The sequence below is a fragment of the Ziziphus jujuba genome, chromosome 11 (assembly GCF_031755915.1).
Source record: "Ziziphus jujuba cultivar Dongzao chromosome 11, ASM3175591v1".
Lineage (NCBI taxonomy): Eukaryota > Viridiplantae > Streptophyta > Magnoliopsida > Rosales > Rhamnaceae > Ziziphus > Ziziphus jujuba.
In genome coordinates this window covers 23,799,219-23,871,307 of record NC_083389.1, presented here as the reverse complement: position 1 = coordinate 23,871,307, position 72,089 = coordinate 23,799,219, and the positions used below count along the sequence as shown (strand labels likewise).

Sequence of the window (72,089 nt, the reverse complement as noted above, 5' to 3'; positions counted from 1 at the left end):
ACAACTTCATTCAAAGGTTCTATGATGGTGTTAAAGTCCTTGACAAATCTTCAATAGAAACTAGCCAAACCATGAAAGCTTCTCACTTAGGTGATAGATGTTGGTGTCGACCACTCTTGCATTGCTTGAACTTTAGATTGATCAACTTTGATTCCTGCAACACTTACTACAAATCCTAGAAAAACAAGATCATCTTTACAAAAATCAAACTTTTTCATATTAGCAAATAATCTTTCCTTCCTAAAAGTATTTAAAACTTGCCTAAGATGCCCCACATGTTCATCAAGATTTCGTCTATACACTAAAATATCATCAAAATACACAACCAAAAATTTAACATGATTCATAAGCCTCATGAAAGTACTAGGTGCATTAGTGCCGAAAGACATAACTAACCATTCATATAGCCCATATTTAGTCTTAAATGCGGTAATCAATTCATCACCATCTTTCATCCTAATTTGATGGTATCCACTCCGAAGTTCAATTTTAGAAAACATACAAGCATCATCCAATTCATCAAGCATATCATCTAATCTAGGAATTGAATGTCTATATTTAATGGTGATATTATTTATAGCCCTACAATCAACATACATTCTCCATGAGCGATCTTTTTTATCCACTAACAAAACAGGAGCAGCACATGGACTCATACTTTCACGAATGTAACCTTTATCTAGAAATTCACTTGCCGTTGTAGCTCCTTCGTCTCGTTGGGATTACTTCTATATGCAGGTCTATTTGGTATGGCAGCCCCTAGGAAAAAGTCAATTTGATGTTCAATCCCTCTAATAGGTAGTAATCCATTTGGAACTTCATCTAGAAAGACATCTTCAAAATCTTGCAAAAGAGAAAGAATTGAACTTGGCAATTCAAGTTCTTTAAGGTTAGCTTGATCATTCAAATAAGCTTCTTTAAAAATCATAACCAATAATGGTTTCTTACCCAAGATAGCTTTATTAAAATCCCCAAAACTCAAATAAATTTTTTTATTTTTCCTCTCTTTTCTTTCTTTTCCTTTCTCACTCACAGATCCAAGGATTTTTGCATCACTCTAGATTTTTACTGGTTATTCTTCCCTCTCAGGTTTCTTTCCCTTCCTCACCACACTTTTGGTTTCCTCATGGTTTTTCCACTCAATTTGAATCTAAGAATGCTTACCTTGAACAAAAAATTTGGACTTACCTTCTTTGATGGATGATGAAGCCGTAGGTGCCATACTAGCTTTCTCCTTGAGTTTTTCGGCCTCCCTCCTTTATTGTATTTGTATTTGATCTCTATACACCTCCTTAGGAGTTAATGGCTCCATGTTTACCTTTTTACCTTTAAATCTAAAAATAATACAATGCTCTTGACCATAATGAGTAGCATCTTTATCAAATTGCCATGGCCTACCTAAGAGAATATGTCCGGCATGCATAGGCACAACATCACACAAAATAACATCCACATATTTATCTATGCTAAATTTTACCTTGGCTTGTTTATTCACTTTCATCTCACCACTATCATTAAGCCATTGTAATCTATATGGTTCTCGATGTTTAATAATTGTTAAGCCTAATTTATCAACCACAATGTTACTAATTACATTTGTACAACTTCACTACAAATCTTACCTTGGATTTCACAGCAAGTGTGGAAGATTTTTTCCCTTTGAACTTGATCCTCATCCTTGTATATAGCCAGCACTCTCCTAGAAACCAAATTTAATTCGGTATTGGGTGCATGTTGGGTCTCGGCTTATATTCGGGCATTGGTTAGCTATGTGTCCTCAACCCTGGCACTTAAAACAAACAATTTCTCTATATCTTGAAGGTTTAGGATCAGATTTACCATCATTCTTCAGCTTTGGCTTGTTTTCATAGGTAGGATTGTTTCTCTAGCCACTTGGATTTGACCTTCCGCTATTGGAAACACCTCCAAACCGTGAGCTTATACCCCTCCTCTTAAATTGATGCTCTAATTTAATAGCCACATGCAACATCTCCTCTAATTCCATATATTGTTGCAATTCTAGTTAATTGGCTATCTCACGATTCAAACCACCTAAAAACCTTGCCATGGTTGCTTCTTTATCTTCATTCATGCTTAACCTCATCATAAGCATCTCCATCTCCTTGTAATAATCCTCCATGGACCTATTTTCTTGAGATAATGACTGAAGTCTTTGATGCAGCAACCTATGATAGTGTGCTGGTATAAATCGCTTCCTCATGGCTCCTTTCATTTGTCGCCATGTAGTAATCAATTCATCTCCTACTCTTCTTTGGGTTCCTTGCTCATTGGTCCACCATTGGAGTGCATAGTATCCAAATTCCATTGCTGCCAATTTAACTTTCTTGGCCTCCGAATAGCTATGACAGTCAAAAATCATCTCCATTTGCTCCTCCCATTCCAAATAAGCTTCCGGGTCATTTTTTCCTATGAAAAGTGGGATGTTTACCTTGATATTCCCAAAATCATCATCTTCTTTCATTGCTACTCCCCTACAGTTTTGCCTTCCTTGGAGTGCAAAATTTTCATCAAACTCCTCCTCCAAGTCATCTTCAAAATTAGCTTCCCAAAATTCCTCTCTAGGTCGCCCTCGACCTCGGCCTCCATGAGCATCAAGCCTTGTATGTGGAATTCCTTGGGATGTTAACTGAAATTAGTGTGTAAACATGAGTGTCGAGACCTTGATTGAGTGAAACATGTAAGGGAGTGAATTTGGTGAGGTCCTATTTTATTTTTGTGATATTCATACTAACATGGCAGATTCAAGAGTGAGAATAGGAGTTCGTAGGATTTAAAGGCAATTCCCGAGCTACGGGGACTGGTGAGCAAATGGACATGAGAGTTGTCTTTGAGTAATTACCATAGATGAATACTCAAAGTTCTAATTAAAAAATCCATAAAACGGCAATTAGATCACAAGTATGTTTTAATTAAACTTATCAACAAAACAGTAGCAAAAAAAGGAAGCAATACCGAGTGAATTTTTAAACACCTAATTCTCGACTTTTCTAAGCAAAAATTAAGGCAATTTAGCAAAGAAAATTTTGGAATGAATAAAAAATGGGACAGATGGTAAGAATTTAAGAATGCAAGAATAAAATTTAGAGAAAGAAATTCAAACACGAACAAGAATCAATTTGGACAAAAATAAGGAATAGTTGTTGGTTGTTGTCCTTTGTAATTCAAGTTTTTTTTTATCAAATCCTTTAGCTAATTTTAATCCAATATTTTTTAGTACCCAAAATTCATATATCCAGCAGCAAAAATAATTCTCCAGCAACTCCAAATATTGAATAAATAGTCAACAATTCAGTAGTTCAAAGAAATTTCCAGCAAACATTAAATTCAACAAACCGATTTTTCCTTTCTCTTTTCTGTTTGGCTTTTCTTCTTACAAAATGTAAAACAACTCCAGTAGAAAAGATCAACACCAAAAATAGCAATTCAACACCAAAAATCCACCAAATCGGTGACCTTCAACAACAAAATACAAATTTGCAATTTTTTGTAAATCTATATATGTTGCCGCAAACACACTTTTTTTTTTTAATAAATGAATACAAATATTTAAGATCAAAACAGCAAGAAAAATCAACAATAAACTAAATTACTAAGAACAAGTATGAAAAACAACCAACAAACTAGGAAACAAAAATACGGTAAAACAAGGAAATCCTAATTTAACTAGGAATCATTTTTTTTTTTTTAAAGATGCTGAATGTGTATGAGATGGATGCAACCTTAACCTAATGCTAAAATTGTGGATTAACACAAAATAAAATAGAGCAAATAAAGATAGATCAAACCTTAACAAAATTTATCTCTGATACCAAATGATACAAACCTAGGACGACCTGCGCCTAAACCCGTATTATATTAGTCCGAATCTAATTATGTTCAAGTTCTAATGGTCACCTCAACTCCTAAACAACCTGTGATTAGGAACCTTGATATAATGAAGACACCACAATAGGTGATGGATATCCTATTGATAAGTCAAACCAAAACACTCTTTCATTAATGGTGTTTTAGGTGTTCAAAGAAAATAAAGAGAATTCAATCTCACAATAATTTTCTGTATGAATAATGTACTGAATATTATTGATAAAACAAGCCTTTAAATAGGCTAGAAAAATTACAAAATAAAACCTTAGAAACTAAGACAAAACCGACCAGCATTAGGAAACTAAAGTGTTGGCCAAAATTTATAACCTTTCCTAATCTTATTGATTAATCAATTCCTTTGTTTGAATTAGGAATTAATTAATTTACACCAAAATAATAAGATTCTAACTTTCTTAAAGTTATTTTTCTAGAAACTAAACAAATAAAACCAAAATTAAAGGTAATTTCCTAAAACAAATAGTAGAAATCAAATTAGGAAACTAAAATACTATCTTTTCAACTAAGCTGCCTTTGACCAATTTAAGCTCCAAATCAACTTCCATATGCCTTAAATGACACCAAATAGGATGAACATTGAGTCCTATACGTTGCCCTTTCTTGGATCAAAAAGAAAAAGCCAACTCAGCAAAATACAGCAAAGCCAGCAACAAAATACAGTAAAACCGGCCAATTTCTCTCTCATGTGCACAAGCCCTAAATGACCAGCTTAGTTTCAATCTTGACCAGTTACTTCTTAATGATATCAAGTGAATTCAAGAAGATTTGAACCCATTTTCCGCTGCCCGGAATCTATAAATGCACCAAACTGCTATCCGGGTCTGTATCAGCTTCCATCACTTGAATGCTTAAAACAGGCCTTGTATCTTCAGGTATGGACAAGCCCTTTTGAGAATGGATTACTCCCTATATAAAAGCAGCCAGGTTGTCCTTAAACTTCTTAGCTTGAGCCCTAGTGATTGGCCCAGTCTTCATCTGTATCAGATTAGCACCTTAGCCTGGTGGTTGGTTGTACGGGCTCGGGTGGATTCTCATCATCTAAATATATTGATCCCTTAAACTCAGCCATATGGAAGATGAAACGTAATATAAAGTCTAGTTTGCCTAAATACCTAGCCTTTAAAAATTTGGAAACCTCTATATCTTTAAACATAGTCTTCTAAGTAAGTTTGCAAAGAAGAGCTTTGTTAAAGGAAATAAGGTTTTTAATATTAAGACCCCTAAGTTTTAAAGGCATACAACAAACCAACCAAGGAACGGTAACAAAGTTCTGACAACTAAAAAAGCTGGACCATAAAAAGTTCTTAATGAGTCAATTAAAGGATTTAAGCACGTTTGTTAGCCACTTGTGGATCAAAAAGGTATGCACAGATTTGACAATCATAATAGAATAAATGAGACAGCCTTTCTACTATAGAAAGATAACTTTTCAAGAAACTTGTTATTAGCGATAAGTTGAAGAAGCTACTTAAATAAAGGAACACTAAGATAATTAAGAGGAAGAGATCTAGCTCACATATCAATATCAATAAGAACATAATTATGACGAGCAATGGAATACCAAAAATAAATATACCGCTTCTCTAAATTAAGATGTTGTCTTGAAAGTGCACTATAAGATCATAAAGCATGTATAATATTCTTAATATGCCACATAGTGCTGCAACAAAAAAGGAGCACATGATCTACATTAAATAAATGAGTAGGAGCAGAGTGATTCCAAGGAAATGGCATGGGAAACTAAATCCCTGAGTAACATTGTTAAAACAAAACTATAAAAAAAAAAAAAAAAAAAAAAAAAAACCACATAAATATTCAAAAAATAATAATAATGATGATGGTGAGGATGATGATCATAGTCAGAAAGAAGCATGATATTAATGAAAAAGAAATAAATATATATATATATATATATACAAGGAGGAGATACAATAAAATGCAAAATAAAATAACAAAGGCAATAGCATACATGACCCCTACCAGCCTCATTAAGCAAAAAACTCAATACGGAAAATCTTAATGATAAAATAGTTATGATGATGATGATGAGAAACAACAAAACACAAAATAGAAGAACAAAGGTAGTAACCTACAAGACCCCACCGACCTCATTAATCAAAAACCTCAGTGGAGAAAATCTTAATGAACAAAATAAAATACCTACAGGAGCAAAAGAAAGAGCATCCCAACTAGGTTAGCATGATGATAATAAAAATAAAATCAACTACATGAAAAGAGGAAAGGGCATTCCAATTTTGAACCCCATTTAACTCAACCTCAACAAAAGAATATAATTAAACTAAGAAAAGTATTACAAGGAGTACAAAAACAATACTCTAAATGATCAAGAGAAAATCACCTGCCCCATTAAAACCTACAAAAAAACAAGGAAAAAAAAAGCAAGTGGAGAAAACTTCTAGGAGGAAAAAGAGTATTACGAAACATAACTAAACACAATAAAAAGGAAAACAATCTACTAAACAGAAAATCTATAAGCTTGACCACCCGTAAGATCATCAATATGTGTGTGAGAACAAATAGAAGGCAACTCGTAACTCCAATAGTCGGAGGTTGTAGAACTAACTTCTTTAGAAAGTAAATTAGTAACTTTGTTACCTTCATGAAAAATATGAGAAACCATAAATTGTATAAAAAGAACATAGTTAAGAAACTTCAACCATTATGATCTAAATTTTCGAGGAACCATCTTATACCAACCTTGGTCGACACGCACCAAAACCCATATTATATTAGCCCAGATCTCAATTAGGTTCAAATTTTAATGGAATGAGCTCAACTCCTAACCAACCTGTGATTAGAAACTTTGGTATAATGAAGCGCCACAATAGGTGATGGATATCATATTGATAAATCAAAACTAAAACACTCACTCACTAATGGTGTGTTAGGTGTTCAAAGAGAACAGAGAGAAATTCAATCTCACAATTAATTTTCTGTATGAATAGTGTACTGACTATTATTGATAAAATAATCCCTTAAATAGACTAAAAAGTTATAAAATAAAACCCTAATTATCCAGGTAAAACCGGCCACCAAATAATAGGAAACCTAGTTTGGCCGAAATTCACCTCTTTCCTAATCTAATTTGGATTAATTAATTCCCTTATTTTGAATTAGGAATTAATTAACTTACAATGAAAATAATAAAATAATAATTTTCCTAAGTTTATTTTTCCAGCAAATAAATAAATAGAAACCAAATAAAAGACTAATTTCATAAAACAAAAAGTCAAAATCAAATTAGGAAACTAGTTGACTAGTTTGACTACTAAGGTATCTTTGACCAATATCCAGCTTGTTTGGTCTCCAAATCAGCTTCCATATGCCATTTAGGATCCCAAATATGATTAATAATGATTCCCACATGTTGCATCTTGATTGGAATAAGTCAAACAAGAAGAAAAGTCAAAGTCAATGGCTAAACAGCACATTTTCAGCCAAATTGAGATGTTGTCCGTACAAGTCCTTTTCAGATGCTTTTGATTCTACCTTGGCTGGATTCCATGTCCTCTTAATGATATTTATTGAGTTCATGAAGTGTCGGAACCATTCCTTGCTGCCCAGAGTCCAAATTTGCACAGAAACAGCTATCCAGGTCCGTATCGGCCTCCACCACTTGGATGCTCAAAACAAGCTTTGTATCTTTGGGTATTGACAAGCCCATTTGAGAATTAAGTACTCCCTATATAAAATCAACCAGTTTCTCCTTAAATCTCTTGGCTTGAGCTCTAGTGATTGACGTGGTCTTCATCCGTAGCGGGTCAGCACCTCAGCGGGTTGTTTGTTGTGCAGGCGCGAGCTAATTGTCATCACCATCAAGGACTAAAAAAGACAAGGTTAGTTCTCAAGAGTATTTAAAGTGTTTTTCTTGTTGTTATTAGATTTTGTTCGAAGCTTTTGCTTTCAAATGCAACAAAGTATGCAACTTTGAGTTGCTTGCTCGAAATCGATAGGTTTATGATGGTGTTTTATGTTTTTGCAATATAAAAAATGAGCCAAAAGAACTTAGTTTTCATTCATGGTAATTGTCAATATATGACAATTCAAAAAAGCATGAATTGAAGCTAGATAACTATCCATATGAGCAAATGAGAGTGGAGTGCTTTAAAATGAAGTAGCCGGTGGTGTGAATGCAATGTCATCATCATTGTCCAATGGATGCTTGACATTTGCCTCTCTCACATAGCTTGCCTCATGATGGAGTAGTCCACTCATGGCTTGACACTTACTATATGCTGCATTGGTTGAGAATTAGGTTAAATTTTAGCTTGACACATCACCAAGCTTCTACAAGTAACTTAAACTCTTCAACTCCTTAACTAGCTCTCTTAATTTGTGACCTAAGATGGCTTCTAAACTTAATTACAAATCATTTAGTATTGTTGAACATCTAATTAAAAGCCTTAAGCAAAGAAAGTCCTAAAAAACTAAAAACAAGCATGAAAACAAAGAACATAACTCCCTCTTGCATACATTTGCCTCAAGTTTACATCAAAATGTAGCTAACATTGCCACAAACTTTAACACTCCTCTTTGGCAATGCTAGGTATTACATTCAACATAATTTTCCACTTCTCAAACCTTTCTTTTCATAATGATTTGGTGAGAATATCATTAAGTTGATCTTGTGTTGAACAACATACCAAGCAAGTTTGCTTGTTTCTCTCGACTTCTCTTATGCTATGGTATTTGACAGGAATGTGCTTAGTTCTTTTATGTTGAATTGGATTCTTGGCTATTACAATCGATGAAGTGTTATCATAATAGATGATGATTGGATTCTCTTGCTTGCATCTCAAGGCTCCTAGCAATTTTTCCTTAACTAAACAGATTGATTTAATACTGTTAAAGCTTTGATGTATTTTGCCCCTGCCATTGGATGATATTGATTCTTTCATGTGTGAACTCCCTAAAAATGGACTTGAATCAAATATGAACAAGTATCCAAAGGTGCTCTTCATATCCTTTAAACTACCCACCTAGTCACTATTATAAAATCTAACTAAATTGATTTCATGTACACACTTATATCAAACACCAATGTTTGGTCATCCCTTTGACACTTCTTAATACTCTCCTTACCGCTTGGTAATGGTTTTATGATGATAAACTCATAAATGTTGATAACATACTTGTAACAAACATAATATCAAGTTTCAATGCATAAAAGTATAGTAAACTAATAATCAAACTTTTATGAACCAAGCGATTACCACCGTTACTAATCGAGTGCTAGCACCTAGCTGTGCTGTTAGTAAGAAGGGAGTCGGTGCCTTTCAAAGCACTTTCTATTGTGAGCTTCTGAGATAAAAAAATGCCTTTTGCATGTTTGCATGTTAAGAAAGTAATGCATTGATCCAAGGTTGGACATGTTAAATGTATGCTTCATTTTGCTTTAAAATCGTTGTATGGCTTGATCATCACAAAATGTTATGAGTAAATCATCAACATATAAGGAGATTACCATCTTATCTGTAGTTAAACTTGTTGTAACGTAGACAGTAGGTTCATTCTCACTTCTCACAAAGCCTTCATTTACCAAAAATTCATCAAGTTTATTATATCATACTGTTGGTGCTCGCTTAAGGTCGTATAGAGCTTTGTGTAACTTGTAAACCTTCTCCTCCTTTCTATCTTTGAAAAAGCCTTTGTTCTACATAGACTTATTCTTCCAAAATAGCAGTTAGAAAGGTAGGTTTGACATCTAGATGGTATATCTTCTATGAGCTGTTTGCTACAATGGCTAGAAGAAGTTTAATTGTTTCATTTCTGGCCACGGATGCAAATGGTTCACTTAATGCCATATGTTGTACATAGCCTTTAACAACTAGTCTTACTTTATGCTTGTTCAAGGTTCCATCAAGGTTTAGTTTAGTTCTATACACTCATTTGACTCTAAACACATGTCCTACTATTGATCTTGGTACTAGACTACAAGTATTGTTCTTCTAAATTATGCTTATCTCCTCCTTCTTTGTATCTTACCATTCTTGATTTTGTGAAGCCTCACTAAATGTTGTTGGATCATGTGCTATCAAGCTTGCTCTCTCATATAATTCTTTAGGTGACATTGTACCTCATTTACTAACATGAAATTCATTTACTGGATCATCACGTCATCATCATCTTCTATTTCAACATCAAAGTCATTTTGTTATCATGAAGTTAGAGTTTTTGACCAAATATAAGTGCTTGAATGCACTTCTTTGCCATTCCAACCCCCATAAACATTCTCCTCAACTAATATCGCCATGAAATATAACCACTTGCTTCCTAGAGAAGTCATATTTTATGGCCCTTTAAAATGTAGTTATATCCAACTAAAATGCCAACAATTGCTTTCTTGTCTTTCTTGGGCCTCTTTGCTTCAATAACATATGTATAATTCACACTGCCAAACACTTCTAAATGATCAATTGAAGGTTTAAAGCCATACCATAGTTCCTTTGGAATTCTTAAATCAATTTCTTGCTTAAAATTCTATTAAGAAGGTATACACTTATATTTACATTTAGCCTAAAAATTCTTAGGAAGGTGCTTCTCATTTAGCAAGCATCTTGCGATCTCCATTATGGTTATATTCTTCCTTTCACTCACATCATTTTTACTACGGTGTGTATGGAGTTATAAGCTGATATTGTCTGCTTGCTTGCACTGCTTGCTTGCAAATGTCTTGGAAAGCATTTGAAATATACTCTCCTTCATTGTCAGTTCTTAACACCTTGATTGTTATTCGAGCTTGGTTTTCTATAAGTGTTTTAAACTCTTAAAATGTGGTTATTACATTTGATTTTTTCTTGAGGAACTAAATCTAACATTTTCTTTAGTAATCATCAATGAAAATCATAAAATATCTTCTACCTACATGTGTTGCTTGATTCATAAGTCCACATACATTTGAGTACACCAATTAAAGCTTGTCTTTGGATCTCGCTAACCTTGCCATTGGAAATAGTTGCTTTGTGAGCTTGCCAAATTAACATATTTGGGATACAGTTTCATGTTCATGAATTTATGGTAGATTTTCTACATTTGTTGTGCTTGCATCTACTTCAAAGTTACATAGTTGTAAGGGTCGAACTTTCTAAGCCACAGCTTTTATTCTTCTTCAATATTGGCTCCCAAAACCAATTGATTTTGGAGCTCAAAATCAACTACAAGGCTATGTTCTTTCATATGTACTATTAGTATCATTTTTCCATCTTTTAACATTTCATAACACTCATCCAAATACTTCAAAGTATAGCTTTTCTTCATGAGTTATGGCATACTAAGTAAGTTCTTGGACATGTTTGGCACAAAGAGAACACCAATGATACGTGTCATGCCTTTAGAGGTTTTGATGATAATATCACCTCTACCTTGTGCCTGCATGACTTAGCCATTTGCTGCCTTGATTTTTGTTGTAATTCTGTTGTCAAAATTTACAAACAGCTCAAGGTTACAGCTAATGTGGTTGTACAACTGCAATCAAGTCTTCATGCATCTTTGCTTGAGCTCAAGATTGTAAGTTGCTGTGAATGTATGCTCATGCTTGATATTGCTATTCACTAGTTCCTGAACATACCTAGCTTCTTGTCTTTCATTCCTTTTCTAGAAAACTTTTTCTACATGATAAATTTTTTTGCAAATCTTGCATTGAACATTCAGTCTCGGCCAACAAGCCTTAACTAAATGACCTTGTTTCTTGCAACTGAAGAAAAGTTTATATATCTTCTTCTCCCCTCCTTAAAACAAGTTGTCCTTGCTTTTATTTTGTCTTTGAAAACTACTTTTTTCTTTCTTTCTTATGGCAAATGCTGCCTCAGTTTAAGTATTCACCTTGCTACCTCAAAGTTCTTCTTTGTTTGATAGCTTGTAAGGCATTAAGTGGTTCTACCAAAGAGATTTGTGAGAGGTCTTTTGTTTCTTCTAAGAAGATATCTTCGACTCAAACTTTTCAGGAAGATAGATTAGAATCTTTTCAGTAATCCTTTGATCATGAAAAATTTCACCAAGCAACCTTATTTAACTTGCAACTTTCATGATTTTGTTTGAAAAATCATTCATGGGTTCATCCTCTACCAATTTTTAGGTTCTTAAATTCACTTCTTAGATTAAGACTCTACATCTGCTTTGTTCTTGTATTGCCTTTGAACTCTTCTTGGAGATTCTTTAAGGCTTCATTTGGAGTAAAGCATGTCATCGTTCTTTTGAAGATTTCATTAATCACAACTACCTAATTACCATGAAAGTTTTGAAAGGTCTAGCATTTTCTTCAATGTAGAGCTTGATTTGGATGATAGAAGCACTAGCTCTCAAGGGTTATAATTCATAGTTATACTCGGTAAACTCTCAAAAGTCATAAGCGTGCAAATAAGCTTTCATTTTTATAGACGAAATTGAACAATTGGCTATTAAACAATTATGGTTAAGGGGCTAAAAAATGAGGGAAGCTATTGAAACCGATGGGCACTTTTTAGATTCTCACATAAACTTGCTTAACAAAGGATTGAACAAAGCTATGATACTAACATGAAAGAGGTAAGGTTGGTTCTAGAGAAGATTTGAAGTGTTTAGTTGGTGGTTATGAGATTTTATTTGAAGTTTGGCTCTGACTATGCAATAAAGTATGCAACTTTAAGCTTCTTGTTCAAACCGATGGGTTTATGATGGTGTTTTTTCTTTTTATGATGCCAAAAATAAGCCAAAAGAACTTAGTTATCATTCATACTAATTATCAATATATTATAGACAAAACAAGTAGGAACTAAAGTTAGACCATATGAGTAAATGAGAATAGTGCTTCAAAATGAAGCAACCAATGGTTTGAATGCAATGTCATACCCATGGTCAAATGGATGCTTGACATTTGCCTCTCTCACATAACTTTCCGTATGATGAAGTAATCCCCTCATGGCTTGGCACTGGTTATATGCTTCATTGGTTAAAAATTAGGTCAAATCCAAGCTAACATATTACCAAGCTTCTCTAAGGAGGTAAAACACCCCAGGCTCTTTAAGTTCCTTTTTTAATCCATGACCTAAGATGGCTTTTAAACTTTATTTGAATACATTTGAGATAAGGCAAGCCTAATATATTTTAGTTATATTGTTGTATTATATCCATTTTATGAGGAGGTCCCACCTTGGTAAACACCACCAAATCGATGCCGAGAGTCTAGTGGGACCTTCTCATAAAGTGGATATAACCTAACAGTATAAAAAATATATATATCATAAATGCTATTGATAAAATTTCCATGAAAATCATCATCATAAGGAACCAAGAGAAAGAAAATACGATGAGAGTCATACATATTAGTTCAATCCACCAAACCAACTAAGAGATGTAAAAATTTAAGATTAAATAAAATATCACATAAATGATAAATCCAACAAAAGTACACAAAAAGGAAAATACATTAACAATGGAATAACGATGATGATAAATATATGAGATGATGATATTCTACGAAGATGGTGGAGATATGAGACATAGTGTGGCATAACCTATCAGCTGAGGCCTAGGGGAACAATTAGAAATATAAAACTATGTGACAAACTGAATAAGTGGAACAAATTAATAATACGAAAATAGTCATATATAATTCAAAAATTTTCACTTAAGACCTTACTTTCACTCTTTTCAAAAGTTTCTTTTTCTAAAAACATTTCACAAAACCCAATTTATACCCCAAACAATATCATAGAAAGAGCATTTCATAATTAAAATTTTTAAAATATTGTTAACCAACTGAAATATAAATTTAATGTTAGATAATAAAAAATATAATCATAATTTATAAATAATAATGAAATGCAATAAAACTACCAAAACATGTATATCAGAAAAAATAGATACAATATCTATAGGATATACCTAATGCTATCAGATGGTGCATGCAATCCCCAAAACACACTAGACAATAAAGAGACATATAGAAACCAACATCATAAGGGAGTGGCACACAACTCATTATCACGCTGAAAGAAGGCATAAAACACAGTACCATTCTCTCATATCATGACAACCTGTCACCTTATGGTCACAAAGAAATGGCACATAACTCTTCATTACTTCAAGAGAATGGCATACAACTCAATGTCATTCTTTAATATTGGGAGTATACATAGGATGACTAAGTACGCATGCGTCTAATAACATTAACAGAACCACTGGTACTATATGGTACACTTTTAAAAAAAACATTGCAGTATTTATAAACCATTTTTCAAAATCATAGTTAATATCTTTTCCCAAACAAGTATAGTATCATAAACCGGAGTTCAATATTCAAACCTAACCATTTGTTTAAATGCTCCAAATATTTAAAGTCATCATTTCGTAACAAAATATAAATACCAACAAGGAAATATATATATTACCATAAACCATTTTTAAGCATTTAGAAATATAAACACTTAAACATGTTTAAAAATATACAATTTTAAATTCATTTTCTTAAAATCATTATTTTTCAAAGGGAATAAAACATCAATTCAAACACTCAGATATTTAAAAAAAAAAAAATCAAATTTTCAATAAACTCATTTTAATTTAAAACCATATAAAATCTTATCAAAAACCACATGAAATGATAACATATATATGTAAAAGCATATATTTATACATATATACAATAAGTATTTAAATTAAACCATATATATAAAATATTCAAAGCATGTATATATATATATAATTGTACTGATATTGCCCAAAAATTGTTTAAAAATATAAACCACTCTTAGAAACCACTGATGCTCACTTCTGCTCTTCCCTAGTAACACCTCCAAGCCTAATACGAGAGTTTGTAATATAATAAAATATTATTTAGGCTTTAATAACTAAACCAAATACATTGCATACCAAATGTCTTAAAATGATTTATACATCTATAAAATTTCGTAAATTGAACAATTAATGGTCCAATTATATCATGAACCCTTAGGACCCAGTATCCAAAATTTGGATCTTCCATTTCAAGGCCAATTTAATGAAATTAAAACATTACATTGAATCATATTGACACCTAATTACGCAAATCCAATTTCAATTTTGTCCAATTGTATCCATACATGGTCCAATTTTTATCCATGCATTTAATTAATTAACCCAACAATGGAAAAATTATCAAACCCAAAACTTACAAACTTTATATCAATGGAAAGTTTGTGGAATGGGTAACAAGAATCTAAGCTCACCATGATCCAAAAATATCATCAATGGCTGAAAAACTCATTGGAAAACTCCACAAAACTTCATGTTGATAAATATCTCAAATCATGAAAAATCTTGGCAAACAGAGCATGAGAATGGATTTAGAGGGTCCAAAGATGGGAGGAGAGAGGTATGGTCAGACTGTTACAGTTAAAAAATGAAGAAAACAACAAAAATGTCAAACCACTACTGCCGACCTCAAACAGCCATCCCAAGCCTCAATTGGTGGTTTGGTTTGAAAATTTGGCAACTCAATCACCCAGAGGTGGTCTTGCCAGTGATCAAAATTGAAAAGTGATCAAAACCGACTTAACCTAGTTTGGTGATAAAACAAGTTAAGTTGATCTGATTCAGGTTCCATGAGTCTTAGGAGGGCTTTCGGGATTTTTTTTTTTTTTTTGGATATTTTACAATTTGTTTCATGAAAGCATGGTTTCGTATGTATATATAAGCCTTTAGATCACTAATAGACAAAAATAAGGACTGGTTTAGATACTGATAAAATATTTTGTTTAAAATTTTTCGAAACCATAACTTTTTAATTGTAATTCAAAATTACGTGTGCCGCCAGTGTACGAACTCATATCGACTAGCTCTACACTATGACATACTGGTCAAACCAAAATTCTTAACCATATAAAAAGTCAAATTTGAGACCCATTAACTATCCACTTAGTCAACCTTGATAAAAATTTAAAATCTAGATGTTTTTCTTGGATGAGTTGTTACAATTTGCCATGGGTTTACATAAAAATGTGGCTAACATTGCCACAAACTCTAAGAAAGACTTCGAAGAGAATAAGTGAACTAAATAACTAGAATTACATTTTAACCAAATCTTATTTCAAAAAAACCTATGAGTACGCTCCAATGCAAGAATAGTTGTTGCTAGCTCTACCTCATAAGACTAAGCCACACTTACAGTGAGAGGGAAACAACCATGAAAAAAACCACTACTATTTTGAAAAATGCCACCACCCTTAGCTAGACATGGATTTCCAGGTATAGTGGCATCAATATTAACATTGAACCAATCAGAAGGAGGTAAACTCCAATGAATAGGAATTATATTGGCATACTAGGAGCTTTAGGTTTAACCTTCAAACTCCTCAGAAGCAAAAGCTCATGAATAGAATTCCTCATAAAACCCAAGTGCAAGCTATTGACTTCCATAATAGCACCACTAATAAAACTTAAGGCATGTAAAATTGGAATCAAATCATCAGCCAAATAGCCCAATTCCTAGTAAACTAAATCTCCAAAAATCTAGAAATAATAGCACCCCATAAAAGATTCTAAGCCTAAGAAGTAAAAGAAGTAAGTAGCCTATTGAAATAGAAGCAAAAGAGAACCTGATAAATTAAAGTTAACACCAAACTTCAACATAACAAAATCTTAAATAGCAGTAACATAAGGACATTAAATAAATAGATAAGAAGTTGTCTCAACTGTATGCTTACAAAGAGGACATCACGAAGCCAAATTGAAACCTCTTTGACATAAAACCTAATAAACAAGAATCTATTAAAGAAAGAAATCTCCAATAAAACAAAAAATGTGAAGGAGGAATAAGCTGAGCCCAAAGACATTTTGTCCAAGGCAAAGCAACATTGAAATTTGAATGATAAAGACACATATATTTGCAAGTTAAATTACCATGAATCGAGTGAGTTTACTTCAAGGATTTCAAACCATTCACTGATGAGAATTCGCCTCTACCCGTATAACTGATAACTAGCTAGGGTGTTGATCCTATGCAGCTGAAGATGGGACTAATTACTAGGGCACAAGTGAAGAGGTTTAAGGACAATCTGGTTAATATCATTCAAGAAGTTATTAAATATCAAGAAGGTATGATAAAAACCAAGTATTCAAAGCCCGTATTGTGCATCCAAGTTGTAAAGGCAGAAATGGACCTGGAAAGCTGTTTTGGTGCATCTATGGACTCCGGTCAGCAAAGGACTAGTTTGTTAACTTATGAACATGATCAAGTTCATTAGGGGATCATGAAATCATGTCAATATAGAAGCAAAGCTATTCAATTACTATGTTTGCGCATAAGTCTTCATGTTGGCCGAAATTCACCATTTATTGCTGGGAAGCGCCTTCCTTGTTGGTCAAGCAAGTTTTAATCATTCCAATCAAGGGCAACATATGGGAACCAATTCTAATCCAACTTCACATCCTACATGGCATATTTGAGCTGATTTGGAGCCTAAATTAGCTGGTAATTGGACTAAGACAACTTAGTTGCAAAACTAGTTAACTAGTTTCCTAATTTGAACCTTGACTTTTGATTTTAGGAAATAGTCTTTTATTTTGGTTTTTATTTGATTATTCCCTGGAAAAATTAATTTAGGAAGGTAGATACTTGATTATTTTGATTTTGAACGAATTAATTTCTATTTCAAAATTAAGGAATTAATTAATACAAATTAGATTAGGAAAGTTAGTCAAATTCGACCACACATTTTGTTTCCTTATCATTGGCTGATTTTTTACCTAATTATTTAGGCTTTTGTTTTATGACTCTAGTCTATTTAAAGGCTTATTTTCTCAATAATAGACAGTACATTATTCATATAGAAATTTAATTGTGAGAAAAAATTCTTTTTGTTTTCTTTGAACACCTAAAACATCGAATAGAGATCAAGTGTTTTAGTTTGACTTATCAATAGGACATCCATCACCGATTATGGCATCTCATATACCAAGGTCCCTAATCACAAGATGACCATTAGAGTCTGAACTTAATTTCGATCCGAGCTAATTTAATACGAGTTTAAGAGCAAGTAGACCTAGGTTCATATCATTTGGTATCAGAGCCAATTTTTGGTTAGGTTTGATCTATCTTATTTATTTTGTATTATTCTATAATTTTAACATTAGGTTAAGGTTTTTTCTTACTCATACACGTTCAGCATAAAAAAAAAAAAATTTCTTCATAGCCGAATTAGGTTTTGTTGTTTTAGCGGAATTTTTGTTTTCTAGTTTGTTGGTTGTTTTGCATATTATTTCTTAATAATTTGGTTTTTGTTGATTTTTCCTCACTTTTTTTAATCTTAATTAGTTGCATTCATATATTCAAAAAAAATTGAGAACATATTGCATGAATCTAAAACTTGCAATTTGTTTTCGATTTTATTGATAAGTTATTGCAGTTGGAATTGCAATTTTGTAATGGTGATTATTCTACTGGCTATTGTGTTGGTAATAATATGGTAGTGATAAAAAAAAGTTAAAAAAAAATAAGAAGAAGAAGAAAAAGCCAAAATTTAAAAAAAAAAAAGTGGTCTTGGCGTAAAAAAAGGAAAAAAGCCGGTTGTGAAAGATGTTAAAAAAAAATAATTTAAGTTTGTTTGGCTTTAAAAAATTCAATTACAATTATTGGAGTTGCTGCCTATATTGTTTGCTGCATATTTGAATTTTGTGTGCTAACTTGAATGGATTAAAATTGGTTAAAGGATTTGAGATTTAAACCTAAATTACAAGAACTACAACAACAACTATGCCATATTTTGTTCGAGTTGTTTCTTGTTCATTGTTTGAATCCTTTTTCTCTAAATTATATCCTTGAATTTCTTGTTTCTTAATATTATTATCTATTCCTTATTGAATTCCAAAAATTGTATTGTTATTTTTCTTTTTTTTTTTGGTTAGAAAGCCGAGAATTAGGCATTAACAATTCCTTTGGTAATTGTTTGCCTTGTGATGTTTTATTGGTCAGTTAAACTAGGGCATACTTGTGATCTAGTTTTTGTTTAAGTGTGTTTTTAATTAGAACTTTGAGATACTATTTTGAATGAAAAAAGGAAAGAGAGTATGAGCTTAAAGGAGGGTCAAAAAGCCAAAATTAGTGTGAAAACACGAGTGAACGAGACCTTTTTAAGTGAACCAAGTGAGGGAGTGAATTTGGTGAGGTTCTTTGCGTTATTTTCTCTAACATGACAGATTCAAGAATGAGAAGAGGAGGAGACTCATTAAGAAATCTTTAAGATGAATCTATGGGGTTCAAAGGGGAACCTAGAGCAACAGGAAGTGGAGGAAAACCTACCGGCATGTTGACAGTTTTGGAACAACTACAAAAGATGAATGCTTGCTTTGATTAACTTGATCAAAGGATGGACAGACTTAAACATTCCCAAGGTGGCCTGAACCCAAGGAAAGAATTTCATAGAGGTCGAGGTCGAGGTCAAGGAGGCCGCGGACGTTTTAGGGAAGGACTTGGAAGAGGTGATTTTGGAGATAATCTCGACGAGGAGTTCAAAGATATTTTTGCACTTTAAGGAATACAAAGCCATGGAAGGTAAGTTCGAGATGAAGATGATGACCTTGGCAATATTAAGGTCAACATACCACCATTTTTAGGTAAAAGTGATCCGGAGGCTTACCTAGATAAGAACATATAAAGATGATTTTTCATTGCCATAACTGTTCCAAGGCAAAGAAGGTAAAGTTGGCCGCTTTGGAATTTGGTCATTATTCACTACAATGGTAGAATAATGAGCAAGGTACCCGAAGGAGAGTTGGTGATGAACTAATAATCACTTGGTGACAATTGAAAGGAGCCATGAGGAAGAGATTTATGCCGAGCCATTATCATAGGATGTTTTATCAAATACTACAATCGTTATCTCAAGGAAATAAGTAGGTGGAGGACTATTACAAGGAGATGGAGATGCTCATAATGAGGTTGAGCATGAATGAGGATCGTGAGGCAACAATGGCTATGTTTCTTGGAGGCTTAAACTAAGAGATTGCTAACCAAGTGGAATTAAAACAATGTGTGGAGTTAGAAGATATGTTGCATGTAGCCATAAAAATTGAGAACCAATTCAAGAGAAGGGGTACTAGCTCACGGTTTAGAGGAACCAGCAGGAGGTCGAGCTCAAGTATTCGCAGAAGCAATCCCGCATTTGAATCAAAGCCAAAACCAAAACTAGAAGGGGAGAGCTCCAATTGGCCAAGAAAAGATACAAGACCCAGACCTGCACAAACATAAAGTCCGAAGGTAAAGCTGATCCTAAACCATCTAGAACTCATGATATTGTGTGTTTTAAGTGTCAAGGCCAAAAACATGTTGCCAACCAATGTCCAAACCGAAGAATTATGGTGCTGAAAGGCAATGGAGAATTGGAATCTGAAAGTGAGGGGTCCGAAGTTGAAACCGAATTTGTTGAGAAAGAAATTCAAGATGAAGAACAAGAGGAACTTGAGACCCTAAAAGCTTCAAGGGCCAAACTTAGCTTGGTGGCAAGAAAGGTTTTGACCATGTACAAGGATGAGGATCAAGTCTAAAGAGAAAACATCTGCTAAATGTGATATTTAAGGTAATATTTGTAGTATGATTATTGACAGTGGAAGTTGTGCTAATGTTATTAGTAATGTTTAGGGTTAACAACAATTAAACATCCCAAACCATATAGACTTCAATGGCTTAATGATAGTGGTGAAATGAAGGTAAATAAACAAACCAAGGTAAAGCTTAGTATTGATAAATATGTGAATGTGGTTTTATGTTATGTTCTACCATGCATGCCGGACATATTTTGTTAGGAAGACCATGGCAATTTGATAAAGATACTATATATTATAGTCAAGAAAATGCTATCGTCTTTTAATTTAAGTGAAAGAAGATTAAACTTAAGCCATTGACTCCAAAAGAGGTGTTTAGAGATCAATTACAAATGCAACAAATGAGAGAGGCCGAACAGAAAAAGGAGAAGGCAAACACACCACCCACAGTTTCATCTATCCAATTAGAGAACAAAGCTGAACCACACAATCAAGGTAAGCCTTTTAAAATAGAATTTGAGGGAAAAAAGATAGAGGAAGCCGAGAGAGAGAAAAAAAGTGAAAAAGCCAAGAGCATGAGAGAGAAAGAGAAATCCGAGAAAGAGAAAGAAAGCAAAGAAAAGAAAAAGAAGAATTTTTATCTTAGCTTAGGTGAGATTAAAAAGACATTTTTGAGTGAGAAACCTATGCTGGTTATGAGCATCTTCTTTTTTGCAGGAATTTGGTTATGCATTTCCGGAGGAGATTCCTAGTGGTTTACCACCAATTTAAGGGGTTGGACATCAAATAGATTTTATTCTAGAGCTGCAATTCCTAATAGGCATGCATATATAGAAGTAATCTCAAGGACACAAAGGAACTACAAAGCCAAGTAAGTGAATTTCTTGAAAAGGGATATATTAGAGAAAGTATGAGTCCATGTGCTGCCTCTGTTTTATTAGCACCTAAGAAAGATGGTTCAGGGCATATGTGTAGATTGTATGGCCATAAATAATATAACCATTAAGTATAGGCATCCTATTCATAGATTAAATGATATGCTTGATGAATCGCATTGTGCATGCATGTTTTCTAAAGTTGATCTTAAGAGTGGGTATCATCAAATTAGAAGAGGGAGATGAATGGAAAATCGTATTTAAAACTAACTCTGGGTTGTATGAGTGGTTAGTAATGTCTTTTGGTTTAACTAATGTACCTCATACTTTCATGAGATTAATGAACCATGTTATGCATCCATTCATTGGAAAATTTATGGTTGTTTATTTTGATGATATCCTTGTATACAGTAGAAATTTAGATGATCATGTAAGACACTTTACATTAGTTCTAGGAGTGCTTTGGAAAGGTTATTTGCTAACCTTAAAAAGTGTGATTTTTGCCAAGATGAGCTTGTTTTTCTAGGATTTGTTGTAAGTGCTGTAGGAATTAAGGTTGACCAATCCAAGGTCAAAGCTATACAAGAGTGGTCGAAACCTACATCAATTACCCAGGTAAGGAGTTTTCATGGCTTGGCTAGCTTCTATCAAATATTTGTCAAGGATTTTAGTACCATTGCAACATCTTTGACTGAAATTTTCAAGAAAAATATTGGATTCCAATGGGGAGAAGCACAAGAGAAGTCTTTTAATTTATTGAAAGAAAAATTAACTGATGCTCCTTTATTGGTTTTACCTAATCTTCCTCAAACCTTTGAAATTGAATGTGATGCAAGAAGGAAGACCTATAGCCTATTTTAGTGAGAAGTTGAATGGTTCAGCATTAAACAATCCAACTTATGACAAAGAGATGTATGCTTTGGTGAGAGCTTTGGAGACATGGCAACATTACTTAATGCCGAAGGAGTTTGTGATTCACAAGAATCATAAATCCTTGAAGCACATCAAAGGTGAAGGAAAGCTTAACCGAAAGCATGGAAGGTGCATTGAATTTATCAAGACTTTTCCATATGTTATCCGCTACAAAAAAGGTAAGGAAAATGTGGTTGCCGATGTATTATCCCGAAAGTATGTTTTATTTTCAACCTTAGATTGCTTGGTTTTAAACAATTAAAAGAACTTTATAAGAATGAGTGACTTTGGTGAACTATTTAAAAATTGTGTTAAGTATAGTTATAACAAATTCTATATCTTTGAGGGGTATTTGTTTTGAGAAAGTCAACTTTGTGTGCCTAATTGTAGTATTAAGGAGTTACTTGTGAGGGAAGGTCATGGTGGGGTTTAATGGGACACTTTGGTGTTGTAAAAACTTTGTCCATATTGCAAGAGCATTTTTATTGGCCGAATATGAGAAAAGATGTGAAGCGGATATGTGAGAGGTGTTTAAGGTGCCAAAAATCCAAGTCAAAATTGAAATCGCATGGACTTTACATGCCATTGCCAATTCCATCCCATCCATGGGTTGATTTGTCTATGGATTTTGTACTTGGCTTATCTAGGTCTAGGACTGGAAAAGATTCCATTTTTGTAGCTGTTGATAGATTTTCTAAGATGGCACACTTTATTGCATGTAATAAAACTGATGATGCATCTAATGTAGCTAATTTGTTATTTAAGAAAGTGGTGAGGCTTCATGGCATGCCTAGAACTATAGTTTCGAATAGGGATGCTAAGTTCTTGAGTTACGTTTGGAAAACTTTGTAGGCTAAGTTAGGGACTAAACTTTTATTTTCAACTACATGCCATCCATAAGCTGATGGTCAAACTGAAGTAGTAATAAAACTTCGTCTACATTGTTAAGAGCATTAATTAGTAGAAATTTGAGAACATGGGAAGAACGTTTGCCGCATGTGGAGTTTTCTTATAACAGATCTATGCATTCAGCTACTAAATATTCTATTTGAAATTGTTTATGGTTTTAATCATTTAACTCCATTAGATTTAAAACCTATGTTTTTAAGTGAACATGCTAATCTAGATGGAAAACAAAAAGCTGAATTTGTAAACATTGAGAGGAGGATTGAGCAATATGCTAAGATTGCTAACCAAGGCTGAATAAAGGTTTTGTTTGAACCTGAAGATTGGGTGTGGTTGCACTTAAGAAAGGAGAGGTTTCTAGAATAACGAAAATCAAAGCTTATGCCTCAAAAGGATGGACCTTTCCAAATTTTGATGAGGGTTAATGAAAATGCTTACAAGCTTGACTTATCGGGTAAGTATAATGCGAGTGCTACATTTAATGCTGCTGACTTATCTTCGTTTGCTGTAGGTGATGATTTTGATTTGAGGACAAATCCTTTTTAAAAGAAAGGGAATGATGAGAATCCACTTGTACCCGTACAATTGATAATTCGCTAGGGTGCTAATCCTATGCAACTGAAGACAGGACCAATTACTAGGGCACAAGCTGAATGGTTTAAGGACAATCTGCTTAGCTTCATTTAAGGTGTTATTAAATCTCAAGAAGGCATGATAAAACCAGAAGATTCAAAGCCCGTATTGTGCATCCAAGTTGTAAAGGCAGAAATGGACTCGGGAAGTTGTTTTGGTGCATCTATGGACTTTGAGAAGCAAAGGATTAGTTTGTTAACTTATGAACATGATTAAGTTCACCAAGGGATCATGGAATCATGTCAAGGCAGAAGCAAAGCTGTTCAATTACCATGTTTGCATATAAGTCTTCATGTTGGTCGAAATTCACCATTTTGGCGCTGGGATGGGCCTTGTTGTTCAAGCAAGTTTTGATCATTCCAATCAAGAGCAATGTATAGGAACTAATTCTAATCCTATTTGGAATCCTACATCGCATATTAGAGCTGATTTGGATCCTAAATTAGCTAGTAATTGGACTAAGACAACTTAGTTAGAAAATTAGTCAACTAGTTTCCTAATTTGAACCTTAACTTTTTGTTTTAAATAGTCTTTTATTTTGGTTTTTATTTGATTATTTGCTGGAAAAATTAATTTAGGAAGGTAGATACTTTATTATTTTGATTGTAAATTAATTAATTCCTATTTTAAAATTAAGGAATTAATTAATACAAATTAGATTAGGAAAGTTAGTCAAATTCGGCCACACCTTTTGTTTCCTTATCATTGGTCGGTTTTGACCTAATTATTTAAGCTTTTTTTATGACTCTAGCCTATTTAATGGTTTATTTTCTCAATAATAGACAGTACATTATTCATATAGAAATTTAATTGTGAGAAAGAATTCCCTTTGTTCTCTTTGAACAACTAAAACATCGAATAGAGGTCTAGTGTTTTTGTTTGACTTATCAATAGGATATTCATCACCTATTGTGGCGTCTTTATCATATACTAAGATTTCTAATCACAAGTTGATTAGGGGTTAAGGTGAGTATTAGAATCTGAATTTAATTTTGATCGGGCTAATTTTATATAGGTTTAGGAGCAAGTCGACCTTGGTTTGTATTATTCACATCCATTGCAGTTTGCTCAATTTAAGTAAAAACAATAGACAAAGCATTTCAAAAATCAGAAGATATAATCTAATTGCCATTATCATCTAACCAATTAGTAACAAGCATGTTATCATCCCATCCAAGAGAATGAGGATTGACCAAATTAAAAAAGGTTGAACCAAGACAATCATCCTTATAAAAATGAACCTAAAAATCCTTGTCATAATCCACCTACAATTGGGAAAAATGATTGCCTGTAAAGAACTAATAGTAGGCCAAATGGACAAATGAACATAAAAAGCCTTATTGAACTTCCCTTTCTAACTGGCAAGAAGAAATCAGTAAACAAAAAAGTCCTTACTCATTACACTTCATGTTAATTTACTAAGCAATACTCTATTAAAAATAGCTTAATTCTTAATTACGAATCCACCATAAGCAACCAAGCTTCAGCATAAATCCCAAGCAATAGTAACAAACTTCCGATTTTGAATAGCTTTATTAAGAATTTTTAAAAGAGAAGTAGGTCACTAGTGTACCATAAAAGAGTGAACAAATTTTAAAGAAATCACCGAATTAATCAAGAAAGCCTAATTAGGGGGGGGGGGGGGGGGGCATCTATTCAGATTAAGCGGTTTTTGGTGAAAATCCAAACTAGACCAAGCTAGTCAATTTGCTTAAGCAACACACCAAACAAAATCAAACCCAAAGAATGGAAAAATTTGAACTAAACTAAACCAACCTTGACAAGTCCAGTTTTATTCAGTTTAATTCATTGGTTTTCCTTATGGCTAGCATTGAAATCTTTTGATCTTGGTAAACATCATGGCTATTTGGCTTTTAACCCTTGTTGAGATCATGGTGGGTCATGGATATGGTCATCGTCGAGATCTAGCTTCTACCATGGTCAAGATTTGGTTGCCATTGAGATTTGATTTCTATATCTAGTTAGTGGTGGTCAAGATTGTTGTTGAGATTTTTTCAGCATCAAGATCTGATCATCATAGAGATATAATCAACTTTAGAGTCTGGTCGATTTGTAAATCTACTTGTCATCGTAGAGATATGATCAACTTCATCTTTAGATAATCTTCATTGAAGAAACCTGATATGGATCATATGAGTGAGAGTTGAGTCGACTGATTATATAATGTGGGTGAGTTTGCGTCATGTTAGTAAGGTTGTGTAGCTGTGAGATCATGAATGAAAGTGGGTTAAGGGGACATTTGGTATAGCTGATGAAAGTAGAGCTTTAGTCAATAGAGTTTTATATAATAGATCTTTTTGAAAAAGAGTTTTTATTAAAAAGTTAATAAGTATTTGGTTGTAAATAAAAAAACTGCATTAAATGCTCGTTAAGCTGCATTGAATGCTCAATATAAATTAAGAAAAAAGAGTTTCTCTAGAAAAGCATAAAATTTGGGCTTTTCTAAAACAGCTTAAAAAAACTTTTTCTTTTTTTTCCAACAAATACTTGTTAACTCTTACCAAACACCCTTATTTTTTAACAAAAGAACTTTTAACCTTAAAGTAGAGCTTTTAATCCAGAAAAAAGATCTGCCAAACAGACACTAAGTCATTTTGCATTTATCAACAACTTCATATTTTACATTTAAAAATTGAAATAATTAAATGAAATATGAAATAACAAATATATAATCAAAGAGTTGATATTTACGGGTTTAAATTAGAAGTGATTTATTGGTAATAAGGAATTAAGCAATTAAAATATGCCATTTAATTAATAATGGGGTTAATATCTACTGCAGCCTTTAAGGTTTGGCTAATGTTAAATTTAGCCCTTGATGTTTCTAACAATCTAACTAAAACCCCTATGTTCATCTACCTTTCGTAAAATATTAATCTCTCTCCTATTTAGCAGTTAAAATTACTTTAATACCTTTAAAATGGTTGCTTAAATTACCTTGATATCCTTAGCAAATTAAATTATTAATTATTTTTTGTTTTTCAGATTTCAATTTTTTAATATAAAAGTATAATTAATTTGAAAACTTATGATTAATGTTATTTAAATTATATGTTAGCTTTAATTTTTTGGGTCAAATGTTAATTTTAATTAGATAAACAAAAAAAATAAACAATTTTTTTTTCATAAGATAGCTATGTGATGAATTTTTTTTTTTTAGTTGTTAATAAAAAAAATTAATAAGATATTTTTAACTAAAAAATTTAAAAGGAAAAGATAAGATCTAATAATAAATATAAACAATATTACTCGTTCTTTCTTTTAAAAAAATGAAAATAAAACGTAAAATTAAAACAAAAAACAGTTTTTTTTTTTTTTGGTAAATAATGTAAAACTTATATGTATATATATATATATATACACACACATAAGTTTATACATCTTTTTCTCAAACACATATATATATATATATATACACATTTTAGCCAACAATATTATAACAATTACTTCAAAACAAAATATATATATATATATATATAATAACTATCATATATAATATTTTGATAGTTATTATATATATATATATATATATGTTCGTTTGTGTTTATGTGTATATGTGTGTACTATAATTATCAAAATCCATACCTTCCAAATAAACAAACCAAAAAAAAAGGAAAAAAAAAAACAAAAAGCTATCAAAACCCAAATCAAACTAACCGAATCAACCCAAATTATAAAAAATAAATAATAAATAAAAAAGTAGGGAAAAAAATTAATTATCATTGCAATGCCCAAATATATATAAAAGTAAAATAAAAAATAAAAAATAAAAATAAAAATAAAAATAAAAATAAAATAAAAAAACAAGTTTACGGTTTCATATTTCTCCTTCCCCAAACCTCAACTCCCAATTGCTAAACCCCATGTTCCTCCACAGCTAAAATAAGTGGCTCCCCAACAACAAGAAGCACCTCCACATTCCCAAATATGGTGTACTGAGGATTAATCACTGCCATACAAAATGACAATTCCTTAATCCCAGGGTCAATTACATGCCAATGAGCCAGTCACTGGGGTTGTTGCAAATGGTCTCAGAGAGCTAAACGCTGGCAAGTGCAGAGCTTGCAGAGTGCGATTTTAGAGTAAATTTGTTCGTGGATGATCATGATTGGATCGCTGAAGGTTGTGTGTGCAACTTTGTTTTGGCTATGGTCGATGTGCTTCCGTGCAATCGGTGGAGCTCGAGTTTGTTGCGGTAGTGGTTGTAAAAGAGTTGCCATTTGGTGGCCACTAAGACATTCACCATTTTTGGTAGGCTAAAGAGTTTTAGATCAGAGGGATTAGAAAGTTTGTTACATTCATCTTGTTTCTTCTTATTCCAAAGGATTAGTTCTAATGGTTATTTTGAAAATAATTTTAGGATTTGAGTTTCAAAAGTGTACTTGAAGCATTCCAATATAGTGCTTGGTTGGAAAAAAGAGTATCGATGGTTGAGAGGGAAAAGAAGAGCGGACAGGAGATGGGGAAGATTGATAACTTTATTATTATTATTATTATTTATTAGCATTCATCCCATACAATGCATGGCACATATAACTATAATAGATGATATAATCATAATAGATGATGTTAAATATATCTATAATAATTAATTATATTTTAAATTAATAGATGGAAATTATGCTAAAACAGCAAAAACAAATATTATTTTTCAATAACAAAAACAAATGTAGAGAATAATTATATTAACGAACCACAAAAACAAAAATATTATCGGCCTAAAAAAACCATATTGTAATTTATACTAACTAAAATAAAAACATTATATTATTTCAATCCCAATAGAAAAAAGCATAATAAGGAAAAAAAAAGTATAATATCTAGGACAAACGCTTAATCTTTTTAAGTTGCTTCGTATTGCTTTTTCTTGCATGCCCTCGGTTTGAATAATCTCCTGGGTTTTCTCATTTTTATCTTTTTCTTATCCATCATCTTGAAAAAGTTATAGACAAAGGTGAATCAATAAGTAAGGATTCTTCATCAGAAGCATCTTCTTCTTTGTGAAGAGTTTTGATACGAACCTAGGACGACCTGTTCCTAAACCCGTATTATATTAGCCCGGATCTCAATTAAGTTCAAGTTCTAATGGAAAGGACCTCAACCCCTAACCAACCTGTGGTTAGAAACCTTGGTATAATATAGATACCACAATAGGGGATGGAAAACCTATTGATAAGTCAAGCTAAAACAACCAACTCTCTAATGATGTTTTAGGTGTTCTCAAAGAACAAAGAGATAATTAATCTCACAAGTATTTTCTTAATCAAATCAAAGTTAATTCTTATTGATAACTAAGCCTTTAAATAGGCTTTGAAAAGACAACTTAAAAACCCTAGAACATAAAGAAAACTGGCTACCACACATAAAGAAACCTAGTTGGCCGAAACTATACTTCCTTTCCTAATCTAAGTTTGATTAATTAATTCCTTTATATTAAATTAGGAATTAATTAATTTACAATGGAAAGAATAAAATAAAACCTTCCTAAAGTTATTTGTCCAGAAAATAAATAAATAAAAGCCAAAAAGTAATGGTAGTTTCCTAAAACAAAAAGTAAAAACAAATTAGGAAACTAAAAAATGCTAGCCTTTTGATCAAGTTGACTTTGATCAATCTTTGACCTCTTTGAGCTTCAAATCAGGTTCTAGATGCTTTGTAGGATGCCAAATAAGCTGAATATGAAGTCCCACACGTTGCCCATGCTTGGAAAAATAAGCAAAGGCTAATACAGTAAAATACAATAAAGCCAGCAAGCAATACAGCAAATTCGGCCAAATTGTTGATGTTGTCCGTACAAGCCCTTTTTGATTGCATTTGAGGCTGCTTTAACTTGATTCCATGACCTCTTAGGCATATGTATTGGACCCATAAAGCATTGGAACCATTTCATGCTTTCCGGACTCCAAAAATGTACCAAAACCGTCACCCAGGTCCGTACCAGTCTCCAGCGCTTGTATCAGCAAAACAGGTCTTGGTTCTTTGGTCATGATCATTCCTTCTTGATTATGATTTATCCTTTGAATAAGTACAGCAAGGTTATCCTTGAACTTCTTGGCTTGTGCTCTAGTGATTGGTCCCACCTTCATCCGTAACAGATTAGCACCCCAACGGGTTATCGGTTGAGCAGGCTCGGGCGAAATCACATCAAGTTTCTACGCATATCTTGATTCAGAATCATAAAGTTCTTCTAAAAATCTATATAGCATGGCTCACGTACATTCTTATGATTAACATGATCATGTTTAGGATCTATAAAAGAAATTAAAATTAAAGAATAAAAAAAAAAAAAAAAACTTAAACCCTAAAACTAACAAAATATTGAATACCGAAATTTTAAAATATCAAGAGGTGTCACTTACTAATGTATAGCCAAATATGTTTAACTTATTTGGTAAATAAAATAAAATCAAATATTAAATAATAGTACATGCAAAGGAATATTCTCTAAATCTTTAATTATATATATGGTGTACATGCACGGACTATATCTTTAATTATGGTTACACAAACCTATAAATATATATTTGGTAAATAATATCAAATCAAATATTTTAAGAATAACAATTATATATATATATATATATATGTTTGATTATATCCATAAAAGGTAAGATAATGAATAATAAATAATAAAGAATAAATAAATAAAATAAAAATATTTCAAAATTATTACCATATGTAAATTAAATTATATTAAATTTTAATTTTATATATTTAGTTGTATCCATAAATGGTAAGATAATGAATAATAACTAATAAATAATAATAAATAAATAAAATAAAATAAAAAATATATTTTTGGAGGGAATTTGGAAGAATGGTGTGCAGACACGTGGCGTATACAATTCTTCTTTTATATATTATATAGATTTTATTATATTATTTTTAAATATATTTTCATTTTTGCCCACCCTTAAGCCCGTCCGACATAAGAAAGATGTTATCCTTCGCACACTTTAAACTGGCTCAAAATCTAATCTACAATAAGCTTCAAATTCTAAACTATAGGAGAACCTTGAAATAAAGGATTGAAAGCCTCAATAATGGTCTTCAAATTCCTAACAGAATAATAACAGAACAAAAGGATGTAATAAGCACATAAAAGATGTGAAGAAGCATTGACATCCCGAGTTGCTAACATTAGAGTCAACCTTTTTGAATTAACTAAATAAAGTAAAGAACGCCTTAAAAAATCCTCAGCAATCCTAGAAAGAATTTGAGATAAAGGGTTCCTTTAACAAACCCTTTAGACTAAGCAAAATAATCCATAGGAGAACCATTCAAAAGAATAGAAACTCTAGCCCAATAAAGAATATTAGAGATCCAAGCAGTAAACTTATATGAAAACCCAAAACAACTCAAAACCAATAAAAGAAATTGCCAATTCAAGCTATCAAAAGCTTTTTTATATCAATCTTGAAAGCCATATTCCCATAAAATAGTTTATTTTATCAAGAAAATTAATACAATTTGTATCAACGAGATGTTCTAACCCTTAATGAAACCAAATTGATTAGGATAGACAATCTGAAAAGCAATAGTAGCCAACCTATTAGACAAAATTTTTACAATAACCTTGAAAATAAATTTACCATTATAATAATAATAAGAAGAAGAAGAAAAAGAAGAAGTAGAAAAGGTAACTCAGAGAATGATGGAAAACCCACCCCAATCTAGGATAAATTTATTAAAAATAAGAAGAAAAAAAATGGTGCACTAAAAGAAAAGAAAATAAAAACATAAATAAAAAAATTAAGAAAGACAGCCTTACAAAAGTGAGGTTTTCAAGAAACTTAAACTAAAACCTAAACAACTATAACTTGGCTTTACATAAACAACCCCAGTGAGTTCAATTAACTTCCAAAAGATTGAAAGTAAGCTTACCCAAAGAGCCACCAAATTTGAAGATGCAAATGTAGGCCTTAAACTTGAAATCAAACACATCAACGAAATTAAGGATGCCAAACCAAATGATACAATCATATAGCTTGGACGTAAGCACCATATCTGTCCCTTGTGATGTACACACACTCAATGTCGAGGAAAGCCAGACTAGTGTTATGTTCCGCATAATAAAGGGTGGAATCCTTGAGGCTTACCCGGAATATTCTACACTCTCTATGAAAATTCATGAGAATTCAAGAGAAGTCCAAAGGGGTCCAGAAAATTCTAGAAGCTTCTAGATTAGAGGAGTCTGGAAAGTTTTAGAAGATTCAAGAGAAGTCTAGAAGGTTTTAAATGATTCAAGAGAACTCTGAAAGGTTCTAGAAAGTCCAAGAATATTCTAGACTAATGTAGTTAATAAGATATCTAGAATAGTCTTTATAAATATCTAGTAGAATGTTCTAGAACCTTATTTAGGATTATGACATGTGTACATTATCTAGAAGCTTGTATTCTTGTAATACTTGCCATGCTCTCTATATAAAGGGAGTGGACCCTCATTTGTAATACAACCCATGCAATCAAGCATTATAGCAATACAAGCATTCTCCACATTCTCTCAAACATTTTAAAGCTCTCCTACTTCCTAATTTACTACTTTTAGCTTCCGAATTATGCTAGCTTATGGGCAACGCTAACTTAGCAAGGGAGGTGCTAAGTGCCGCACGGGAACGTTGAGAAAGATAGGCCTGTGACACTAGGCAATCAACTATCTACAATTCATTGAATCAACACCCAACTCCCTCGATCATCCAATAAGCCGCAAAAACATTGTTCGACACTTGGATCCGAGGACCCAAGAATGCATACCTACATGAAGACACAAACATTGAAAAATGAAGCAATTAGTGGCAGCAGAACTAGAAATATTGATCAAAGACACAGCTAAATATACCAATGCATCGCAAACCAACCTGCCTTGTCTCGAAAATCGATGGTAAAATAACTAAATGCAACAAACAATCATCCCTATGAATGAACAAAGCACAATGCTGCCAGCATCCATAGATGCAATGTCCCTACTCACATGAGCAATAGACCCACCATAACACCCATCCAAAAGTCAAACACAAACTATTACAAACACAACAACAAAATTGAGCCCTCATATCCTAAGAGATCTTCACACCAACCATAGGACAATTGATGACACCATTCAACAACAACCAAATTAGTTCTCAACATGGTAGTCATCCAACAAAAACAACGACAAAACAACCCTAGTGATTGAAGAGACCACCACTACAATTCCAATATCAGATTAGCGGCACTATCCAACGGCATTGTCCCCTCATCGAGAAATCTATATCACAACAAGGTAGAACATCTACCATAATGCAAAATAAACCCCTAAGAAACAACCCAAAACAAAGCACCAACTTACCTTTCAACACCACCACGCTCTAAAAAGCCTTCCCCTGCATGCCAATGGTAAAAAAAAAAAAGCGAGGAAAACTTGCCCAATCCAACCAGTAATCAGATGATATCAACCTACGCTATATCATGATCAGGGCAACCAATGCACCCAATGATCCTAAATCGCAACAACAATAACTGGAATTAAGTCAATTACATGATTATGAACAACAACAATAATAATACTAATAACTAGAAGTAAGTGATTCACATTATTATAGGCAGTGGCAATTGTTGGATATGTGAGAAGAGATTCCAAAAATGTTTTTATATTTCTATATTAGTTATACTTTTTTTATTTCTTAATAACTTGAAACATCATTTTTTCAAAGGAAAACCTAACAATTATCACTTGAGAACTACCAACAAAACCAAAAACTCCCTTAGATGGCCTTGTCGATTTTATATTAGCATTAGCTACTAAGAAATGTAGAAGAGAAAGGTTTTATTTTTTTTGGAAAAATGAAATAAAAATTTTCAAAAAAGCAAACTAAAAAAGATAGTTTAGGAAATTAAAAATTTAGGAATTAGTATATAAAGTTATTTTGATATTGCATCTAGAAATTATCTGTCAAGGGGAATGCAACCTATATAAATGTTTTTGATAAATAATCTAGGCTCTTTAATCAATTAAATCTAATGGTTTATATTTTTCCTAATAAAAATTTTTAAATCTCTCATATTCATATCTAAATACCAATTATTTTTTGTCTAAATTATTTATTACTCTCAAAATAATCTTTCTTCCTCCTCAATCCTTAATCTTTTGGTTTTTTTTTTCAGTATTTTTTTATTTTTTGGTTGAACAAACCATTATACTCTTGAAACCTTTATACAATATACTATTTAATTAGTCAAATGATGAAATTGAAAATCCTCTACAAGATCAACAAAAAAGCATATATGTAATATTTTGAATTTGACAATCTTAAACGCACTTTCTAATATGTTGTTTGAAAACATAGTTGGTTTTCAGTTTTATTTTTTTATTTTTTTAATCTAGTTATGCATAATTTGCTTGTGTCAAGTTAGTGATAATTAGATTTTCTTAGCATCTAAGTTAGCTATAAAGTTAAAGAAGAAAAAATAAATAAATATAAAATTAAACAAAACCTCAAATTGTGTTGGATTTTTGTTTTAAATAATTTACCTTTCCTTCAAGTTTTTAATTTGTTTAAGATAACAAATTATAACTACCATTTGCTAATACTTGATATAAACAAATTACATACAATTGAGGAAAAAAAAAAGAAACTAAAAACTTACCATTTTACCAAATGACACTTAATAAGCATATCCAATGGTTTTGTCTATTGAAATCTATGTGCATGGAACTTGAAAGTTGTTGATGCTTATAAGGTAAATGTCTGTTTAATAGACAATGTCTTCTAAAAATTACTCCCTAATGGGTTATGTTCATAACCAAATTAAATGATAATGTGCAATTTTTTTAAAACAAATTTATGTAATTAAAATTTAACCTAGATAGAATGCAAGTAGGGAAAAACAAAACCAAAAAAAAAAAAAAAAAAACCCATTCCTTCAATTTTGGCCTCCTCCATTTTTTCACTTTCCTCCTACTTGCATTGTCATTCCTTCAATTCTTGACCTCCTCGGTTTATTGTCTCTCTTTTAATTCCCATTGCTAAATGCATGACTGATGGGCCAGTCTCTGTATCTTCAAGAACTTCGAATAAGAGGACCAAGAGAAAGTTAAATGTACACTAGAAAAGAGAGAGAATAGTACCTCTTTGCTCTAAATTTTCATTAAATGGTGGAATCTAATTTTTTTAGATTTATGTATATGATTGCAGTACGTTTACATAATTGTTTGGTGAGCTATTGTAAATCAAAATATGCACTATTGGGTTTTAGGAGGAAGCCAACAAATTTGGGATCTTGCAGCAATGGAGATGAAATTCATGATGTGCATTTTCCATTGATGATAATTTTGTTTAACATAAGGAAAGAAAAAAATAAACAAACAATAATAATATAAATAATAACAATAATAATAATAGTAATCAAGTGAAGAAGAAATTGAACTAAAAAAAAAAAAAAAAAAGGAAAAGACACCCCAAATGGTATTTTTCTTTGTACAAAAATTAATTAAATTGTTAAGTTAACATGTCTAACAGATCTTTTAAAAGTAGATAGTCACCTTAACAATATCTGTTTTTATTTACCACATCAACTTGACAAGGTTTTTAAACAAATCTATTAGAAGTTTTTTTTTTATTTTTTTTTTATATGGCAAAAAAAATTAACAATAGATAAAATCACTGAAGATGCTTTAAGTTTTTGGAATGAAAATCCATAAAACCATGAAATGGTTCTTCTTATAGATATTAAACTCTTTTTTGATTTTGAATAGAAGAAATAATAAATAATTAATTTCTAATGCCATAATCAAACTAAATTAAAATGTATTATAACTCGAAGATTCATTCTAGACATTCCACAAGCTTAGAATAACATGAGATGCAAAATTAGTATTTAAAAAAAAACCAATAAAATTATGAATTAACTAAAACTAGGTTTCTTTTTTTTTTTTATGAGAAGAAAGCAGAATAATTATATGCGCTAAAACTGGAGAAGAGAAAAAAAAAATGTTTGGAACTTAATAGAAGAGAGAAAGATTAGTTTTAAAAAGCCATTTAGTAGTAAAAAATAAATTAGGCAAAATATAAATGTAGTCCACAAGTGGATAGGATGGTAAACTTAGAGGGCGCCCACCTCCTTTACCGACATATCCTCGACAGCCTGGTGGTTGTTCAATCTTTGATATAATCGTCTTAGAACAATCCTGTTAACAATGACCATTGGTGATAGGGGTGGGCACATATTAAATTGAATTGTTTTTAGTCAACAGTTGGTTCAATTCGGTTTGGATAATTTTTAATCCAAATAATATTTTTGTTCCAAACAATTATATTTTTATATATATTTATTTTTTGAAATTATTTAATTTAAGACATTAATAATATTAAATTTAAATTATTAAAAAAATATAATATTTTATAAAACAATTATTAAATAATATGGTATGGCCAAAGCTCAAAACATACGATGGTTGGTTCAGTTTGGATTGATTTATTTCAACAGGTCTATTTAACTCAAATTGGATTAATATATATATATATATATATATTAAAAAAAAACAAACAAAAAAAAAACACGACCGAATGGATACCTACTTCTAAATGGTGATAAACCTCAAGTCTCAAAAATCTCTAATTATAAATAAATAAATAAATATAAACTTTTAGATTATTAAATAGTCTAGATTATTTGTAAAATGAACTCTACATGGAGAGTGTGTGTTTTATACAGGGAAGAAAAAGTCGACGATATGGTCAAAATGCCGGTGACAATATCTATTGTTGGCGAGTACCGACACCGATAGAGGGGGGGAAGAAATTTCTGTATGGATTATCGTGGAAATGTTGAGAGTGTCGATGAATGTCGAGAGTATCGATGAATATCCACATAAATCTCCATTTTCAAATGGATATTTATGGAATTTTGATGGAGATTTCGGTTGTCAGTAGAAATTTGAGTTGTCGGTCCATGGACTATGGTGGCCTTGATACCATTACTTCTTTTGCTCTGGAGGACAATGAATTTTGGCTGAGGAATTTGTTCGGGTTCATTTTACAGGTCATTGATGCTTGTTGTTGCTTCCTTCTAACACTTCTCGACAACAAACTATGGTTTCCAACCATTTTGGTCTTTATTGTAGGAAATGTTAAATATGCAGAAAGAACAATAGCTCTGTATCTTGCCAACTTCAACCGTTTTGGATCTCCTGTTCATGATTTCGAAGAATCAAATGCTGAAGGTACCGTGTTTGATTTCTATCTATCTTCAAAATCAAATCACATGGAGTTGCTGATGGTTTCTTTTTCCCTTTTCGAATTCTTCGAGGGGATTATTGGTGGTTCCTTCTTCGATAGCTTCATGATGTCTTGCAGGAGAACTCCATTTTCAAACTCAAGCTGCTTGATGGTGCCTTCCATTCTTCAATAAATTTTATATTTTTTTGGGTAATCTTTGAATTATTAGTTCGCAAATGGGCTGTTAGTCTTTGCATTCAATTCGATTTTTTATTCTTGTTTCATGGGAATGAGAAGCAGATTTGGAGCTCTATTGACTTTGGTTCTTGTAGAACATGGATACCAACCGTTCGACAAATTTCCCACATGAAAGTTATTTCTTTTCATTTGAAAATTTGTCCCTTTTTTCAATTACTTGTTATTGGTTTTGGCAGCCTGTAAAATTGGTTGACATTTTATATTTTTCAAAGTCTACCACTTAAAAAGGTTGTTTTTGTTGTCCAAAAATCACTTTGTGGATCTTGGCAATTATCCTTTAAATTATTAGTTCACTAATTGGTGTATTTGTAAGTAGTACAGGGAACTCTGGTAACACGACATCACAATTAATATATGGCAATAAGAGTCCTACTCTCTCTTCAATTAGATACTTCTCCATCTCGCTATGCTTCCTTATTGCCTTTATTTGCAATATGCAGTCTATTATTACGTCTATATAAGTTTCTTGGCCACTATTCCTACATGGCAAGGAAAAGGAGAGTCCATTGAGTATGTTGCAACTTGCAAGAAATCTGAATAGAGGAAGCTTATTTTGGCCCTTCGGATTGCGAGCATTTTACTTGTCTGCCCCCTTCTTCCTCTGGATTTTTTGTCCTATATCTATGTATGCTTCATCTAATGTCATTTATCTCTATTTCTTGGACACAACAGCCAGCTTTACAGGACAACTTCACAGTTACTCCATTAAAGAGGGTGTGAGAACCAATGATGTGGAATCAGTTGGTCAACTAAATGTAACTGCTGCTGAAGATTAAATAATTTGTAATATATATTGTAATTAACAATGGTATTAAGTCAAAATATTTTATCAAACTGGATTTATGTGTCTTGTGTTATGTTTCAGTAACTTTAGTTGTCCTAAAGTGATGTAGAATCAGTTGCATAAAATAATTTGTCATATTATATTGTAATTAACAGTGGGATTAAATCAAAATATTCAATCAAATTGGATTTATGTGTCTTGTTAGAACATTAATAGGACTATGAACCATGAATGTTTATGATTTTTAGCTACTTTAGTTCTTTTAGCTGTCCTCTTTTTAAGAATGGGTAGGAAATAAAGGTTGGGGTTTTGAGTAAGCAATTCTTTCCAATTTGATAGCAGAATGAGAAAGTAACTCTTTCTAGTTGTTTCTTTTTTTTTAAATTAAAAAGAAATTAAATTTTTTATATTCTAAATTAAATATTTATAGTTTTTATAATTTTATCAATATTTCCATCGATATTTTTATAAAATTATATTTTTAATATTTTCATCGATAACGATATTTTCATCACTAATTTTATAAACCAAAAAACCAAAGGCAAGATCCTAGGATCAGCAATAACAATGAATATTATAGTGGATTGACGTGTCACATATATGGGACTTGTGTTTAATGCACAAAAGCTAGTGCTGCAACGCGAGAAAAAATTACTAAAAAAAATTCGTGTGACGTGGGCAGCGAGTGAGATCACGCGGTTGACGCGGCTTGTTCCTTGTTGTGGTACCGACGCGCACGAAAGCGAGAGAAAAAAGAGACAAAACACCTCGCGACCGCTTCTCAATTTATTTCCCCATTTGTTTCAGATCCGTTTTAGGCTTTCAGATTTCCAATCCATCTCAGAATTTCCTCACCTCTCAATCTTTCTCTTACGATTTTAGGTTAGTTTTCTGGGTTTTCTGTTACCGATCATGGCGAGCCTCACTGACAACAACAACAACCAAGAGGAATCAAGCCCTCTTCTGGAAAAGCAAGTCGAACGGGCTGAGAGCAATGTCGCCAAGCCCGTCAAGGCTTTTCCGGATACTCAAGCTCCGGTTAAATCTCCGGCACCTGAACACAATGGGGCCGCGATTTATGGTTGGACCGCAGATGGTTTGCCTCTGGTACACGGGAGCGTGGTGGGTGAGCCAATTCAACGGACACAGTGGAACTCTGCGCTCTGCGCTTGTCTCGGTCGCAACGATCACTTCTGTAGCAGCGATCTTGAAGTTTGTAAGTATTGTTCCCTTGGTGTTTCTTTGTCTTGTCCAGTTTGGACTTTTCGTGGTTTTGGATTTTTTTTCTTTTTTTTTTTTTCTTTTTTTTGTTTATCGTTCTTAGCTCTAATTGATTGGATCTGGGTATAATTTTGAATAGGAAATTGTGTTAGAAATGGTGGTAAACTGGATTAATAAGGACAGCATCAGATGCGCATTACCTACTTAATTATGGCGATCCTATCATAATCTATCAGTTGGGATTTGTGACTCTGCTACTGTTATTTTTCGTTGTTTGTGTTTGGTATTTAATTTGGACCAGTTGATGTATGTTCTTTCTCTATCTTTATTAGAAGTCATGAGAACAGAAACGTAAAGTTAGAAAGTTAACTGGTAGAGCATTTGTTGATTGCAATCTTGTTGATTGTATGGAAATCATGTTTGATTGTAATTGAGAGTTATCGTATTTTTTGCTTATTTGCTCTCTTATGATTCTTGTAGCATGTGCAATTATCAGCTTTAGCTTTCGACCATACCTCTTTGGCAGTGTATGAAGTAGTTGAATGGACTTGTGTCTAAGAAATTACAAATCATTAATTCTTATGTTTGGTATAAAGCTATTTCATGGAACCTAAAGGTCAATATTTTTAGGGACATGGTATCAATATTATTTTCATACTAATGATTGTGATATATGGCTAGGTCTTCTTGGAAGCTTGGCTCCTTGTTTATTGTATGGAAGCAATGTCGAGCGTCTTGAATCAAGTCCTGGGACTTTTGCAAATCACTGTTTGCCTTACACTGGTCTATATCTTGTTGGAAATTTCTTTTTTGGTGGGAATTTTCTTGCTCCATGGTTTTCATATTCTAATCGCAGTGCTATGCGCAGGAAGTTTAACCTAGAGGCAAGTTATTTCTTTCATTCTTTTCACACTCATTGGTGACATGAAGTACCCACACATCTTTAAGCTTTAGAATAGTAAATGTTGTCATTCAATTGTTTTTGTAAATGTTGTCATTCTATTAACCTAGAGGCAAGTTATTTCTTTCATTCTTTTCACACTCATTAGTGACATGAAGTACTCACACATCTTTAACCTTTAGAGAAGTAAATGTTGTCATTCAGTTATTTTTGTAAATTAACTGGGCCTCAAATTTATTGGAAAATAAGCTGTCTTATATAACAAAAGAGAACTATTCTGAAGTTTTTATTTTTATTTATTTATTTATTTCATGATTTTTGGTGAGGAGCAGGGCAGTTGCGAAGCACTTAACAGGTCGTGTGGGTGCTGTGGAAGCTGTGTGGAAGATGAGGTGCAACTTGAACAGTGTGAATCAGTCTGTGACTTGGCAACTCATATATTCTGCCACAAATGTGCCCTTTGCCAGGAAGGTCGTGAGCTCCGTCGCAGGATGCCTCATCCCGGCTTCAATGCTCAACCAGTTTTAGTTATGATACCTCCTGGAGAGCAGGTAATGGGCCGTGGAGCCTGAGTGTGTTTGCCTGAGTATGACGCTATTATGGCATTGTCTATATTTCAGTTTTATATGATGTCAAGAGTGGTGTATTGAATTACCTAAATTGCTATTTACCCTATAGGTTGGCATCTAAATCCTATAAAATATAAATAACATGAAAATAGCAGACGTTCATTTGTATTGGTTTAATATATTGTAATGCCGTTTATGTATAGTTGTCTTGTATCATTGCATATCTTTGGTATTTCATTCCAATGTAAAATGCTTGGCCCTAGATTGTCTGGAAGTGGTGCTATGGACCGTCTTTATGTTGGTCTTAATCATACATTGATTAATATCTGATGTGTTTAATCGTCAATTCCTTAATTATCCAAGGCCAATTAGTCTTTGTAATAGAGTTACAAATATTATCGCCCAAAGCCTTATAATTAATTATGTAAGGGAAGCTTTTTACAGTTAGTACTGTGTCTTTTAACTCGAGGTGGACATTTAAAAGATATTTGACAAAAAGAGTAGAAATTTTATAGAAAATCACATCTCTATAGCTTATTTAGTTATACTCGGTAAATCTAGAGTTAGGAGTCGTAAAATAAGACTTGATTGATCTTTAACAAAAAGGTTCTAAATTAGGCTCCTAAAAAAATGAGGTTAACCTTGTAAATAGTTGCATTTCCTCTTCTATATTCCAAGTCATAGGTGAGGAAGTAGATATCGAACTTAGAAATATGAATAAGCAAAATATATATATATATATATGGAATTGTTGCTGTGGGAAAGTTACCCATTAAGTGATGGGTGAAACACATCACGTCCCTCAATATGTTGCGGGATATATGTTTCGTCCATTACTTAGTGAGCGATTTCCCTTACAATATCCCTCCTATGTATCTGTGTGCATGCGTGTGTGTGGGCATTCTTGCCTGCGTTGGCAGGTGGGCAGGCGGACAGGCGTGTGGGTGGTGTATGGGGGTGTGGGTGTGTGTGTGTGTGTGTGCGATTACCTATGAAGCTGATTCAGGTCATAGTGTTAAAAAGCTTCAGGTCAGGTTCTATTATTTTGTCTTAATCAAGTCAATTTGCATAAATCAAAATCTTAAGTGCTTCTTTTGATATTTTCCTGCCCAGTTCGAATTTTCACACTTCGGTATACAAATGAAAAAAGAAAAAAATAGTTTGGGGGTCCTAATTACTGAACAAGCAAAACAGTATAATGATAAAAGTGTTGTAAATTCATTGTTTAAAGAAGACATGAGACATTTTTTGGGGAGTTCTAAGGAAGAAGATAAACACATCATATAAAGCTGTAAATACAAGTAGTATAGTGGGTTCAGGATTTAATAATGTGCAACAGACGAATGAAACCGATCTTGCGAAAGATCGCATGCATCCAAGAAGAATGATGGCCATAGCTTAAGGCTATTTCATATTTTTCCCTTGCACTAAAAAAAAAAAAAAAGGGAAATCTGTTTAGAAGTATGCTAAAAGGGTGACTGATAAGCTAACAAAAACAACAAATCTAATCAAATTTAATTTGTTTGTATTGGTTGTTTCATTATAATAGGATTGGATAGACTTCAAATATTTAAAACCAATGGCTAGATTTAAAAAAAGTTAAAGAGAGAAATTGATGGAATCGATCTAAACCGAACCGATTTAAAAATATAAATAATAAAAATATTTATATTTAAAAAAATAATTAGTAAATTATTGTTGTTTTTGTTTTATTTAATATTTATATTGATTTGAGTTATTTAATTAAAAAAAATAGTTGTAATTTATATATTATTTTAATAAATTTTTATTCTAAAAATAAATAATTTACATTTTTAAAATGTTAAGAGATTTTAATAAAAAAAAAAATTAGCTATTTTACACAAAAATGAACAAAATTAAAAGTTTCAATTACTAATATTTATCTGCCCCAAAAAAAAATAGGTAACCTAAAATTTTAAAATCTAAAAGTTACAAACTCAACTAGCCAAGTCTAATCATATTTTCTAAAACAACCATCCAATTCAAACCAAATGGATCATTATCAATTGGAATTAATGTTAAAATCAGTTTGGATCATATTAAAAATTATTGATATGAACCTAATCAAACTAGTGAGCAAGAGAAGAGAATAGATTTGGGTAGAGAAAGGAGAAGCAAGGAGTTGGAAAATTAACTTCATTAAAACCTAGAAACTGATTGCATCACTAATTAATATAGATCCACTACTTCTAGAAAGTAATAACTGAACAACAGTTATAAAGAAAAGTGTGACTTCATCCTTGTCAGGTAATGTCTAGGGAAATCGCACTTCTTGTTCCACCAATTGTTCTATAGTCTTTTCATTTGCCAAATTAATTGATTCTTTGATCATATAGAATTGTGGTTCCCAGTAACAGTGACCCTGGATGTACTTTTCATCACAGTAATAACAAAGACCTTTGGCTCAACACTCTCTTAAGTCTTTGAGTTGTGATTTTCTTCTAACAAATAAAAGGTTGATGATTTAACTCTGCAGTGGAGGGGCACCTAAGAGGTTTGCAATTGTCTCTACTGTAGGTCTCGGTGGCTCGCCCCATTCCTATTTGCAAATTAGAAGTTTTTCTTTTGTTTGTTTTTTTTTTTTTTTTTTTTTTTTTTTTTTTGGGGAGGGAGGGCGGGCTGAAAACATGGATTCATAGAAACCAAAAAAGAAGGCTCAAACAACACAGCCTAGACACAAGAGGCTTCCTCATGTATACTCTCCTGTGTCATGATGTCCAAAATATTTAGGGGCAACCAACCTGGATCTACGAATCCACAACAAACTTGAGTTGACACCCATTTACAAATAGAGTGGGCTAGTCTATTAGCTAGCCTAGGAGCCCAAACAAAGATTAAATCAACAAAACTGTCATTGTACCTCAGAATATCACTAAAGCATTTTTCTGATGCCCAATGGAGAGCAGAGCTCTCCCTTCTGTTTACTGCATGAATCACACAAAGTGCATCCGACTCTATAATGACTTTAGGCCACTCCTGCAATTTGGCCAACTCCAAGGCCTTCCTAATTGCTTCTAATTCTGCCACCTTAGGAATAGATGATTTGGACTTAAAAGCATGGATGTGAATCACCTTACCTCGATCATCTCTCGCTATCACCGCCAAGTGACTTCCACAACTTGTTACTGCAGCATCCGAGTTTATCTTTATGTAATCTGTTGGGGGTATTGTCCCAATATGCAAATTGCTACCACTCGACTCCTCCTGATTGTCCAAAGTCAGACTTTCTCGCTTAGGTGCTTCGAGCAGCTCATTGGTTCGATTCCTTATAGTCACAATTGAAAGCTCCACATTCAGTCTGTTACCTTCATGGATAGTTTGATTCCTGAACCACCACAAATGCTCCAGTATACGGGCACTAAAGACAAAGAACAACTCCTTGTATTCAACACCAACAAGAAGAATTCCTATTGGATTAATGATACACTTAAGGAAGGACATGAGATCCATGCAACTTGTTTGTTCCCATCTGACACCCCACGGGCTTGCAAACCAAACCCTTTTAGCCATTTCACAATGAAAAAACAGATGATTCTCATTTTTAGTATGCTGGCACCCATGGACACAATCTAAATTCTCCACTGCTACTCCTTTGTTCACTAGATTAGAAGCCACCGGGAGACCACAGTTGCTAATTTCCACAAGAAAAACTTCGTTCTTTCGTGAAGTTAGCTTTTCCACAGCGTCCTCCACCAATTATCAACCCTACTTTCAGTTTCCTCGTCAACTTGATAAGCTGATTTTACAGAGAACGTACGAGACTTTGTTTTTGTCCAAATTAATCTATCTTCTTGGTCTTCCTTTGCCCAAAACATCTCTTTAATGTTCTTAACAAACTCCTGGTCGAATAATCCTTCTAGTTTCTCATCATCCCACTCCCCATTTTCCTTCTTAACGGAGTTGACCATGCCGAAGGTTTCTCTCGTCGTATCCTTGGGCCTAGGAATAAAGCCAGGTAAGTTGGGGACCCAAGGATTCTCCCAAAAATTGATCGAGTCTCCTTTTCCAACTTTAAAGCACACACCCTTCATCAATAATGGTCTGATTTTTAGGACTCCTGTCCAGAACCAAGAACTTCTAGCTTTCTTCTTGCAATTCATAAAGGAAGACTGGGGAAAATATTTAGCTTTTAGAGCCTTCACCCATAATTTATTCTCTTCCGCAGTTAAACACCAACCAGTTTTCGCTACCAAAGCCTTATTGGAGCTCCACATTTTCCTGATGCCCAAACCTCTCGCCTCTTTAGGCTGACACACTTTTCTCCAGGCTATTGGTACTAGACATCTCGAAGCTTGAGTGTCATTCCTCCAAAGAAAGGCCCTGGCTGATTTTTCCAACTTGTCACTCCATCCTTTAGGCAAGAAGAAAGACGACATGGAATAAACAGGAATCAAATTTGCCACATGCTTGATGAGTGTAGCTCTCCCTGCCTGGGATAGCAGTTTGGCTTTCCATCCAGTTAATTTGGTCTCCACTTTCCTCCTCAACTCTTCAAAGGTCAACATTTTGTTCTTTTCCACAAAGAGTGGGAGTCCCAGGTGTTTGGTCTTCTTATTCAATTCCTTCATTCCAAGGCACTTTTTTATACTAACTCTACTTTTAATTGAAACATTTTGGGAAAAGAAACAACCGGACTTCTTTTGACTCTTATTATGTAATTTGTTTTGTTCCTCTATCATCCTCGCCACTCCAATTGCATCGAATAATGAATGTGGCTGTTTCATATTGACATCCGAATGGATGTCATCTTGTAAACCTACAATGAAACACCTAATCAAGTCATCTTTGAAGTTTGATCCAATTGGGGCTTCTGAAGGATCCTCATAGTCAATAGGGCCGAACTTGTGCAAAATGGCTTTGATGAATTTGTGCCATGAAAAGGGTCCCTTGAGCTTATATAATCAGCGGTGCCATTGCAGTGCAACTCCCTCTAAGTGAAAAAAGGCCAGTTGTATTTGCTTATGGGGTTTACACTATTAAACTCGAAATATTGTATGCATTTATACATTCACCCATTAGGATCCTCCCAATTAAATTTTGGAAAATGCAACTTGAGTTTTGTAAGGGTATTATCGAGCTTTGTAGTAATCGAAGTTTTCTCATAGGTTGAAGAAGGTTTGTTCGTTGAGGTCTCTCTATGGTAAAAGTGGTTGATGTCCCAGTGGATGGTCTATTGCACTTGCTGAACACGCAACGATTGCAATTCAAGCTAAGCTAGGTGCAAGGTTGAATGTAGTTGCTCAAACTTGCTATCATGCTTGGCTAGGATTTCTTGAACCTCGATGCAGAACTTGGCATTAGTCTTCCCACGTGTCTCCATAGTTCTACGACTCTGATACCACTAATATGAACCTAATTAAACCAATGAGCAACAGAAACAGATGGGATTCAAGGAAAGAGAGAGGAGTAGCAAAAAGGAATTGCAAAATTAACTTCATTCATACCTAGAGACTAATTACATCCACTAATTAATATAGTTCCACTACTTACTAGAAAGTAAAAATTGAACAATGGCTACAATAGACAAGTGGAATAGCCCTCTTACACCCAGCCAATCATCAGTTGCTCCCAAACCTTGCAATAGTCTTGGACATGCTTGGTACGTGGACACAATATTCATTATCAATTACCAAACCGATTAATGATTGGATTAAAATGGTCACAAAAATAGATTGGTTTTGGACCATGAGCATCCCTAGATATGTTTTTCCAAGTCCTAATCGATAAGGCGCTTTTCTTAATTGTTGGTAGGATAGAGTTAGCTGCATTAATCATAGTGACACTGTCAGACACATTTACATTCCCCTTGCATTACTGAAGATGCAATATCAAACTGTAAGCAAGAAAATATAAAATCAAAATTTAGGCATTAAGCAACCACATTATTATTCAAGGACCAAAACAAGTAATCAAATATAAATTTATCCATAATTTTAGCGTGTATTTGAACAGCGTAACATGTTCCATCACGACCAAATTGCAACAAATCATCAATTGAGAACCTAAATTGCAACGTTCTAAAACCAAAATAAAACCCTAAATTATACTTTTGATAAACTAGAAGATTCTAAAATACAGTTGACCCCATTAAATTTAATCCAATGTTCTTAGAATTTAGAACATTAGCAATTATTATTATGATGCTTCATTTTTTAACCTTTTTTTTTTTTTTTTAAATTCTTTCATCGTTGAAACAAGAAGTATTTTTAAATTTTAATGGGCGAGACAAAGAGAAGGGTTAAAGAATGAAAGGAAGACATGGGAACCAGAATTCAAAGAACAAGCAACATTCTCACTGGTCTCTAAACACACAAAAGGTAAATTCAGCTAAGTTAATTCCAATGTCTATGAACTATGGAAGGAAAAAAGAAAAAAACTCTCTCCCCACCATAAATGGTAGAGAACTTCCGAACACAACAGTTCAACATGGAGCAAACCGACAGATTGCGCATTTGATATCTATTCTCCAAGAAATTTGACAGACTGCTTTTTGATATCTATTCTCCTGGTGCAGATACGCCTTGTTTCAGTCTCTCTCTTTTCAACTTCTTCTTGGAGACTGGCTTCTTTTTTCGTGGGGGGAGAGTCTTCTGCGCATATGAGTAGAGTATATAATTCCCAACCAGGAAAGCTAGTAGTATCCCAGCAACAAGAAGCAACACAATCAGCCCAGGATTAAACCCTTTCACTTCAGCATCCTTGATCGCATCATCCTGTCCAATAGAAAACAGATCATAAGAGTAAAACATGGCAACTCCAACAACTGTTCCAAGAATTGAAAATGAATTTCTGAATTTCTATTTAAGCTGATGCAACCACTCAAGAATTCATGATGCATCCAAAAATGCCAATTATTCACATCAATACTAGTTCTCGTTAAAATTAGGGCCATAAAAGCCACTTGAATGTACGAAGCCAAGATTTCAAGATGCACAGATAACTCTCATTGCCCCACCAATTCTCAGAATTACTAATTTTTTGTCAGCTCTGGATGAGCAAGTTAAATACGGATGGTCAACTTCAACTTCTCTAATAGCGAAAAGAAGTAATACTTTTTGACTTTCATTGACAATTAATGAAATCAAATATGATGGCAAAGATTAAACTTCACAATATGATAAAAGAGTAATTACGTCAATTTATCTTAGTGGGTTGTTCAACAAACAAATAGAAACTCCAAATGAGATTCCTACCATGAAATTTTTACTATGCACATCTATATTTGCTGGCAAAAATGAATTGTTTCTATACACAAATCTAAAACTTCAAAAATGATTTCATGATCACATCCGATCCCTTTTTCTTCTATATCAAGCACTCAAAACATAGCATTTAGCATTTAGCATTTAGCATTTAGTGAGAGTTGAAGTTTTAAAAAGCTGTTATTAGATTTTTTTCAGAATTTCTCAAATTGGACACTGACTCCTTAATAAGTAGTTCATCATATATCTCAATTCAAACGTTTACAATAACCATTCAAATTTATAGATATGCACTTGCATTAATAATGCAAACAATTAGCCCCAACCTGTGAATCTGAAATGCATTTTCTTTAATCAGATGTAGGCATGCATCTAACAAAAAACTATAATTGGACGGCCAAACTATCAAAACCAAAAACCTAAGGGAGACAATTTTCCCCAACTAAAATTGTTATCTGTTGAAACATATTCGAAAAATGAATAGAAATATTAATATAATTGAAAACCCTTTTTCACGCACCCTGATCTCACGAAATTACGCTAATTTTTTTTTTTTTTTCAACTTACTCTAATTTTAAGCTAGAAGAAAAACCTAGATAAATTAAAAATTTAAAGGAAAAAAAGAATCTCCACAAAATAAATTTTTTTTTTTTTTTTTTTGGAGAGAAAAGTAATCAACCACAAACAAAATCGTATCCACTACTTCATAAACAGACATGCAAGCTATATATATATATATATATATATTAAAACGAAACGAAAAATAAGGTTCATAAAATCTTTTGAGAGAGATGACGAAATCTGAAATTGAAAATTATACAAGCAGATCTCGTCAATTTTGCCAGAAAATTTGGGATTTCGTCGGAAAAAATTACCAGGCGATCGAACGTGCTATCTTTGTCCATGGATGCAACTCTGAGCTACCTGCACCGGAGAGGCCACCGGAGAAGGTTCGAGAAGAGGGGAACGACAACTATCAAGACTCAGATCTAAGGTACGCCACTGGGACCCGGCAACGAAAATTGAAGCTCCGTCAATCAATTATATATTGCCCCATGTTTCTCAAGCGCTGACTTGTGTGATTCATCTACATCACCTTTTTGGGCTACGACCTCATTTTTGGGCTGAATACTTGGTTTTGGACTTCAAGATTAAAACCTCGAGATGTTCATTTTGCATTCGAAATGAGAATATATATCGTCCCCATTTTATTTTATTTTATTTTATTTTATTTTTTAACGTAAATCAATATAAGATAGAATCTCTTTGTTTATATAAAAAAACATCTATTTAATATAGCTGGTTAAAATAGAATTTTTATTTATAGAGTTTTATATAATAAATTTTTTAGAAAAAAAAAATTTATTAAAAAATTAATAAGTGTTTGATTGTAAATAAAAAAACTGCATTAAATATTTATTAAGATATATTAAATACTTGTTAAATTTTCATATAAAATATAAAAAAAAAATTTAAAGAAGTTCAAAATTTGGACTTTTCTAAAACATCTTAAAAAAATTTTATTTTTTGATCAACAAGTACTTGTTAACTTTTGCTAAATACCTTTAGATTTTCATAAAAAAAAATTTAGTTTTTAAATAGAGTTTTTGAGGAAAAAAAAAAAAAAAAAAAACCTACCAAACAAAGGCTAAAATAGAGACATCGAAAAACAAAAGGTTCATATATAATTAATCTTGCCCATTTATTATTTTATAGAACTATGTTATTTCTTCATATGTATTTCCCATCAAATGGATAACAAAGAATGAAGAATCATATCATGGTATAAATTAATTATTCTGACCATTTCTTTTCCACCCCACTTGTTCTCAATCAAGTGGTACTAATACCTCATGAACACAATAAACCTCATCATTTCTTTTTTATTAATGTTTCAGAGATTTGATTAAAGTTTTTTCTTTTTTTTTCTCAAAAAAAAAAATTTCAAATATTTGGCCACCGAAAAAACTATATGGGCTCATTGGTTTTTTGTTCCATTCGCTTAGAATTTTTTTACAATTTTGCCGACTTTAGATATTGGCCCATTATAGGCCCAAAAAATATTTAGTATACTTTTTTTTTTTTTTTTAACCGAATTGACAGGATCCGATCTTAGTCAAACCATAAATTCTTATGTTGCTAAATCCGATTATGCAACCAAATCTCCATCTAATAAGCAAATTGCCAATGAGAAAGCATAATTTATGAAAGCATAATTTATATAATAATTTTAGTCTATATCAAAACCATTACACATGAAAAGCCAAAAATAATCTTGTTAAATAGTTTTTTATGTTAAAATATTTTTATAATTCAAAATACTGAGTTATTAAAATGTTTGTCTCAGTTAGTACTGGAGCATAAAAATCAAATTCCAATTAAGTATGACAAATGATTAAGAGATCCTGCATATATATTTATGTGATTAAACACACATAAGTCCATACAATTTTTGTTTTTCACCAACATTTATATTTTTACTAGTTTTTATGCTATGTTTATTCTAAATTTGCTTTTAAATATGACTTTTACCAAATTTTTGAAAGTCAAAATATTTAGTTTGATCAATTTTTTATGCTGTTCAAACAAAGTATATCATGTGACATTTCATGAGTAGTGGATCTTGATGTGTAAAATTAACTTGCAAGTGTACGAATCATTTTCAAGTAATAAAGTGGAAAAATAAGGATGTGGGATTAAGAATTAAGTACTAAAGATAATTAGGTTTTGGTAATATTTGAACTAGCAATTAAGATAGCAATTGAAAATTAAATAAACTAAATTAAACAAAAACAAGAAATTAAAATTAGATCAATTTCAAGTAAGAGCGTGAGTTTAACAATTATGAATACTAGGGCATTTGACTTCACCACTAGCTATTCCAATTTAATTACTTAAATATGTGAATTTAATTAATTAGTAATTTTGTTAACCACACTTAATCACAAAATTAATCAAAAGTAGTTTCCACTCACAATTAATAATATTCACATAACCTAATTTATTCATTCCGGCCTATAAATTAAATCTTGCAAATTCATTAAGCATAGATTAAGCAAATAATATGGCATAAGACATAACTATTTTCCAATCAATTATGCATTCATGTAAATCATTGGAGATCCATAATATTATCATTTTCCAAGCTCAAATATTATTAAAATCATTCATTCCTTTCGGCTTATGAAAGCATTAAGCATACCAATGATTTATTAACAAAACATATTACTAATTAAATAAAACTTAACATATATTAAAATAATTAGACATTCATAGTTAGGGCTATATCATAACCCTAGTTATGAAATTAGTTTTATGAAATTAGTTTATGAAAAAAATAATTTCAACATCCATAATTATAAAGAAAAAAACAATAATGTTCACAATTAAAGAGAAAGAGAAGAGAATAAAAACTATTGAAGAAATCCTCCTCCAAAAGCTCTCCAAGTCGTAGTCTTCTTCTCCCCAAGTCGTAGCCTTCTTCTCCAAGCAAGCCCACGTCTCTATGCCTCCTCCAAACTCTCCAATTGGTCTTCTAAAACTCTAAAAATTTAAAACCCTAGAACCTTTAAGAGAACCTTAGAAACTCCCAAATTTTGGTTTGTTTCTATTTAAATCTCCTAAAAGCTCTTAAATAACTCTCTAAACTTGTATATATTTTCCTTCAATGTGGTGGGGGCTATATATATAGGATCTTGAGAATCTTTTTCTCTCTTCATTTTCAATGTGGGAGTCTTAAAAGGTACCTTTTTTAGGCCATTAAAAGGGTTTGGCGAGTTTCATGTGTAAAAAGAAAACTTAATATTACTTGCTCTCTACTACTTTATTTTTATCTAATTCCTGCTAAAAAAAATAGTTCATCAGTCTAATTTACCCTTAATGAAGCATGTGACATGACATGTGCCTCATTAATGATGAATTAAGCAATTATTGCTACTTGTCTTTATCTTGGCCCTCAAATTGTCTTGATTCCCTCTTTTGATCAATGATGGAGATTTAACTATAATATTCCTTTTTATAAATTCCAAACTTTAAATGACGATAACTCTTTGCTCGCATCTTAAAATTCAAAAATAACGAGACATTTGAAATCCTCAGATCGTGATGATTCATATGACATCCACTTCCATCATGAAATTCCCGATAGAATCTTTATGGAATCTTCAAGGTATTTTTTTAGAATCTTTTTAATGCTTAATCTGTTCAAGCTCAAATCTTGCTTCCCACCATAATTTGACCCAAGGAATCCATTTTTATGGTTGTTTTCTTAAAATTCTTCCTCTTTCACCTAGATTAAGAAAATTACATAATTAAGTATCGTTCTATAAAAAATTAACACAAACTAACAAATATTAAGCTATAAATATGGCATAAAATCATCAATATTTTAGACCTAACAAATACCCCCAAACTTAAGATTTGCTAGTCCTTAGCAAAGAAGAAGAATAAGAAAAATAAATCTTTTACAGAACATAAGATACTTTAATTAGGTACCTCAAAGATTGTATAATATATGAATTTTCAAATAGTTTCAAAGTAATTATATAACTCAATACCTTATCTTCTATCAAACATATATGATACTTCCAATGTGTGTGTGTGGAAATCATTTTATACACTTAATATCATGCATTTGAATAAATTTACAAGAATTAGATATTGATAATAAAGTATGAACTATCATATGCTTGGCTTAATTATCACTCTCCACTAATGTAGGCTTTCGCACCACCTTGAATCATTAGGACTTCATGGTTTCTATTATTAAAGCTAATGGATATGGCTAAATAAAGAAAAGGATAGGATATAATAAATCAAAGAAAGAAAGCTAAAATTAAATATTAATGAATAAATTAAAATTAAATATCAATGAATAAATTACTTGTAAAATTTGTTTCTTTTTTAGAACTTCTTTTCTTCTTTTAACTTCAATTTCAATATCCTTTTTCTCCTTTTTATTGTATTATTTTCTTCAAATCACACATATTCTTTCTTTATTTCTTTTTTTTTTTTTCCTTTCTTTTCCACTAAACGCCCAAACTTATTTTTCTTCTTATTGCACATTCAAACCTCCAATTTACACAAAAATACATACTAGAGCCAAATTCAACAAATACTTAACCTTCAAACTTCACTTTTTCCTTTTTTTTCAACACTCCAACAAACTCACAAGCATATGTTCATATTAATTCAATTACAGCTCTCTTTATAGTATGTTCAAGGGAGGAAAAAGAAATTTAAGGCTCAAAAAGGATAAGTAAATGTGGTTTAATGAACAAAAGGCTCTAATACATCTTTATGCATCCTAAAGGCTCAAATAAGGTACTAGTGGAGAATAATGTTTTAGGTAGGCTTGAAAGGCTCAAACGTAAACAAAGACGGCCTAAATCGTATTCTTAGTCATGCATTTACCTAGGATTTCGCCTTAAGCAATAATTAAACAAGTTCTAAAGTTCAATTAATAATAAAGTACTCTAATTCACGCAAACCTTCTTCAAAACACAATCTAAATTATGCATTATTGATTATGTGCTCAAAATTTATTGAAAGTAACAACATGTGAATATAATTTGAAGTATTTAAGCATACACAAAAACAAATCCACCATCTAAAAACCAATTTATTTTCAATCATAGTCTTATCATTGGCTCATTAAAGTATTTAAGAAAACACCACAAAAATAATTTTTATTATTATTTTTTTATTTTTTTTTATAATGAAGGAAAATAAAAGCTAAAACTAACATGTTTGAAAACTAATAAAAACACTTAAATGACAAGATTTCAAAAATGCAAAGCATGTTTTTCACCCCCAAACTTAAAATGAACAATGTCCTCATTGTGAAAAAAATAAAATAAAGCAAAAGTAAATAAAAGGTAAAGAATACTGCCCTATGAAGACATAGAATGTTCCTCGCAATGTAAAAACTTGGAAAAAACCTACATGTTGCATTTTCCCTACACACCATGCAGCCAAAAAAAAAGGCATGTACCCATGCAAGTTGATGTAATGCAATGCATATTCAAGGTAACCATACTCCATAAACTTAGCTTTAGACTTGAAATTCTCAACATATATCTTTCAATCTTTTGTACATAAACATCTTAAAACCTTGTAAGAATTCAAACAAAATACATCAAAACATCCTAAAACAAGAAAACAACTAAAAACAACTAAAATAAATAGATAAATATAAGGTAAAGAAAGAAACTTAGGTTGCCTCCCAAGAGCGCTTGTTTAAAGTCATTAGCTTGACTTCATCCTTTTGATGTTCAACCGGGATTAAATATGTAAATGATGTCATCCTCATAATATTGTCCAAGCTTATGATATGGAAATTGTGCATGATGATAATCTTGTGGCCTTAGCAAACTTTTAACTCCTTATACTATATAAGTCTCAATTTGAACTAAAAGCATGAATTGAACTTTCTTTTTGATAGATTAGATTCTTTTAGGTCCAAAAATGCTTTGTTTATCTCCTTTTGGGATGCATTCAACCTCAATTGCATTTTTGGAGCATGGATATACATCTTGGGCTCTTGAAAATTCAATATTTGGCTTGAAAAGTTGAGATTTAGCCTCTGTTGGTAAGCAATTTTCATGAAGTGCGGCCATAGCTTTATCCTCATCGGATTTGGACAAATTTTGGCTTGATTGATTCCTTGACTTATCCTCTTCATGATCCTTAAGCCCTTTTTGCAATGAATTTGAAGGAAAATTAGAAAATTCCCATGAACTAGTGATAATGCATTAGGAAACTTCTTCTGGTGGGCAATCTTGGTCATGTGTATGTACCTCATTAAAATTATCCAAAATTGAAGATTCTTGCTGCATTTCACTCCTTATAGACAGCTCTTCATGTTCCTCAAATCCTTTGTCATCATTATGTGGCTCTTGAAAGGATTCAAATTCATCAACTTGCTTATTACAAGTAATCTCCATGTTAGTTTCCAAGTCTTCTTGAGATCCTTGTGAAAAGGTTGTCATTGGTTGCTCTAATTGAACTTGAAAGTTTGTACTTGGAGAATTTTGATTTTGCAACTTGCCAATTCCTTCATGACATTTAGAAAATGTTTTCCTATGCCTTTCCATACACTCGATCAAAGATGTGCTCACTTGATAACTTAAAAGATCTTAATTGTCATACCTTGAATAACTTTGTCGATCACTCCATCCACAATTATATGTGTTGGAATAAAAATTATGTTTTCGAAAGTCTTCGAATGGCTTTTTCAGAGCAAAAAGATTTCCCACTTGACAATATTCACTTAAATGATTGCCTCCACACCATTGACATGTTATAGCTTGAACCCCAAAATTTGCAACTTGATTATATTGTCTTGATAAATCTTCTATTGAGTCTTCTAGAGTAACATGATTCCCCACTTGACAATTTTCATTTGAGTGATTTACTCCACACCATTCACAAGATACAGCTTGAGCTCTTTTGCAATGAGTTTAGACATGATAGCAAGATTCTTTTGTAACTCGATAAAATTTTCACTTGGAGAACTAGTTGGCTTCCCATAATCCCAATAAGGTTGATGACCATAAGCTTGATATTTCATGATTTTCCTAAAAAGAAAACACTAACAAAACAAAGGTTCAAATTAATTGCAAATTTATCAAGCAAACAATTAAAATTAAACCCTAATATACAAACTAAAATTGAAAACAATAAAGATAAATAAAAGTTGAAAATAAGAAAAACTCCTAAGTATGCATAACTTTTAACCTAATCACCAATAAATTAAAAATACAAATTTGGTTTCAAGTACCACAAAATAAGCATTAAAAATTCAAAGCAAGTTGGCCAAACAAGCAAAGAATTAAAACCCTAGCATGCAACACTAAAACTAAAATTAAGAAATAAATATAAAAATTTAAAATAAGAAAACAATGTTCAAAGTACTACTAAACCCAATCCGAATTAATATTAATGCCTTAATCCCCAACAACCGCGCCAAAAACTTGATGTGTAAAATTAAATGGTAAGTGCACGAATCATTTTCAAGTAATAAAGTGGAAAAATAGGATTGTCGTACCCAAGGAATTAAGAATTAAGTACCAAAAATAATTAGATTTTGGTAATATTTGAACTAGCAATTAAAATGGCAATTGAAAATTAAATAAACTAAATTAAACAAAAACAAGAAATTAAAATTAGATCAATTTCAAGTAAGAGAGTGAGTTTAATAATTATGATTACTAGGGCATTTGATTTCACCACTAACTATTCTAATTTAATTACTTAAATATGTGAATTTAATTAACTAGTAATTTTGTTAACCATACTTAATCACAAAATTAACCAAAAGTAGTTTCCACTCACAATTGATAATATTCACATAACCTAATTTATTCATTCGGGCCTATAAATTAAATCATGCAAATTCATTAAGCATAGATTAAGCAAATAATATGGCATGAGACATAACTATTTTCTAATCAATTATGCATTCATGTAAATCATTAGAGATCCATAATATTATCATTTTCCAAGCTCAAATATTATTAAAATCATTCATTCCTTCCGGCCTATGAAAGCATTAAGCATACCAATGATTTATTAACAAAACATATTACTAATTAAATAAAACTCAACATATATTAAAATAATTAGACCTTCATAGTTAGGGCTACATCATAACCCTAGCTATGAAATTAGCTCATGGTAAAAATGATTTCAACATCCATAATTATAAAGAAAAAAACAATAATGTTCAAGATTAAAGAGAAAGAGAAGAAAATAAAAACTATTGAAGAAATCTTCCTCCAAAAGCTCTCCAAGTCGTAGCCTTCTTCTCCAAGCAAACCCACGTCTCTATGCCTCCTCCAAACTCTCCAATTGATCTTCTAAAACTCTAAACATTTAAAACCCTAGAACCTTTAAGAGAATCTTAGAAACTCCCAAATTTTGGATTGTTTCTATTTAAGCCTCCTAAAAGCTCTTAAATAACTCTCTAAACTTGTATATATTTTCCTTCAATGTGGTGGGGGCTATATATATAGGATCTTAAGAATCTTTTTCTTTCTTTATTTTCAATGTAGGAGTCTTGGAAGGTACCTTTTTTAGGCCATTAAAAGGGTTGGACGAGTTTCATGTGTAAAAAGAAAACTTGATATTAGTTGCTCTCTACTACTATCTTTTTATCTAATTCCTCCTAAAAAAAAATAGTTAATTAGTCTAATTTACCCTTAATGAAGTATGTGACATGACATGTGCCTCATTAATGATGCATTAACCAATTATTGCCACTTGTCTTTATCTTGGCCCTCAAATTACCTTGATTCCCTTTTTTGATCAATGGTGGAGATTTAACTAGAATATTACTTTTTATAAATTCCAAACTTTAAATGACGATAACTTTTTGCTCGCACCTCAAAATTCAAAAATAACGAGACATTTGAAATCATCATATCGTGATGATTCATATGACATCCACTTCCATCATGAAATTCCCGATAGAATCTTTATGGAATCTTCAAGATATCTTTTTGGAATCTTTTTAATGCTTAGTCCGCTCGAGCTCAAATCTTGCTTCCCACCATAATTTGACCCAAAGAATCCATTTTTATGGTTGTTTTCGTAAAAGTCTTCCTCTTTCACCTAGATTAAGAAAAATACATAATTAAGTATCTTTCCATAACAAATTAACACAAACTAACAAATATTAAGCTATAAATATGGCATAAAATCATCAATATTTTAGACCTAACATATCTATATTTTTCAAATAAGGTATGGATGCAATAACATTAGCCTAGCTCTTAACGATGGATCTATATTGCTCAAACGAGGTTTATATTTTGTTCATACAACAACCTTTCACATGTCATTTTCTAGTTGGATTTTAGCATCTTATTCAAAGAATTCTTATATGTTATTCAAACAATGTTCTTGTGTTTATTCCTATCCTTTCTTGATTCAGACAAAGAAAAAAGCTAAAAGCAAGCTCTAGGTTTCCAGATATAGCACAGATGACATTAATGAAGATTTATTGAACTTGAATGATTTTGGACCATAGAAAACATCTTTATATCATCCCTTAGATATCATGGACTATTTCTTTCACCATTATGTTGATTTTTATTGAGTATCTCACTTAGGATCTCTTAGATCTAGATTTCCTTACTTAGAGAGAGACAGACACTTAGGTTTCCCACTTGTTTCAAACACAGGTTTCCCATCTATTTCTAACATCACAAAGCACTACATCACAAAACACTTTGCCTAATCAATTTGGTTGATACTTTGGGATTTGTTACAAGAAATTTGGAATAATGGAGCCCTTGCAAAGGAGGCCTTGAAGAAGGATGTGTGTGTATCTTTACAAAGAGCAGTCACGGTGGTGGTTTGGGTTTAAGACCACCGCATCTAAAGTTAGAAATTCAATTACCCACTATCTCAATAGTTATGAATGTCAATAATAACCTTTACACTTAGATTAGGATTATTTTTTGGACTTTGTGGTTGGTTTATGGATAATGGACTTTTAGATTAGAGATGGTGGTTGACATTTGTGGCTTTTCTCATATAGACTTTCCAAATAAAAGATTTTGTGCCTGATTGTATTTTCTTCCACTATAGTTTTAGCTTATCAGATGTAGGAGGATAAATTCCTTATCTATTTACATTTATGCTATTTTTATTCACTACTTGTGAAAGGATTAAGTCCTCATCATTTACTTTATTACATTTACATTTTCTATTTATGAGAGGATTGAATCCTTGACTATGGAAATATACAACTGTAAATCTATAGTTTGGGGAAATGGAGATGATATGAAGTAGGGCTTCATTCTTGCAATTTTTTATTTTTTTTAATTTCAATCACCAAAAAGAAGTCTAGGCCGCCAAAATAGCCTATTCAACCCCCTTTCTAATCTAATCCGGATCTTCAAATATAGTCCAAAAGTACCCAGCTCAACCTCTTATCTTCAAGTCGATAACCTTACCACTTTCCAACTCTATCTACTATAAACTACTATGTACCTCAACTATTGCTTGTATGAGTTAGATAAAAGGATGGACAAGTATAAACACTCAAAGAGTAGAGTTTTACATACCTACACAAAATACCAATCATCTATTATAATAAAAATAATAGATTCATGAGATCCAATTATGTAATGCAATGTAGTTTGTTAAAATTTTGTGATCCATAAGAAAAAATTCCTTTTAATAATAAATCCAATTCAATGAAAAAAAAATCATAGGTGTTTACAAGAACAAATTCATGCACACTGAGTAGGTAAACTAATATTGCCTCTAATACATGTAAATAACACATTAGTCCATGTTGAGCGATTGTAAACTCACTTTTTTTTTAAATCTTTTTTTGTACATACAAGTATATAATAATGAAATTATTACTAAGCTTGATGGAGAAAATCGACATCAAACAAAGTAAACCCTAGCCACTATCCCATCATCTGGGGAATACCTCCAATCCAAATCAATGACAAATTTTGTATTTCAGCCTATAGTGCTTGAGGAAATGATTCTAAACCAAACTATAGGTGGATTCTACATAAAATATACTACTAGGGGGACATCTCCACACCCAAAATAATATCTTGCATGTAGTCCTTAGCTAAACCAAATTAGAGATAGGCGTACATTTAGTATTTCATGGATCAAACCAAGTAGAGAACAGCCAAGCATGAAAATTGTTGGGCGTCGGTTTAATTTAGTCGATTTTTTGTGTTTATTTTATAAATCGAATCGAACCAACCCATAGAGGAAAACAAAACAAAACAAAACCAATTTGGCTCGGTTTAGTTCGGTCTAGTTAAATATTTTATTATTTTTTAATTTTTAATAATTTTTTATTTTTAAAAAAAATATTATTATTTTTAATGATTTGAATTTAATATTATTAATATATTTAGTTAAATAATCTAAAAACACAAAAATATATTAAAAATATAATTTGGTTATAATAAAACAATAAAAAATTATACATAATATATAGGTTTGGTACGGTATGGGTTATTTTTAACCCAAATTGAAACAAACTCGTTTGATTTAGTCAATTTGATCAACCTAGTTTGGTTTGTGCCCAACCTTAAGAATGAACGCCTAAAATCATGTGCGTATAAATCAATAATCAATAATCATAATCATCAAAATACTAGTTGAGCAAGCTCTAGGCTAAACCTATATCCAAATCCAAATACTAACTACCAGGTCGATTAAGCTTCTGACCTAACCCATAGTCCAAGTCGAAATAAGAATCTTAGAACCGAATCTATAATACTAGAAAATCAAATCAATTTTCTTTTAAAATGGATAGCAATATCAAAAAGTTTAGATGTATTTCAAATGAGTTTTCAAATTCACATTAATGAAACCAATAATATCAATATACAAAACTAAGCACTTTTCAAATAACTTCCAAAACCATAACTTAAAACAAGTTTTTAAAATCCTTTAGAATCTCAAAATGAAGAGATTTTATAAACAGAAGCTTCAATTTGAGAAAACATATTCCTTTAATATCCATTTTAAGAGATAATCAGAAATCTTTTATAATGTGCGAAATGCAACTATTTTAATTCAAATAAGATTTCCATTCCCAATTCCAAGTTCAATAAAAAGATAATAAGTAAATCATGGAATCCAAATATGTTTCAATGCATGTTATACATGATACATTTATATAAAATAAAGGAGTTTAAGAAATACTCCCACTCATAAATTATGCCTCCTAGAACCTAATCCACAAATGGTCTTCCTCGCCAATATCTTTTAGGTACACTTTTATCTAAAACAAAACCATAACTTCATCATCACCCAGCCAAATAGTCAAATAACTTTAATCCAAACAACAATTCTCAACTCATAAAGAAGTTGAGAACCATGTGAAATTCATTTCCAATCCATGAAACATTGTATCTCAAAAATTCAAATTGTTTCTCTTTTTAGTAGGATTTCCAATCCAAAACATAAAATTTCAAATGCCACCATATTCAAACTCTATAATCAAGTCTAAAAAAAAATATACATTTTAAAATGCAATCAAACCAAGGTTCCCATACTCTATAATCAAGTCTAAAAGAAATTCTTTTAAAATGCAATCAAACAAAGCATTCCCATACTAAAATTCCAAAGTCTCCTCCATAGTTAATAGAAGCCTGGTAAAATTCCACATAAATCGTTAATAAGATATGAACCTACAAGATAAATTATAGGTTTGGGTTCACAGTATTTGATTGGGTCTATATTGTTGTCACTTGATAATACCCATTAAGAAAATGAGTAATAATGGATGGAACGGAACCCATTAAACCTATTAGACCCATTAATATGGAATATTTTTGTAATTTTATATCATATAAAAATTTTATCCTAAAACTAGGATAGTAAAATGTTGATTACCCTTTTAGCATTTACCCTTAAAGGCAACATTATTTTTTTCTCATCTCTTAATTTCATAATTAAATAACTCTTCATTTCTATTTTCTTTTACCCAGTAAGATTCATTGGTTATGTGAAGCTATTGAAAGTTTGTAAACCTGAAAAAACAATTAATTAAAAGTAAAAAAGCAAGATTTTGTTTTTAATTTTCTAGTCCTTCCATTTTGATCTAATGTTAAAGTTTATCACATTCCACTTGAATTTACTGGGAAATTTATTATTTGGTGCATTTTACTAGAAAACCGTTGTTTCACTATGACTTTGATATTTGAATGGAGTTGAAAGAGTGGTTCCTAAAAGCAAGTATTCCATGAACCACGAATAATAAAGTGAAATAGTGGAAAATTAATTAACATAATCATAATCAAGTTGATGGAGGTGGTGGGAAATCTAGGGATTTGAAAAATGGAGCCCACATGCATGTGCTGATGTGTAGCGGCAAAATTGGTGTGCAAAGGAAAATTTAGCGGGCTGATAGGAACAGAGGAATATTTTGATAAGTTGGGGAAAAAAAATAAAAAAGAAAAAAAGAACATCCGAAAACAGTATCCTATGTTATTATTATGACATTCCCTTGTTCAGATAGCCTTTCAATCGAATGCTTATTTTGATCATAGGCTTTCAATCAAACGTTATTTTAATCACTTTTATGTTTACTATTCATTGGCTAGAGATTGATTTTCATAACTGCTGTTGCATCATATTTTCATTTGCATATTTTGACGATAGGAAATTATCAATGTGGCATTGATCTCTCTTTAAAAAATAAAAATAAAAATAAAATAAAAAATTCTTAAATCATAGCCACTTTTTGTAAAAATTGAAATTTGAAATCATTTATTATTTTTTGCATATATTAGCCAATCAAATATTGATATCCTCTATTATTATTATTATTATTATTCTCTATACTTTTCTTATCATGATAGTTATATCTTGAGTTTTATATCTAAATTGATGTTCCCAACCTTAAGATTGACATACCAGTTACCATTACTTAATTTACTTCATTCAGTGAACAAGACTTTAAATCACTTTCATATGCTGTTAGAATAGGAATACAGTTAAAGCATGCATGTTAAGGATATTTAAAACTGAAAAAAAAATAAATAAATAAAAAAGCTTCATAATTTGTTAGATTTAGTTCAAGGTAGGATTAATTTGACACTAGATTTGTGAACCTTTGTATCAATCAATAGTTATCTTATTCTTGCAACACACTTTATTGATCAATAATGGAAATTGTAAAAGAGATTTTAAATTTTTATCATATATCCCAACCACACAATAGTGTGTCACTATCTGATAAAAATTAATTCATTGTTAACTTATTAGAGAATTGAGAAAATGTTTTCTATCATATTGAATAATGCTTATATTAATGATTGTTTTATTGAGATTTTAAAATCGGTTTGTTTAACTTGAGATGTGTACTTTTGATGAGTGGTTAATTCTTTTATATTCGTTTGTTATGCTCATATTTTAAATTTGATAGTCAAAGATGGACTAAAGTAGATTGACGATTTTGTTTCAAAAATTAAAGAATGCATCAAATACATTAAAGGTTCTTCTAGTAGAACATATAAATTTTATGATTTTGTTGCACAAGTGGAGATAGTAAGATGTGCCAATTAGATGGAACTCCATCTATTATCATGCTTGAGAGTGCTATTTTTCTATCCTTATGCATTAATCAATGTATTATTCGAATTGGAAGTGTTGTCCACCTGGGACAAAATGGAAAAGATTTCTAAGTTTTTAAGGGCATTTTTATGGAGTTACTTGTTTATATTATGGAACAAAATATCCCACATTAAACATATATTCCCTAAAGTGTTCATAATACAACATAATATCAAATTAGCCATAGAAGAAAGTGAAAGCTTTTTAAGGGAGAGAGGAACCTATATGAACTTGAAGTTCGAAAAATATTAGTAGAGTATAGCTTGATTCTTGTAATTGCTTTTATCTTAGATCCCCAATGCAAAATTCATTTTGTTAAGTGGGCTTATACAAAGCCTTAAGAATTCTTATGGGTTTTAGCATGTCTGTTGCACATTAATTATCCTATTTGAGGTGTATATGGACAATTTATCTCATGTTCTCAATACAAGTAGAACATTGAATTTTAATTTGTAATCTAATAAAATTATTTTTGCTAGACCAAAAATTCCATTTTTTTTATTTTTATTTTATATCTTATTTTAGGTCCAAAAATATTTAGTTATAACTGTGTGCATTTTAATTTAAACAAAAAAGGAATAGATATAATTTTCCAAATAAAAACCATAAATATAAAATAGAAAAATAACAAATGTATTTTTTTTAATTTTTTTTTATTTTTGAAAAATAATTATGGGGTTAGCATGATGTTTTACTAATGCCAACACCATCAATTTTAATACCACCATTAGAAATTTGACCAATTTATAACAATTTTGAAATTTAAAGCCTAATTTACTTAAATTAAAAGTTCAAAATCAGAATCGTACATCCTTAATATTTCAAGGTATCAAAATGCAATTTATTCTATTATCCATCAAAGAGAGAAGCAATTATTCCTCTTATAAGTTTAGTTGGTCAAATAGAGAAGCTAATAGTCCTACTAACTTTATAGCAAAAATTTTGATTTTACCGAATCTTCTTTTCGTTTTGATGAATTTTTTGTTGGGCATATGCCCTTTTTTCTTTTAAACCGGCTCCAGTGGGATGTTCTGGTTATTGGAGTTGGAAGCCTTGTGGGGCCTTTTCTGTGCCATTTTCTGTTTTTGTTTTTAAAGGATTTTTACCGCTACCAGTCCGAAACGATGGTTATATTTGCACTTTGGTCTTTGATTTTTTTGTTTTTTTAATTTGCTCCCCAAAAGTTTGTTCATTTTCACCTTTCAGGGTACTTTTGACCCTATTAGTCCCAAGTGATGGTCACATTTGCACTTTGGTTTTTGGATTTTTTTTTTTTTTAAATTTTGGTCCCTAAACTTTTGTACATTTTAGTCTAAATTTTGGTTTAATTTTAATTAGTAGTTCAAAAACATGCAGTGCACCTATCGCAACAACAACAAAAAACAAAAAACAAAGAAGAAAAAAAAAAAAAACGAAGAAGAAGAGGAAATTACAAGATTTATGCTTGTTTACTTGTAGTGCACACCACAAAACTGCTAAAAAAGTGTTAAAAAAAAAAAAAGAATTACTTAAGAACCAAATTGCACCAACAACTGAAGTCCAAACTACTAAAAAAAAAAGTTCAAGGAAAGAAAGCAATTGTGGGCATGTTGAAGGACTGACTAAGCAAATAATCTTTTTTATGTTTTATTGCAGGTCTTTTATTCATTTATTTTTTAATACTACAGTAACCATATTCAATTACAAGATCAATTTAAGGTTCAAAATTTTAATATTAATATAAATATTAAGAATTCAAAATATAAAAATATCTATAAAAATATAAAAAATTATCGAATATGAATAAAAACTTATAAAATTAATGAAAATTTATAAAAATTTATTTCAAAAAATAAATTTTTTTATTCAAACTTTAGAATTAGTCTATTTAATCAATTAATTCTAAAATTGACTAAAAATTACAAAAATATTGAATGGATGTTATATTTTTTTTAATCAATCGATTTACAATAAAAGTTAATGGTCATAAATGTACTATTATTAATAAATAAATAAAAGCATGCAAAAGATACATAGTTAATAAAATTATTTATAAGTAAGACATATAAAATAACTATTATGGTTACATTATATTTAATAAATTTTATTTCAATACCATAAAAAATTCTTATGTGGTTGAAAATTATTGATGTCTTCCTCATTCTTATTTTAAACTATAAAATATAAAAAATAATTATTAAAATATTTTTCTTCTTAATAAATTTATAATGTAATTGTTAATATGCCAACGATATGAATTTCTAATAATTGGGTTCATAAAGAATATATTCGCTATATATTTTTCAATTTTTTGTCCATGTTCTAATTTTTATTTATTTTATGATATTTATACAAATATTAAATTTATTATTGTAAAAAAAAATTATAATAATAGATAGGTAGATTTGTAACTTATAACATTAATTTTCTTTAAGAATGTGATAGTAGATTTGTCTAGTGCAATTTTTGACGTTATTTGTTAAATATGAATTTTTTTTTATTTTCATTTCCTTATTTATTAGAAGACAATTAAAAGATATTAAAAAAAAATATCAATAATGTTAATTTGGCAAAAAAGTTTTACTTAATATCAATAATATTTATACGTACTTTCAAAATTTCTAAGGAACTTTCGAAAATTTTCATAAAGATTATTGATTTGTTAACCAATTTATGAAAAATTTGATATTGATATTACAATGGATATTTCCATGGAATTTATGAGAAAATATTTAAAATTTTGATATATATTATAAAAATTATATCCATTTTCATTTGGAAGTTAATTTTTTTTTCTATATATTCAAAAAATAAAAAATTTATAAAAGCTTCGATTTTTCAAACTACGGACCAACTCTTACTCCATTGAGGCCCCATTTGGTTTACATCAACTATAATCATATTTTTTTGGAAAAGTGAATAAATATGTTTATCTACTCCTATATTACTCTTATTTAATTGTTATAAAATATTTATTACATCTCTTTTTTCTTCCCTCACAATGCATCCTCAAATGAAAATTGAAAATCTTGCGAAACTAAAATACAAGGTAAAATAATTTTCAAAATCTGTTTTTCTAAAGAAAATTTTCATTTAGTCCTCTCAAGTTTATTATAATTAGATTTAAATCTCATATTTTTGAAAAATCATTATAATCTATTCCTATATTATTCTTATTTAAAAGATATCAATATTTTTATTACATTCATTTTTTTTTCCCTCATGATGCATCCTCAATGAAAACTGAATCTTGTGAAATTATGCAAGGTAAAATAATTTTTGAAGTCAGTTTTTTTCTTGTTGTTTTCTATATGTATGAAAATAAACTCATTTTTCAATTTTTTAATTAATTTTGACAATAAAAGGCCAACAGAATGTTAGAATTCAATATTTTATAACTAAGTAATAGTGTGAAAATATAATTATGATTTTTAGCTGTTCAAATTAAATGATAAAAATTGATTGATGGGGTTTAAACAATGAATTTTCAAAAATATAGTATCTGAAAGTAATTAAGACAATATAACAACCAGTTTTTTTTGTCATTCGATTGATGTGATATTATTATACTAAAGTTCATTAATATGGGTTTGTAAATTGATAGCATGACAAATTTTAAGTTAGGGTTTGGAAGTTATCAATTAACAATTGAGGGTATTTTGATAATTTTCACAAATGGATAGACTAATTTTTGAAATTTTGGTTTTAAAATTAAAAATATATATATATATACAAATAAGAAATATTATATTATTCTATTGTTTTTATATTTTTTTTTAATGTATGTATAGGTGAAAAAAAACGGTGGAGAATTTTAAGATATATATATATATATATATATATATTATAAATATATATTATTTAATTTTATTGATTTAAGTATTTTTTATTTTTATTTTTATAAAAAAGTGGAAAGAAAAGAATCCGTTTTGGAGGAAGGAGACTCCCCATCATAGACAAGACCACCATTCTTCTTCTCGTCGGACAGCATACCTTCACCGTGCTTTTCTTCAAATTCGGCTGCCGTTTTATCTCACCACCACCTCCACTACCTAATCCATGATGCACTGCCTTGTCCCAAGAAAATCTTGCCGAAATACTCGCCGCCTGTTTATTGGCAGCGGCAACAGAGCTGATTTCCATTTTTCCAACGACATTCAAGTCAGAAGGCCAACCTTACCCACCATTTCTAGACATCCTGAGTCTTTCTGAGGTCCTATTTCTCCAATTCTTGGTCATTTGTGAGATATTCAATTGTGGAAATTGGTCAAATTTTTCCTATCCAAAGTTCGATCATCCCCCCTGGCTTTGAGTTGAGATGAGTGCATTTTCATATTGCCCATGGGCTCGCTATTGTTTTTGGTGTTGTAAAATATTTTTATTATTAACTTTTGGATTTTATTTGATATATATATATATATATATATATATAATCAGATTATATTTATGATTTTGTAATGTTATTTATTTATGTTTAATTACACTTCTTTATTTTTGTTTATTTATACGTTGAGTTATATTTAGAGGAAAATGATTTCTAGTAATGATTTTTATTTATATAAGATATTTTATTTTGGTAATAATTATCACTAATTGTTTAAAAAATGGAATATGAAAATTGATGTTTTCATATTGATATATTTATTCATGATTATTTAGTTTTTAAATGCACCATATAGTATCGATGTTCACGGTATATATGAGACTGATTTCAACATGTAAGTTATATGTAATCATCCTGTATGCATTGTAATGAGCAAAGGTCTGCTGCTATTTTGCAGTAATAATATTAGTCACATTTTCTTTAGCTATAAGATGATAGGTTATTTAGCAATGGTATCTTTAGGAAGCTAGAAAGGCCGCATGCAGGTTCTCTTCTTCCACCCTCCCACATCTGTCAAGTCATATTGGGACACATCTTATGACAACAACCTAGTTAAGCCCATGAACGGCTTAGCATCGTATATTTGCTACCTACAAAATTGGTAGGTTGAATGGCAATTATAGTTAACTACTCTTGATCCTATCAGTATTAGTATACCACGAACGACTAATATCATAGGACCGTTTGTTAGTATATCCTATGGTACATCAAATGTATTAGCATTCGAGCAGATATTACAGCCTTCGAACAGGTGTATTAGCTTTTGGATAAATATTGTAGCCTTCGGATAGGTATTGCAATCTTCAGGCAGGTGTATCAGCTTTGAGACAAATATATTAGTTTTTGGGCACGTATTATAGCCTTCGAACAAGTTTTGCAGTCTTCGAAAAGGTGTATCTGCTTCAGCCAGGTGTATTAGTCTTCAGACGAGTATTTTCGTCTTTGAACAGTTATCAGAACTTTCGGACAAGTATTAACTTTTGGACATGAATCACAGCCTTCGGACAGGTATCACAACCTTCGGACAGGTATTGCAGCATTCGAGTAGGCATATTAACCTTTGGATAGATATTGCAACCTTCGAGCAGGTATCGTATCCTTCAAACAGGTGTATAAGCCTTCAAACAAGTATATTAGCCTTCGAACAAGTATCGCAACATTCGAGTATGTATATTAGTCTTCAAGAAAATATTGCAGCATTTGAGTAAATATATTAACCTTCGGGTAGGTATCATAGCATTTGAACGAGTATCGGAACCTTCAAATAGATATTTTAGCTTTCGGACAAATATATTAGCTTACAAGTAGGTTATTTAAAGTCCTTTGGGAGACTGTATACATATTCATAGTTATGTGTGTATATATATATAAATATAATATATAGTTATGTTGATTTTGAATAGTGGTGCTATTATCAAAAGTATTGCTACAACCTTAGCTATTAAATTCAAAGTATTATTTTTATATATTTATTTTAATATAATTTATTTAAGGGTATCTTATAAATTTATTGTTTCTCAAAGTATAAACTTGAATCTATATATTTCCTAGATGTTGAGATGTAGATTGCATGGTTTAGAACCTGGGAACAAGTTGGCTTTATTTATTTACTTATTTATTATTATTATTGTTATCATCTTTTTATTTATGTTTAGGTGCAAATATATTTATGAAGTATTGTAAAAATATGGAATTGTAGTAAGTGGTGGGTATGGGTGGTTATGAATTTATAAAAATAAGTTTCTAGTGCTAAGTTAAAACTTGGGAAAAAGTTGAAGGCATCCCAAGTTTTTGATAGGAAACTTTGGGAGGGGTTCTAACACAGGAAAATATATTTATGATCTATTATTTATATTTTTACTCTATTATTGTCGAAGTCTTATAAATTTGTGAAGAATTATAGTAACAGAGAAATTAGACGGATGTAAATTTTTGGAGTGAGATTTTTGTATAAAAAATATTTAGAGAAAATCCAATTTATAGGGAAGATATTGTCAGATTTTCTATAGAAATTCCAGTAAAGTTTCCCTAGTTAAGGCTACCCTAGAGTTCTGTAGATAACTATGGAAATGTCGTAATAAAAAACACAAGAAGTTGCTACATGGCTTTGAAAATTTGAAGAAATGAAGAAAAACAAAAGCCAATTTCATTTTATGTTTATGGGTTTTTTTTTTTTCCCCCATCCCTTAAATTTGTAGTTAATTAAAATGTCTAAAAAACTCTAAATACCACTAATTATATTCCAAATAAACTTACAACACATAATCAGTGGCTAAAAAAATAAAAACCAAACAAATACTTGAAAACACCTTAATGATTCACTTTTTCATGTTTAATTAATCAAATTTTCATGCATTTGTATCACATTATTTGACACATAACTCAATAAATGTTGTTAGTATTTGTAGCATATTAGTCCTTTGGATCATCTAAAACAAGTGTATAAAGGAAGAAAATGAATACATAAAGTCTAAATAAGAATGCATAATCCATGCCCTTTAATTTCAGCCCCAAAAAAAAAAACAAAAAAAAAAGCCTTTTAAATATTGTGAATGCTTTTAAAGAATACCCTTGAAAGTGAAAAATATGGCATATTTTAGGAGTGTAAAATATTATTAACATATGTTTTCCCTTATATAAAATTCACTACCATATTTTCTAGTCAAATTTTCCTGTATTTTTTCATTAATTTTATATTTTATATAATTGTTTTTAATTAATAATCAGTCTGGTTTACATGTGTATATATTTGTGGAAGCAGGTAAAGAACAAAACAGCTATAAATGAGGGTAAAGAAAAACCAGACAGTGTTTGCGGTATCTGGGCCATTAATGTATGTGGGTGATAAAAAATAAATAAATAAATATAAATAATAAAGCTTTAACAGCTACTTGATTTGCCCCCCCCCCCCCCCCCCCCCCCCCAAAAAAAAAACAAAGAAAAAAAAAAGAGATTTTTTGACTAGGAAAATATAAAGACAATATTACTGGAAACAAATTTATCAACCAAATTTGTTGCATTAAATCATATGGCAGTCTATTAATTGTAAATATATTAATAATACCCTAAATTTATGGAAGGTAATCTAATTATATAATGCTAAGAGTATTATCTTCAATGATTCTGTCTATCTTATTGATAAATTCTTTTTGCCACAATTAATAAATAGACCATTACTAAAAAAAAAGAAAAAAAATCTTCAATGAATCTATCTAAACATTAGCAATGTCAATGGAGAGGGACGGAGCGATTTTAAGGAAATTTTCCATCCTATTTTTGGGTTTTTTTTTTTTTTTTTAAGAAACGGAACGGAAATGAGAATTTTCCAAATGGAAATGGGACAATCCATTTGCCGCACCGCCATCCCCTTTATATATATATATATATATATATACTAGGTATGGCCACGTGCGATGCACGTGGTTTGAATTAAAATTTGAATGTTTAATAGCTTTGAAGTAATATGGAAAAGTTTGAATAAAAAATTTGTTAAATTAGTTTTTTTAATTAACATTTTTCAATTTGTTTAGAAGGATTTAATCTTAAATTATTAACAAACATAAAGAAATTAATCATTTTATCCCAAGTTTTTCATAAATTTAATATCCAAATCGCATCATAAAATATCCGGTGTATAGATGTCCGGTGTATCATATATATTCTAATGGAATTGACCTCAATCCCTAAAAAAACAAAACAATCATATATGTTCAAAAGCATGATTTCAAATATATAAAAAATGACCAGAAAATTTAAAATAAATAAATAAATAAAAATAACATCAATAATATAAGTAACATACATTGAGCTTACCTATTTGAAGAATTTACTAAACTCAACAATTCATGAAATACAACATTTTTGGTCAATGTATAATCATAACCATAATGCATGCCATACCACAACCCCTGACACCTGTATGGCAAAATAAAAAAAGAAGCATAAAATGTGGATCTCACCAGTATGGCAACTGTTGAAGATCAAATATGTGATGGAACATTTCTTCATTTCTTCATTTTAGTACATTTATTTTTTGATACATATTGGATCAAAACTAACTGATGTCTGGCCGAGCTAACTTATGTCTGGCCGAGCTAAGTTGTGTCTGGCCGAGCTAACTGATGTCTGGCAGAGCTAAGTTGTGTTTGGCCGAGCTAACTGATGTCTGGCCGAGCTAAGTTGTGTCTGGCCGAGCTAACTGATGTCTGGCCGAGCTAAGTTGTGTCTGGCCGAGCTAACTGATGTCTGGCCGAGCTAAGTTGTGTCTGGCCGAGCTAACTGATGTCTAGCAAAGCTAAGTTGTGTCTGGCCGAGCTAACTGATGTCTGGCCGAGCTAACTGATGTCTGGCCGAGCTAAGTTGTGTCTGTCCGAGCTAACTGATGTCTGGCCGAGCTAAGTTGTGTCTGGCCGAGCTAAGTTGTGTCTGGCCTAGCTAACTGATGTCTGGCCGAGCTAACTGATGTCTGTCCGAGCTAACTTGTGTCTGGCCGAGCTAACTGATGTCTGTCCGAGCTAAGTTGTGTCTAGCCGAGCTAACTTCTGTCTGGCCGAGCTAACTGATGTCTGGCCAAGCTAACTGACGTCTGTCCGAGCTAACTGACGTCTGTCCGAGCTAAGTTGTGTCTGGCCGAGCTAACTGATGTCTGTCCGAGCTAAATTGTGTCTGGCCGAGCTAACTGATGTCTGTCCGAGCTAACTT

General features: G+C 31.4%; 2 protein-coding genes and 1 pseudogene across 2 annotated transcripts; 2 read left to right on the top strand and 1 right to left on the bottom strand.

The window, feature by feature from the left end:
* Positions 1 to 36,695: 36,695 nt before the first annotated feature.
* LOC132800036 (uncharacterized) lies at positions 36,696 to 37,995 on the top strand (annotated as a pseudogene).
* Positions 37,996 to 38,730: 735 nt separating this feature from the next.
* LOC107409868 (cell number regulator 8) lies at positions 38,731 to 40,896 on the top strand. The gene is made up of 3 exons (XM_048465819.2): positions 38,731 to 39,219; positions 39,906 to 40,108; positions 40,458 to 40,896. Exons 1-3 carry the CDS (start codon positions 38,916 to 38,918, stop codon positions 40,695 to 40,697), a joined length of 747 nt encoding a protein of 248 aa, XP_048321776.2. The 5' UTR covers positions 38,731 to 38,915; the 3' UTR covers positions 40,698 to 40,896.
* Positions 40,897 to 46,986: 6,090 nt separating this feature from the next.
* Positions 46,987 to 49,044, bottom strand: LOC107409914 (DNA-binding protein S1FA). Its single transcript, XM_048466121.2, has 2 exons — positions 48,793 to 49,044; positions 46,987 to 47,428 (listed from the first exon to the last, which is right to left on the bottom strand). Exons 1-2 carry the CDS (start codon positions 48,820 to 48,822, stop codon positions 47,213 to 47,215), a joined length of 246 nt encoding a protein of 81 aa, XP_048322078.1. The 5' UTR covers positions 48,823 to 49,044; the 3' UTR covers positions 46,987 to 47,212.
* Between the last annotated feature and the right edge of the window lie 23,045 nt (positions 49,045 to 72,089).

Bases quoted from the DNA above. Each gene is read 5' to 3' on its own strand.
- LOC107409914 (XM_048466121.2), bottom strand. From the start codon at position 48,822: ATGGACAAAGATAGCACGTTCGATCGCCTG. The intron at 47,429-48,792 runs GTAATTTTTTCC...TCTATTGGACAG, and splicing joins ATAGCACGTTCGATCGCCTG to GATGATGCGATCAAGGATGC.
- LOC107409868 (XM_048465819.2), top strand. From the start codon at position 38,916: ATGGCGAGCCTCACTGACAACAACAACAACCAAGAGGAATCAAGCCCT. The intron at 39,220-39,905 runs GTAAGTATTGTT...ATATATGGCTAG, and splicing joins TAGCAGCGATCTTGAAGTTT to GTCTTCTTGGAAGCTTGGCT. The intron at 40,109-40,457 runs GCAAGTTATTTC...GGTGAGGAGCAG, and splicing joins GCAGGAAGTTTAACCTAGAG to GGCAGTTGCGAAGCACTTAA.